The sequence below is a fragment of the Lagenorhynchus albirostris genome, chromosome 14 (genome assembly GCF_949774975.1).
Source record: "Lagenorhynchus albirostris chromosome 14, mLagAlb1.1, whole genome shotgun sequence".
NCBI lineage: Eukaryota > Metazoa > Chordata > Mammalia > Artiodactyla > Delphinidae > Lagenorhynchus > Lagenorhynchus albirostris.
In genome coordinates this window covers 53,093,391-53,165,479 of record NC_083108.1, presented here as the reverse complement: position 1 = coordinate 53,165,479, position 72,089 = coordinate 53,093,391, and the positions used below count along the sequence as shown (strand labels likewise).

At 38.6% G+C, this 72,089-nt stretch overlaps 1 pseudogene; it reads right to left on the bottom strand.

Annotated features, from left to right (window-relative positions):
• Positions 1-60,467: 60,467 nt before the first annotated feature.
• Positions 60,468-61,685, bottom strand: LOC132532203 (heterogeneous nuclear ribonucleoprotein A1-like; annotated as a pseudogene).
• Positions 61,686-72,089: the final 10,404 nt, after the last annotated feature.

Below are 72,089 nucleotides of genomic sequence, written 5' to 3'. Positions count from 1 at the left end.
ATGGGTTGTTTGTTTGTTTTTAATTGTTGAATTTTAAGAGTTCTCTGTTTATTTTGGATAAGAGTTCTTTATCAGATATTTCTTTTGCAAATATTTTCTCTCAGTTTGTGACTTGTCTTCTCATTCTCTCTTTTTTTTGCTCTCCCCTCTTTCTCTTGATATTATCTTTCACAGAACAGAAGTTTTTAATTTTAATGTAGTCCAGTTTATCCATTATTTCTTTAAGTATCATGCCTTGAGTGTTGTACCTAAAAAGTTGTCACCATGCACAAGGTCAACTAGGTTTTCTCCTATGTTCTAGAAATTTTATAATTTTGCCTTTTACAGTTATGTCTGTAATCTACTTTGAGTTAATTTTTGTGAAGGGTTTCAGGTCTGTATGTAGATTCCTTTTTTTTTTCTTGACATGTGGATGTCCAGTTGTTCCGAGTACCATTTATTGAAAAGACTATTTTTGCTTCATTGTAGTGCCTTTGCTCCTTTGTCAAAAATCAGTTGACTATATTTCTTTGGGTCTAATTTTGGGCCATCTAGTCTGTTCCATTGATCTATTTGCCTATTCTTTCACCAGTATCACTCTGCTTTGATTATTTAGTTTTGTAGTAAGTCTTGAATTTAGGTGGTGTTGATCAACTGACTTCATTCTTCTCCTTCAATATTGAATTGGCTATTCTGGATTGTTTGCTTCTCCATACAGATGGAGAATTGTTTGTCAATATCCACAAAATGCTAGGATTTTGATTTGGGTTGCATTGAATCTATAGATTAAGTTGGGAAGAACTAACATCTGGACAATATTGAGTATTCTTATCCATGGACATGGAACATCTCTCCATATATTTAGTTGTTTTGATTTGCATGGATATTTTTATTCCTCTTGATTTATTTTATCAAATGACTTTACTAAAGGAAGTGCTATAGCATCATCATGGTTAAAAGTACATTAGTTACGTTAATTTACCTCACCTCAGTTTCCTCATCTGTATGATTTTGTAGATTTGTGAGGATGAAGTGTGTTAGTATATGAAAAGCGCTTAGAAAAATTTTTATCCTGGCACCAGTAATGTATGAAGATACGAATTTCATTGAATTTTTACCCAACTGGGTTTTATTTGAAAAACCCATTTTTAAGGTTTATGAAAAATTATACCTTTTTGATTTATATTAAAACTTTTTTTCTATTAAAATTTTCCCCAAACATCACTTTGGAGAAAATGAAAATGGTTAGGTCCTTGACACTTGTTTCATTTAAATAAAGGAAGATCTTTCGTTTTCACAGTGAAGCCCTTTGCCAGCTGTTGAAGGTCAGTTTCTCAATAGGGAGTATGGAGTGCAAAGGAATTCTTGAAATCTTATTTACAAGTAAATGGGAAGCAAACCATGTCTTTCTAATCAATCTTTGTGGATTAACATCCATGGGAACATTTGGAAGATTGGACTTTAAATAAGTCTTTTAGATAGAAGGAAAAAGTTTCAGGGTTTGGAAGAAAAGACTTGGAAACTTTGTGACAAAATAAACAAAGTTGTTTTATTTTGATTTTTATATCCACCCTTAACTTCTTCCATGAATTTGTGCTTCTAGTGCATTATCATGTTTTGTGTGCTTTTTTCCAGTAGGAGAATTTAAAATCAAAGATTCCATGGGGAGTAGAAAAACCACAGTATTTCGTAGTGGAATTTGATAGTTTAGGAATAATATGGGCTACCACATGACCTAGACAAGATAGAGGAAAGAATGTAGAATATTTTTTGCTAAAAATCTTATTGGGTATTGGTAAATAGAGAAAAGATATGCTACCATTTTCAAGTGAGTATTTGGAAGGTGAAAGCAGTCTATAGGGTAGTTGTCATGGAAACTGAACCAAAAACCAAAAAAAAAAATTGTCAACAGTTGTTTCATAGTGTGCATTCCAGATAAAGGTGAGAAAGAATAAATAGAAAGTTTCACAGATTTGTAGAATGGTGGTGTCAAATTGCTGTCCTAAATCTTGCGGAAATTTTGTCCGAAATGTTCTGGTCTGTACCTTGAGGAATATATTATCAATCTGGGAAGAAACTCTTCCTGAGACTGTTTACAAAAGTTTTATATTGCTGAGTATTCATTAAGGCAATTTTGCTGAACTTCTGTAGGTGAACTTGTTTGTTATTCGATGGCAATAAATATCAACTTTAGGTATCGAAGGAGGGATGTTTCAGGTTTCCTGAGAGCCAAAGGGAAAATTAACTCTGTTTAAATGGGGGAAAAGCCTGAAGGAAACTCAGCTTCCCAGGCCAAGATATCTGCAGTCTTGGTTCTTTTTGCTCTTCTGTTACACAGAAGAAAGAGCAGGAGTTGCTAGGAGCCAGGTGCCAGCATCTCTGCAGCCCTGGTAGAGATGCTGAGACAGAGAGAATGAGGAGTTAACGTTGGGGCTTAAAGTTGAGGAGCAAGTTAGGAAACAGAGCAGGAAATGCACATATTTAGGAGAAAGCCTATCTTAAGGGACACAGGAGACAGCAGGGCAGCCATGAAAGAGATGACAAGTATCATCCACCAGAACAGATAGTAGATCACAAATTTAGGACAGGCAAGAGAGTAGCAGTCAGCAATGATGGTTCAGTTGTTCCAGGACACCCTGATCTTGAGTCAGGTTTCTGATCAGCCAGAGGACTCTGCACATATTGTCCTGATTCAAGGGAGAGCTCAGGTTCTCCAGAATGTAATTTGAGCATTATGAGGTGGCCATTGTAAACAGAGGAGCTAGTTCCTGAACTCTGTGCTGCTGTAGATAGTCTAGCAGGGGCACTTGGAAAAGGAAGCATGGTGGGAAGTCGGGAAGCCTGGGTCTGCTCCTGTACCTGCTGCACACTAGCTGCGTGACTTGGAGAAGATGAACTGTAAGTCTCAGTTGTCCAGTTTACAGAACAGGGATACTAATATGTTATACCCACATAACATATTGGAAAGTAGTATAGGTTGAAACGTTTTATACTAATGTGCTGTTAATGGCAGTGTGCAGTGCCTGCACTCTGAATTTTAGTGAACAGAGGCTTAATTTATTTGACATACATTTTTATTCAAGCTATACCCAATTGCCTAATTAGGTTTAAATGAAGGAAAAGTGTACAGTGTTGGGGAGGTTGCCACTGTAAGGACAAGGTCCAAAGGTTTGGGGTCAAAGATCAGGGTTCAAGTTCTAATTCTGTCACTTACTAGATTAAGGGGCATGGCCTTCAGCAAGTTCCTTAACCTCTGAGATTCAATTTTCTTCATCTGATAATAGGATAATTACAAATGCTTTATATACTTTGAAGGATTGGTGATGGGCTTTTCCAAGAATGCTTTACAAAGGAGTTATTATAATGAATACTATTTACCCATCCCCAGCAGAATGATGTTCTATCCACATTTCCCCAAACATAGGTGAGTGATCAGTTGCCAGAAGGCATAGGGCTTCAGCAGCAGAAAGTATAATAAAAATTTCTGTACAAATAGCAGGTGATCGACTTCACTCTTTCTTGGTGGAGATCATACTCCATTCTGCTCTGACCTCTAGGATATCATTCTGCTGTAGGAAAACTCAAGTGTGCTTTTGGATAAACTCTTAATTTTTACTTTATTAAAATCTAACCTCTATGTACTGAGTCATGTGTCTTAACGTCTCATAGAGTGGAATTTCTGAAGACCATATATTTTTGAGCGTCAGCCCAGGATACAGACTGCCCTTGATTTCAATAAATAAGAAATAGAGTGAAAGTCAGAACAGATAGGAGGAGGGCTTTGCTTCTGTAGGGTTTAGAGTATCCAATTCCAGTCTATTTGTTCATTCATTATTAACTTCCCTTGCTTATTATTTGGTTTCCTGCTGAGATTCATAGGGTTGTCCTAGCTCATTCTCTGAAGGTTTACATTCTCTCTTTTAGTTGAGTGCACTTTTATTTCTTTAGTAACATCTCTTTTGTTTTATATAGCCTCAGATGATATTTCCAACTCTCTTCTGACCTGTTGCAGTTTTAAAGGAAAGAAATATTATGCCAAAGCTAAAGAGACTTTGAAGGAGCAGAGCATATATAATTTATGTCAAGGAGGGGTTGGTGAAACTGCCTCTGGGACCAGTTGATTTTAATGTGTTTGAAAGCTCAGATTTTTAGAATGCAACTGCATAAGTGTTCTTTAGATTTGTAAGCTTGATCAATTTGCTTAGATGTTTTTAGATTGGAGAACTTTGCAAATGACTTCCATTTCAACAACACCAAAACAGAATCACAAGTGGGAGCATGTTGCTTTGAATTTTTCCTCTTTTAGTGGAGATTAGAGAGGCAGCTGCAGTGTAGACAGGCCTGACTGCATCTCCTGGCAGGGTCTGTGCCTGACCCCGCATGCACACTTCCTGCATTGGGACTCTCCACAGAGAAAGGTGATTCAGAAACAGCCAAGGTGCTTTTCACATTCCTGCACCTGTGGTTCCGGTAGAAATGACTGCGAGCAGCACTGGGGGGATTATTTAGAGACTCTTGGATAGAAACTGAGCTGGGGGTGAGTGTGTGTGGGGGTGGGGGGGTGGGGTGTGTGTGTGGGGGGGATGGGGAGCTAAACATTTGCTCTCAGAGGTCATTTGCACTGAAGATGGAAGAGGTAAGATGAGGAAAGAACAATTATTGAGCACCTACTAAGAGAAAGGGCACTGTGTTTACATGCACATTCTCATTTAATCCTCAGTATAACCCGGGAGGTGATATCTTGCTGTTTAAGAAGCTGAAGCCAGAGGGACTGAGTAGCTTGCTAATGGTCACACAACTAGTAAATGGCAACACTAGATTCTGACCTGTAAGTCCTGGTCTTTCTGGGACAGTATACCCCAGAGAGCTTTAGAGCTGCCCTTCTCTAATCCTGTGATACTTTCCAGGTACAAAGTCAGGAACTGGGTCTCCTCTAACGCAGAGGAATGGGTCTTCCACCTCCAGGTATTGTCACCAAGCACACAGTCTCCCTTATGATGGGTAAGGCACCAGTGGTGTGATACATGAGGATCTGAATTGCGATAATTGCTACAAGCAAACTTGCCATGCCACCTTCTTGCTCTTCCTCCTGGCTTTGTCCCTTCAAACCCGGAATATCATTTTTTATTTCCCCCTCTCTGGCAGACTAACCCTTCCTTCTTCAGATCTCGGTTTAGATAGAAGTTCCTTGATCACTCCCATCCCCTACCCCAGGCTGGTTTAGGTACCTCTTCTATTGGTCTACCATTGTCACATTCTCTCCTCACATTCTATTATAATTACTTGCTAATTTTCCCACATCTCCTGTTAACTCATTGGAAGAGTAATAATGTCCTTGTTCACTGTTGTCATCCCAGAAACTAGGATGGATAGTGCATGATGTGTGGCAGACTTGTAGGGTATCTGAATGCAGGCAGAGCAGTGTCAGGGCTCGCTGGGAGAGGGGCATTAAAACCCACTATGATCCCATCCATCCCAGTGATCATAAGACCTAAGGAGAAACAGTGTGTTTACACTGTAAGCACAGCTTCAAGACAATTCCCCTACTCCTCCTTCCCACCAGATGGCTGCCCTAAACTCAGGAAATGTTGACTGACACAGTGGTGTCACTGAGATGGACAGAGAGACAAAAGTATGGACTTTATCAATGAAAATACCTGAATTACTTCACTTCGTTCCCTTTCTTTCTCGTCTCTTCTCTTTTCTTCACTCCTTCTCCCCTTTCTCACTTTTTTTTTAACAGAACATACCAAAAAGACACAGGAAAGAATTATTGCCCCGGCTTGTGATTTATGAAATTTAACCTAGATATTATTTAAAAACATTTGAAGACAATGGTAAGAACCAATATGGATTCCAATATCCTAAAATGGATACAAATACTTTTTTTTTTTCCTTGCGGCACACGGGCCTCTCACCGCTTTGGCCTCTCCCACTGCGGAGCACAGGCTCCGGATGTGCAGGCCCAGCGGCCATGGCTCACGGGCCCAGCCGCTCCGCGGCATGTGGGATCTTCCCGGACCAGGGCACGAACCCGTGTCCCCCGCATCGGCAGGCGGACTCCCAACCACTGTGCCACCAGGGAAGCCCACAAATACATTTTTATTTGATGCAAATGAAAGTTTCACTTGAACAGGGGTGATGATTATTATTAACAAACTTACCCTCCTGCTGAATATTGATCACCACTAATGCTAACAAAATAACTATTAAGAACTTAATTATTTGTGTATTAGAGCGCTTATCTTTTTTTTTTTTTTTTTTTTGCGATACGCGGGCCTCTCACTGTTGTGGCCCCTCCCGTCGTTGAGCACAGGCTCTGGACGCGCAGGCTCAGCGGCCATGGCTCATGGGCCCAGCCACTCCGCAGAATGTGGGATCTTCCCAGACCGGGGCACGAACCCGTGTCCCCTGCATCGGCAGGCGGACTCTCAACCACTGTGTCACCAGGGAAGCCCAGAGCAATATCTTGGCTCTGGTTCTAAGTGGTTCCAGTCATATGGCTCAGATTCTGGGCACAAGTGGGATTCTTGGTCTTGTTAGAGGTAATGGTCTTGTCTCCTGTGTACAAATAATAGTTTACATTAAAAATTTATTCATTGATGAAATTGATAAACACAGTGTCTGTGTAACCCAATTACACTCATTACCTTATGTTAATTGGTTTTCCCTCCATGTGTCTGGGATGTTATCTTTCTGCTTTCAACATTAAACTTGTGAGAAGATCCTTGTTATTTCCCGGCTTGGAGAGGTAGTTTACCTTCTGACAGTAACAGAAATGCAGGAGTTAGTGCAGGGAAGGAATAGAAAGAATAGGAGAATCTAGAAACACACAATCTTTAGGTATTAAGATGCTACCATTTTTGAATGACAATTGAATTTTTGGAAAAAAAAGCCTTTGGAGTATGAGGGACTGGATTTTATTACATCGCTAATACTGCCAATCACAGTTTTATAACACAACTTTAGGGTCCTGTTTAAAATTGTTATTCTCTTAATCTATAAAAGTATACCTATACTGGTGGGAAGCAGCACAGCATAGCAAAGCATAGCACAGGGAGGTCAGCTCAGTGCTTTGGGTCCACCTAGAGGGTTGGGATAGGGAGGGTGGGAGGGAGACGCAAGAGGGAGGGGATATGGGGATATATGTATATGTATAGCTGACTCACTTTGTTATACAGCAGAAACTAACACAACATTGTAAAGCAATTATACTCCAATAAAGATGTTAAAAAAAGTATACCTATAATATACATATAAATAACGTACATATCTATCTTGTATATAATATATATTGTATACATACAATTTATATACATATATATGAAATTAATGTAACATAACATAATACACAGTATTATATACTTATAAAAATAAATTTTGCCTTAAAGAAAATCCCATGAATTGAGCAACCACAAACACTCTCTTGCACTGTATACTTGCCCTGAGGAAAGAATGCAGGCAGGGTACCCATATCCCAAGGATTCCTAGAGGGTCTGGAGAGTCACTGAGCCACATTGTTCACTTGGCCAGGTTTTCTTTCCCTCCCACACCAGTGTTCCTTTCAGAGATGTCTGCAGTTACACTGATACTCACAGGGTTAATACTCAGCAGGATATGGTAACTGGTGCATCTGTGGGTCTGGGTATTGAAATCTTGGACAACTGTTAATTGTTGATTAGGAAACCAACACAGGCCTCGTTTCCAGAGATGTGGGGAAATGACGTGAAGTTTTGCATGCCATCCAGAAATCCTCAGATTAAGGTTTCCCAAGACTTCCCTTTGGTCCACCACCAATCTTTCAGAACATGGTTTTCCTTCACTGATTTTGCCAACATATTGGCTTGAGTTTTATCTGGTACAGATTTGGAACTGCAAAACAGGTGTGTTTTTTTTTGTTTTGTTTTGTTTTTTTTACAATATGTTGACTTGCATTTTTTCTCAGTAATAACCTCATCCCCAATGGCATGCTTTAAGATTCATTCTGAATGACACAGCTGATGAATGGCATTCTCCTAGTCTGCCCTGGCATGACACAGCAGGGCACCCTATAAAATCCTAGAGGTCAGTGCTTTCCTAATTCTCCACTCAACATGGGGCTGTCAGTTGAGGAACCTGGCCACTACTTCACAGGCTGTGTGGTTTGGGGGTCAGCAACTGGTGCTTCGTGTTGTTGTATGTACATGGGTGTGATATTCCTGCTCTGTGAGTCTCCTTCCATCTGCCAGGGTGGGCTATGCACTGGGCTCTGGGACCAATCAGCTTAGGCTGTCCCCATGGTGGTAAATTTCTGTGGCTTACAACATCCATGGTTTATTTCCCACTCTCATTTCATGTTCATTTATGACCGGCTGCAGCTTTGCTTTTGAAGTCATCATTCCAAGACCCCAGCTGACAGACAACTACTATCTGGGATGTGGCAGGATCTTGGCAGAGGGGGAGAGGCTGGGGTAAAGCCATGTTGGCTTTCAGAAGTGGTTCTGAAGTGGTTCGTGTTACTTTCCCTCACTTCAGAGGCCAAACTTGACTTGGTCAATGTGGGAAGAATTATGATCCTTCTGTACAGAAAGGCTGATAGGGCAGCAAATATTTGCACCATGAAACCAAGTACCACAGGCTTTCTCTAGCCTTACCTGCCACCTTACTCTCATGTGCTAGGGATTCCAGTCCCACATAGCTACTTGCATTTTGTGAGCGCACTGCGTTCTCACGATGCTCCATCTGTTTCTTCACTGCCCAGAATCTCGCTTCCCTCATTCATCTGGTGACTTTCTTCTCCTTTAAGTATCATCCCTCCTGGAAGTTCTCTCCTAATCCTCATAAGGAGTGGGAAGTACTCCTTCCGCTCTCTGCCATGGCTCCTGGTACACAATTCTGTCCTACTGCTTTGTAACCATAATGGATTTGTTTCCCTCAAGAGACTCTGAGACTCTTAAGAACTGGGTGTATGTCTTCGTCTCTGATCTCCAGCACTAGCTGAGGGCCTGCCGTACATTCGGCACTCAACATTTTATTGGATATTAAATAAATGCAATAATGCGAAAACAGATGGAGAAAGCTGCTTTCTACCCTAGTCCTTGTTTAGACTAGCATTCTCAAACGATCTGTGATGAAGGACGATGTTTAAAATTTCTCATTTGATACAAATCAATAGTTTTGTAAAAGAGAATAAAGATAAAGTACTGGAAAAAGGATGAAGCACGTGTTAGATTTCTATCAAAGTTTCTAAACGCTTACTTTCTCAATTTCTGTATTTTTTCATTGCAGACCAGTAACAAACACTTTGTGGTTGGTTGTCTACACTTTGGATAGCACTGTTTTAGATTTGTTTAATTCATTCAAAGATATTTGCTAGGTTCCCTTGTATGCCAGGCAATGTTTGAGGTGCAGGAGACTCAGCAATGAACAAGAGAGACAAATGTCCTGCTGTCAAAAAGCCTACCTGCTCGTGGGAGAAATGGGGAATAAATGAGCAGACAACTTGATAAATGATGTGATTTTGAATAATGGTTAGTTATTAGCTTTGAGGGAAGTGAAAGAAGGAAATGAGAGAGAGAGTGATTGGGTGGGAGTGGTATTTTTATGAGGGTGCTCAGAGATGCTTTGTCCAAGAAGGTGACATTTGAGCAAAGACCTGAGCATTCTAGGTACAGAGAGCAGGAAATGTTAGGATCCTGAAGGAGGAGCAAGGTTGGAGCAGCCAAGGAACTGAGAGAAGGCTGGTGTGACTGATGGTTAGTAAACATGGAGGATCGTGTCAGAGAGGCAGCCTGAGAGTCAGGCCAAGGGCAGATCCTACAGGACCTTGTAGGCAATAGTCAGATGTTCTGCTTTTATTAAACGTCATAAGGAAGCCATTGAAAGATTTTGAGCAGAGATACTTCATGGTCTGATTTACATCTCAAGCAAATTACTCTGCTCAACATCTCTAGTCATTAGGCAAATGCAAATCAAAACCACAACGAGCTATCACCTCACACCTGTTAGGATGGCTGTCATCAAGTGGGATAGGGAGGGTGGGAGGGAGGGACATGCAAGAGGGAGGAGGTATGGGGACATATGTGTATGTATAACTAACTCACTTTGTTATAAAGCAGAAACTGACACACCATTGTAAAGCAATTATACTCTAATAAAGATGTTTAAAAAAAAAGACAAGAGAAAGCAAATGTTGTCAAGGGTGTGGAGAAAAGGGAATCTTTGTGACTGTTGGTGGAATGGAAATTGGTGCAGCCACTGTGGAGAACAGTATGGAGGCTCCTCAAAAAACTAAAAATACAGCTATCATACGATCTAGCAATCTCACTTCTGGTATATATCCAAAGGAAATGAAAACAGGATTTTGAAAAGATATCTGTACCCCCATGTTCATTGTAGCATTATTCACCATAGCCAAGATATGGAAACAACCTAAGTGTCCATCAATGGATGAATCCAATAAAGATGTGAGACACACACTCACACACACAAACAGGAATATATCAGCCACATCTCAAGCAAATTTCTCTGCTCAACATCAGCCACAAGAAAGAATAAAATCCTGCCATTCGTGACAACATGAAAGAACATTGAGGGCATTAGGCTAAGTGAAATAAGCCAGATATATACTGCATGGTATCACTTACATGTGGAATCTAAAATAGTCTAACTCATAGAAAGAGAGAGTAGAAAAGTGGTTGCCAGGGGTTGGCGGGGGTAGGGGAAATAGAGAGATGTTGGTAAAAAGGTAGAAACTTTCAGCAATAAGATGAATAAGGTCTGAGGATCTAATATATAATAGGATGACTATAGTTGATAACACTGTATTTTATAATTGAAATTTGCTCTAAGAGAGTAGAACTTAAATATTCTCACACACATAAAATAAGTATGTGAAGTGATGGGTGTGTTAATTAACTAGGTGGGAGAAATCCTTTCACAATGTGTATATCAAGACATCATGATGTACACTTTAAATATCTTCCAATTTTATTTGTCAGTAATACCTCTACAAGGCTGAAAAAAATAAAGCAAATTATTCTTGATCTACATGAAAAGTGAATTTCATGAAGAAAAACAGACCGGTTATGAGGTTATTCCAGAAGTTTATATGAGAGATGGAGAAGGCTTATCTTGGGCAGTAGGTGTGGAGGTAAATAGAAGTAAACAGATTCAGGATGTGTTTTGGAAAAATACAGTTAAGATGATAGCAGACATTCTGCCTAAAAATAAAAGAAATTCATGTAATGTTTCTTCATTAAATATGTATGCAGTAGGTTTTTATAACATGACCTTTATCAAATTACAGAACTTTCATTTTATTTTTCTGAGTGATATTTTATGAACCATAAGTAGATGCTGAAGTTTTTTAAGTGTTTCTTATGAACTTCCTAAACAAATTATTTTTATTTCTTTTCTTTAGACAAATTTTGGAGTACCTTGAACAATTTTCTCATGTTAAACCAACACTGTATTCCATGATAAACCCTCTTGGTCATGATATATTATAGCATTCTGTGCAAATAATTGGTGGATACACATTTAAACATATATAGAACTCATTTATGAAATTGACCTTGTTTTAGATAATAATTTTAAAGAATTACTATTATACATTTTATGATGACAGTGCAATTGAATTTGAAATAAATAGTAAAATGATAATAAGAAACTTACGTTCACTTATGTTTGAAAATTAAGAAATACTTACACACAATTTAAACAGAAATTAGGAAATAGTACAGAACAGAAATGAAAGTGCTACATATCAACATTTGTATGATGTTGTTAAATTGACACTTTTGGGAAAATGTATAGCCTTAAATGCTTTTATTACACTTATTAGCTTGTGGATTTTAGATTAAGTAGATATCAAAGATTTAGGCCTAAAAAATTTGTAACTGGTCTTACCATTTGCTATGGAGTCTAGGGGAAACCTTTAGTCTATTTATTTATGTGTTTGTTTATTTAAGCCTCCGTGGACAGTTCGGCCTACACACGTGAACTTACCTTGCTGTCTTCCTCTGGACTCTATTTTATCTTATTAATTTTCCATCTTACCTTTTCTCTGGGAGAATATTCCATCCAAATATCAGTTTTACCTGATATGGTCTCTAACCAGGTAGTAGGCCTTTATATACTTGAGGATCATACATATGTATGTGTGTATGTGTGTGTGCACGTGTGTGTGTGTGTGTATATATATATATATATATATATATATATATACTCTTTTTTTAAAAATTTATTTATTTTACACTTTATTTATTTTTGGCTGCGTTGGGTCTTTGTTGCTGTGCGTGAGCTTTCTCTAGTTGCGGCGAGCGGGGGCTACTCTTCGTTGCGGTGCGCAGGCTTCTCATTGCGGTGGCTTCTCTTTTGCGGAGCACGAGCTCTAGGTGCACGAGCTTCAGTAGTTGCAGCACACAGACTTAGTAGTTGTGGCACGCAGGCCCTAGAGCACATGGGCTTCAGTAGTTGTGGCACATGGGCTCAGTAGTTGTGGTACACAGGCTTAGTTGCTCCGCGGCATGTGGGATCTTCCTGGACCAGAGATTGAACCCTTGTCCCCAGCATTGGCAGGCAGATTCTTAACCACTGTGCTAACAGGGAAGTCAAAGATTTGGGGGTTTTATATTTCACAACACAGCCCTAACCTCAGGCCACCAGTGCCATCTGTGTTAATGCAGTCCCAGCCATCTGCCCAGCACTGGACAAGAGCTACCTGGGCTCCGCTTACAGACAGTGTGTTCCTTCCTGAAGGGTATTCTGGGGGGTGATTTGACTGTAGCTGATAGCTTGAACTTTTTTTGTTTCCCCTTCCTTAATTTATTTATTATTTTTTTAACATGTTTATTGCAGTATAATTGCTTTACAATGGTGTGTTAGTTTCTGCTTTATAACAAAGTGAATCAGCTATACATATATATATGTCCCCATATCTCTTCCCTCTTGCATCTCCCTCCCTCCACCCTCCCTATCCCACCCCTCCAGGCGGTCACAAAGCACCGAGCTGATCTCCCTGTGCTATGCGGCTGCTTCCCACTAGCTATCTACCTTACGTTTGGTAGTGTATATATGTCCATGCCTCTCTCTCGCTTTGTCACAGCTCACCCTTCCCCCTCCCCATATCCTCAAGTCCGTTCTCTAGTAGGTCTGTGGCTTTATTCTTGTCTTACCCCTAGGTTCTTCATGACATTTTTTTCCTTAAATTCCATATATATGTTTTAGCATACAATATTTGTCTTTTTCTTTCTGACTTACTTCACTCTGTATGACAGACTCTAGGTCTATCCACCTCATTACAAATAGCTCAATTTCATTTCTTTTTATGGCTGAGTAATATTCCGTTGTATATATGTGCCACATCTTTATCCATTCATCCGATGATGGGCACTTAGGTTGTTTCCATCTCCGGGCTATTGTAAATAGAGCTGCAATGAACATTTTGGTACATGACTCTTTTTGAATTATGGTTTTCTCAGGGTATATGCCCAGTAGTGGGATTGCTGGGTCATATGGTAGTTCTATTTGTAGTTTTTTAAGGAACCTCCATACTGTTCTCCATAGTGACTGTATCAATTCACATTCCCACCAACAGTGCAAGAGGGTTCCCTTTTGTCCACACCCTCTCCAGCATTTATTGTTTCTAGATTTTTTGATGATGGCCATTCTGACCAGTGTGAGATGATATCTCATTGTAGCTTTGATTTGCATTTCTCTAATGATTAATGATGTTGAGCATTCTTTCATGTGTTTGTTGGCAGTCTATATATCTTCTTTGGAGAAATGTCTATTTAGGTCTTCTGCCCATTTTTGGATTGGGTTGTTTGTTTTTTTTTGATATTGAGCTGCATGAGCTGCTTGTAAATTTTGGAGATTAGTCCTTTGTCAGTTTCTTCATTTGCAAATATTTTCTCCCATTCTGAGGGTTGTCTTTTGGTCTTGTTTATGGTTTCCTTTGCTGTGCAAAAAGCTTTGAAATTTCATTAGGTCCCATTTGTTTATTTTTGTTTTTATTTCCATTTCTCTAGGAGGTGGGTCAAAAAGGATCTTGCTGTGATTTATGTCATAGAGTGTTCTGCCTATGTTTTCCTCTAAGGGTTTTATAGGTTCTGGCATTACATTTAGGTCTTTAATCCATTTTGAGTTTATTTTTGTGTATGGTGTTACGGAGTGATCTAATCTCATACTTTTACACTGTACCTGTCCAGTTTTTCCAGCACCACTTATTAAAGAGGCTGTCCTTTCTCCACTGTACATTCCTGCCTCCTTTATCAAAGATAAGGTGACCATATGTGCGTGGGTTTATCTCTGGGCTTTCTATCCTGTTTCATTGATCTATGTTTCTGTTTTCGTGCCAGTACCATACTGCCTTGATGACTGTAGCTTTGTAGTATAGTCTGAAGTCAGGGAGCCTGATTCCTCCAGCTCCGTTTTTCGTTCTCAAGATTGCTTTGGCTATACGGGGTTTTTTGTGTTTCCATACAAATTGTGAAATTTTTTGTTCTAGTTCTGTGAAAAATGCCAATGGAAGTTTGTTAGGAATTGCATTGAATCTGTAGATTGCTTTGGGTACTAGAGTCATTTTCACAATGTTGATTCTTCCAATCCAAGAACATGGTAAATCTCTCCATCTATTTGTATCATCTTTAATTTCTTTCATCAGTGTCTTATAATTTTCTGCATACAGGTCTTTTGTCTCCTTAGGTAGGTTTATTCCTAGATATTTTATTCTTTTTGTTGCAATGGTACATGGGAGTGTTTCCTTGATTTCACTTTCAGATTTTTCCTCCTTAATGTATAGGAATGCCAGAGATTTCTGTGCATTAATTTTGTATCCTGCCACTTTACCAAATTCATTGATTAGCTCTAGTAGTTTTCTGGTAGCATCTTTAGGATTCTCTATGTATAGTGTCACGTCATCTGCAGACAGTGACAGCTTTACTTTTTCCTTTCCGATTTGGATTCCTTTTAGTTCCTTTTCTTCTCTGATTGCTGTGGCTAAAACTTCCAAAACTATGTTGAATAAGAGCGGTGAGAGTGGGCAACCTTGTCTTGTTCCTGATCTTAGTGGAAATGCTTTCAGTTTTTCACCAATGAGGATGATGTTGGCTGTGGGTTTGTCATATATGGCCTTTATTATGTTGAGGAAAGTTCCCTCTATGCCTACTTTCTTTAGGGTTTTTATCATAAATGGGTGTGGAATTTTGTCACAAGCTTTCTCTGCATCTATTGAGATGATCATATGGTTTTTCTCCTTCAACTTGTTAATATGGTTTATCACACTGATTGATTTGCGTATATTGAAGAATCCTTACATTCCTGGAATAAACCCCACTTGATCATGGTGTATGATCCTTTTAATGTGCTGTTCTATTCTGTTGGCTATCATTTTGTTGAGGATTTTTTGCATCTATGTTCATCAGTGATATTGGCCTGTAGTTTTCTTTCTTTGTGACATCCTTGTCTGGTTTTGGTATCAAGGTGATGGTGGCCTTGTAGAAGGAATTTGGGAGTGTTCCTCCCTCTGCTATAGTTTGGAAGAGTTTGAGAAGGATAGGTGTTAGCTCTTCTCTAAATGTTTGATAGAATTCGCCTGTGAAGCCATCTGGTCCTGGGCTTTTGTTTGTTGGAAGATTTTAAATCACAGTTTCAATTTCAGTGCTTGTGATTGGTCTGTTCATATTTTCTATTTCTTCCTGATTCAGTCTTGGCAGGTTGTGCATTTCTAAGAATTTGTCCATTTCTTCCAGGTTGTCCATTTTATTGGCATAGAGTTGCTTGTAGTAATCTCTCATGATCTTTTGTATTTCTGCAGTGTCAGTTGTTACTTCTTTTTCATTTCTAATTCTATTGATTTGAGTCTTCTCCCTTGTTTTAAAAAATAAATTTATTTATTTATTTTTGGCTGCGTTGGGTCTTCGTTGCTGCACACGGGCCTTCCCTAGTTGCGGTGAGCCGGGTCTGCTCTTCGTTGTGGTGCGCAGGCTTCTCATTGTGGTGGCTTCTCCTGTTGAGGAGCACGGGGTCTAGGCACACGGGCTTCAGTAGTTGTGGCTCGCGGGCCCTAGAGTGCAGGCTCAGTAGTTGTGGTGCACGGGCTTAGTTGCTCCGTGGCATGTGGGATCTTACTGGACCAGGGCTCGAACCCATGTCCCCTGCATTGGCAGATGGATTCTTAACCACTACACCACCAGGGAAGTCCCCCCCTTTTTTTTTTTTTTGATGAGTCTGGCTAATGGTTTATCTATTTTGTTTATCGTCTCAAAGAACCAGCTTTTAGTTTTATTGATCTTTGCTATTGTTTCCTTCATTTCTTTTTCATTTATTTCTGATCTGATTTTTATGATTTCTTTCCTTCTGCTAACTTTGGGGTTTTTTTGTTCTTCTTTCTCTAATTGCTTGAGGTGCAAGGTTAGGTTGTTTATTCCAGATGTTTCCTGCTTCTTAAGATGGGCTTGTATTGTTATAAACTTCCCTCTTAGAACTGCTTTTGCTGCTTCCCATAGGTTTTGGGTCATCGTGTCTCCATTGTCATTTGTTTCTATGTATTTTTTTATTTCCTCTTTGATTTCTTAAGTGATCACTTCGTTATTAAGTAATGTATTGTTTAGCCTCCATGTGTTTGTATTTTTTACAGATCGTTTCCTGTAATTGATATCTAGTCTGATGGCATTGTGGTCGGAAAAGTTACTTGATACAAGTTCAATTTTCTTAAATTTACCAAGGCTTGATTTGTGACCCAAGATATGATCTATCCTGGAGAATGTTCCATGAGCACTTGAGAAGAATGTGTATTCTGTTGTTTTTTGATGGAGTGTCCTATAAATATCAATTAAGTCCATCTTGTTTAATGTATCATTTAAAGCTTGTGTTTCCTTATTTATTTTCATTTTGGATGATCTGTCCATTGGTGAAAGTGGGGTGTTAAAGTCCCCTACTATGAATGTGTTACTGTCTATTTCCCCTTTTATGGCTGTTAGTATTTGCCTTATGTATTGAGGTGCTCCTATGTGGGGTGCACAAATATTTACAATTGTTATATTTTCTTCTTGGATTGATCCCTTGATCATTGTGTAGTGTCCTTCTTTATGTCTTGTAATGGTCTTTATTTTAAAGTCTATTTTGTCTGATATGAGAATTGCTACTCCAGCTTTCTTTTGATTTCCATTTGCATAGAATATGTTTTTCAATCCCCTTACTTTCAGTCTGTATGTGTGTCTATGTCTGAAGTGGGTCTCTTGTAGACAGAATATATATGGGTCTTGTTTTTGTATCCATTCTGCGAATTTGTGTCTTTTGGTGGGAGCATTTAGTCCATTTACATTTAAGGTAATTATCGATATGTATGTTCCTATTCCCATTTTCTTAATTGTTTTGGGTTCGTTATTATAGGTCTTTTCCTTCTTTTATGTTTCTTGCCTAGAGAAGTTCCTTTAGCATTTGTTGTAAAGCTGGTTTGGTGGTGCTGAACTCTCTCAGCTTTTGCTTGTCTGTAAAGGTTTTAATTTCTCCGTCAAATCTGAATGAGATCCTTGTTGAGTAGAGTAATCTTGGCTGCAGGTTTCTCTCCTTCATCACTTTAAATATGTCCTGCCACTCCCTTCTGGCTTGCAGAGTTTCTGCTGAGAGATCAGCTGTTAACCTTATGGGGATTCCCTTGTGTGTTATTTGTTGTTTTTCCCTTGCTGCTTTTAATATGCTTTCTTTGTATTTAATTTTTGACAGTTTGATTAATATGTGTCTTGGCGTATTTCTCCTTGGAGTTATCCTGTATGGGACTCTCTGTGCTTCCTGGACTTGATTAACTATTTCCTTTCCCATATTAGGGAAGCTTTCAACTATAATCTCTACAAATATTTTCTCAGTCCCTTTCTTTTTCTCTTCTTCTTCTGGAACCCCTATAATTCGAATGTTGGTGTGTTTAATGTTGTCCCAGAGGTCTCTGAGACTGTCCTCAGTTCTTTTCATCCTTTTTTGTTTATTCTGCTCTGCAGTAGTTATTTCCACTACTTTATCTTCCAGGTCACGTATCCATTCTTCTGCCTCAGTTATTCTGCTATTGATCCCATCTAGAGTATTTTTCATTTCATTTATTGTGTTGTTCATCGCTGCTTGTTTCATCTTTATTTCTTCTAGGTCCTTGTTAAACGTTTCTTGCATTTTGTCCATTCTATTACCAAGATTTTGGATCATATTTACTATCATTATTCTGAATTCTTTTTCAGGTAGACTGCCTATTTCCTCTTCATTTGTTAGGTCTGGTGCATTTTTATCTTGCTCCTTCATCTGCTGTGTGTTTTTCTGTCTTCTCATTTTGCTTATCTTACTGTGTTTGGGGTCTCCTTTTTGCAGGCTGCAGGTTTGTAGTTCCCGTTGTTTTTGATGTCTGTCTCCAGTGACTAAGGTTGGTTTAGTGGGTTGTGTAGGCTTCCTGGTGGAGGGGACTAGTGCCTGTGTTGTGGTGGATGAGGCTGGATCTTGTCTCTCTAGTGGGTAGGTCCACGTCTGGTGGTGTGTTTTGGGGTGTCTGTGGACTTATTATGATTTTAGGCAGCCTCTCTGCTAATGTGTGGGGTTGTGTTCCTGTTTTGCTAGTTGTTTTGCATAGGTTGTCCAGCACTGTAGCTTGCTGGTCGTTGAGTGAAGCTGGGTGCTGGTGTTAAGATGGAGGTCTCTGGGAGATTTTCGCCATTTGATATTATGTGGAGCTGGGAGGTCTCTTTTTGACCAGTGTCCTGAAGTTGTCTCTTCCACCTCAGAGGCAGAGCACTGACTCCTGGCTGGAGCACCAGGAACCTTTCATCCGCATGGCTCAAAATAAAAGGGAGAAAAAGAGAGAATTAGCAGAAGTAGGAAGAAAGAAAGAAAGGGAGGGAAGGAAGGAAGGAAGGAAGGAAGAAAGAAAGAAGAAAAGAAGGCAAGAAGGAAAGAAAGGAGGGAGGGAGGAAGGAAGGAAGGAGGGAAGGAAGGAAAAAAGAAAGAAGATACAGTAAAATAAAATAAAGTATAATAAAGTTATTGAATTAAAAAATGATTATTAGAAAAAAAAAGGACGGATAGAACCTTAGGACAAATGGTGGAAGCAAAGCTATACAGACAAAATCTTACACAGAAGCCTACACATACATCCTCACAAAAAGAGGTAAAGGGGAAAAAATCATAAATCTTGCTCTCAAAGTCCACCTCCTCAATTTGGGATGATTTGTTGTCTAAAGGAGGGAAGGAAGGAAGGAAGGAAGGAAGGAAGGAAAGAAAGAAAGAAGGTAAAGTATAATAAAGTTATTAAAATTAAAATTAATTATTAAGAAAATTTAAAAAAAAACAATGGACGGATAGAGCCCTAGGACAAATGGTGGAAGCAAAGCTATACAGACAAAATCTCACACAGAAGCATACACGTACACACTCACAAAAAGAGGAAAAGGGGAAAAAATCATAAATCTTGCTCTCGAAGTCCACCTCCTCAATTTGGGATGATTCGTTGTCTCTTCAGGTATTCCACAGATGCAGGGTACATCAAGTTGATTGTGGAGCTTTAATCCGCTGCTTCTGAGGCTGCTGGGAGAGATTTCCCTTTCTCTTCTTTGTTCTCACAGCTCCCAGGGGCTCAGCTTTGGATTTGGCCCTGCCTCTGCGTGTAGGTCGCTGGAGGGCGTCTGTTTTTTGCTCAGACAGTAGGGGGTTAAAGGAGCCGCTGCTTCCGGGGCTCTGTCTCACTCAGGCCGGGGTGGGGGGGGGAGGGAGGGGCACGTAGTGCTGGGCGGGCCTGCGGCGGCAGAGGACGGCATGACGTGCGGCAGAGGACGGCGTGACGTTGCGGCAGAGGACGGCGTGACGTTGCAACAGCCTGAGGCGCTGTGCGTTCTCTCGAGGAAGCTGTCCCTGGATCCCGGGAACCCGGCAGTGGAGGGCTTCCCAGGCTCCCCGGAAGGAGGGTGTGGAGAGTGACCTGTGCTTGCAAACAGGTTTCTTGGCGGCGGCAGCAGCAGGCCTAGCGTCTCCTGCCCGTCTCTGGGGTGCGCGCTTTTAGCCGCGGCTCGCGCCCGCCTCTGGAGCTCCTTTAAGCAGCGCTCTTAATCCCCTCTCCTCGTGCACCAGGAAACAAAGAGGGAAGAAGAAGTCTCTTGCCTCTTCGGCAGCTCCAGACCTTTTCCCCGGACTCCCTCCCGGCTAGCCGTGGTGCACTAGCCCCTTCAGGCTGTGTTTAGGCCGCCAACCCCAGTCCTCTCCCTGAGCTCCGACCAAAGCCCGAGCCTCAGCTCGCAGCCCCGCCCGCCCCAGCGGGTGAGCAGACAAGCCTCTCGGGCTGCTGAGTGCCGGTCGGCACCGATCCTCTGTGCGGGAATCTCCCCGCTTTGCCCTCCGCACCCTTGTTGCTGCGCTCTCCTCCGCAGCTCCGAAGCGCCCTCCGCACCGCCACCCACAGTCTCTGCCCGGGAAGGGGCTTCCTAGTGTGTGGAAACCGTTTCTCCTTCACGGCTCCCTCCCACTGGTGCAGGTACAGTCCCTATTCTTTTGTCTCTGTTTATTCTTTTTTCTTTTGCCCTACTCAGGTACATGGGGGAATTTCTTGCCTTTTGGGAGGTCTGAGGTATTCTGCCAGCGTTCAGTAGGTGTTCTGTAGGAGTTGTTCCACGTGTAGATGTATTTCTGGTGTATCTGTGGGGAGGAAGGTGATCTCCGCGTCTTACTCTTCCGCCATCTTTTCCTCGTCCCTATATATATTCTCTTAAGATAGTGATGATTTCTATATTTATTTACTTCCCTGGACTGATGTTCTGCTTTTGTACTTGGCCTCATATTTTTTTTCATTTTTTGCAATCTCAAGCTTTTATTTAAAATGTTATTTTATTTTCAATATTTTCTTCCAAACATGTAAAAGTGTTTTGTAGTAGTAGGTATCAATAATTCTCATCTGTCTCACTACCAGAAACTTGTCTATCCTACTATTCTTAATACATACTATCTTCCACTTCTAAATATTTTACTATTTCCATTATGATTTCTCCTTTAGTGTAGTTCATAGTGTGATGGCATTTTCAGCATGTGAGGATCTTCCCCTGCCTTTTAAAAATTGCATTTCATTTTTATTGCATGGTGACAACATAATTTGGTTCATGTCAAATAGTCCCTTAAGTATTCATGGAAATGGTTTAAGCTAGTATGCTGTCAATTCTTATTAAAAAATTAATTACTCACTTAAAAACGTATTTTCGAATTGTTAGGTATGGAATTATGTATGCGCAAAGCTTGTTAATCATGTGCTCAAGTTTTTATATCTGTACTAATTTTTGTTGGCTTGATCTATGAGCGACATAGAGAGATGCATTAATATTTCCCTATATGATTGTGGATGTGTTGATATCTTTCATTAATCTGCCATGTTTTCATTTGTATATTTGAGGCTTTCTTTTTAGGTCTCCTGCTGGGTTTTTGATACTTTTACTTGAAGGCAACTGCTGTTGCATTTTCTTTTCATTTCTGGCGTTATCTCTTAGAACCTCAGTTCATATATTTAAAGTGAATTTTTTACATTCTATCCAGTATTTCTGGAGGTTTGAAGTGGGAGGGTTTTCAGATTATATCTTGCCAGGGCCTGAAGTTGACAGATTTCATTTAACCTACAGAACTGGATGAGATCACCTGGGGAGAGAGTGTAAAATGAAAAGAAGTGAGTGGAGGGCTGATCCACAGGGAACTCCAATATTTAGAGGATGAATGAAAATGAGGAAAACCTGAGTATGGCTTCCTTCTATTATAGAATCTCTGCAAACTCTTCCCCTTAGAGGGTTCATGAATTTCCAAATACACCAAAAAACAAATTAAACATAGGTAATAAAACAGATATCAGTCTTCCACACATACTCATTCATATCTTAACCAAATATATAATGTGATAGTAGGATCATTGGAAGATATTGTGTATTTTGTGCTCTAAGACAGTTTGTTTTTTCTTGTGTATAGAGATGTACCAAAATCATTCTCCTTTTATTGAGTGTTAAATATAAGGAAAGCTTTTATTGCTAGCATTTTATAAAAGTAATGTGATGTCTACTTTTATTTGTTTTATATTGAGCCCTCTGGCAAAAGACAGCCTAGTCATTGTTTCCTGTCAGTCTTCAGATAGAGAGGGGAAAAAACAGAAGGATTTCGAGCTGGTGTACTCTGAAAGAAAAGGCGTTAGAGAAAATGGCAAAGACAGATAAAAGAAGAGGAGATTTACAATGTCAGCTAAACTTTAGGGATGAGGAAACATGAAAAGACCCATAGTAGAGCAAGATTAGGGTAGATCCATAAAGTTCTGACAGATTTGAGAGACCTACCAAACTTCCTGTGCCAAAACAAATTGACTAGAAATGTTAAGATATTTTCTCTTACAATATCTCAAATGCTTCTGAAGTTTCCAAGCTATAAAACCACATTGTGCAGAGATAAAAAATGATCTAAGGATACAGAGCCAGAGAACAATGATAAGTATTTGAACTTTGGGAAGGGGTGAGGAGCTGTAATGCTGTCATTGATCCTTTTTCTAAATGGGAAAATACCTACACGCTGCTTCAGAAAAAATGAAGGGAACTTTTTTACAATGGCTGAGATTTCAGATGAACAAATCACTTCTTCAACATTCTTAAATATATTAGACCAAATTTCATATGATTAGTGTCAAATCAAATTATTGAATGATACTTAAAATGTTTAATTTGGAATGTGTGAAAAAAGCAAAGTTAGAAAGCAAATAAAAACTAAAAATATGTGCATTTCTACCCACTTATTATGCTGTACTGCAGTCTCTGCTGAAAAGCAGTATTCTAAACTGTTTTTCTTAGCTTGACCTCTGAGTTGACAGTATTTTACTATTAAAATATTTGCAGAAAATGTGTAGAATTCTGCACTTAGAATTATCACCTGGTTAGAATGACGATTTTCCTGACTCATAACTCTTTGATAGCTTAGTGGACTGAAATGAGATTACTAAACCATCAATGATGGAGGCCAGTTAACAGTCAGGTTTTTAGATGCAAAGCCTTTGTACATCCTGATCCCTCTACTCGGTTGCTTTTCCAGCCACCTCTCCCACTGACACCAACTCTTCCTTCGCTTCTAAGCTCAAATTTCTCTTCCCTAGATACCCTCTTACCCAGACAATGCTTAGTTCTCTTTTTCTTTTTAAAAAAAATTTTATTGAAGTAGAGTTGATTTACAATGTTATGTTAATTTCTGCTGTACAACAAAGTGATTCAGTTATACAGATATATTCTTATTCTTTTCCATTATGGTTTTCCACAGGATATTCTTTTCCATTATGGTTTATCACAGGATATTGAATATAGTTCCTTGTGCTATACAGTAGAACCTTGTTGGCTATCCATCCTATGTATAATAGTTTGGGATTAGCAGATGCGAACTATTAGTTCTCTTTCTTATGCTATCACAGAAGCCTGTACTTTTCCTTCATAGATCTTATTCCCATTTATGGTGTACATTCCTTCAATTATTTGATGTATGCCTCTCTCCATCAGTAGACTGTGAGCTCTATAAAGCCAGTGATGAATGCGATCATATCCCCAATCGCTAGCACCAAGGCTGGCACATAGTAAGTAGGTAAAAACATTAATTGAATGAAATGAATGAAATATGGCCATTTGCATTGGGTCATATAGGCTTGTACCTCTAATCTCCTGTTTCTTCTCTGTGACCCCTAACTCATCTTCATCCCTTTTTCATTATCTACTGCCCCATTTTTGGATGTCTCTGTAGGTCAGCTACTACACTACATCCTGAGTTAAATATTTCAAAAATTTGTGCTCAAAAGGTGATCCATAATTTTCTCTTGCAAGCTTCCACTTAGTCTGTTACATTCATTTAGTCTCTGGAGTATTTTTTCCTTATAGAGCAGATTCATCAAATTTTATTAGATTTGATTTTACAGGGGAAAACAGTTCTGTTTGGTTTGCAAGGAAGCCAGTAGACTCAGGTTGATTAAAAACCTCTTTTACAAAGTGCAGTAGCAAGAATGGAAAATGTAATAAAGCTGAAATCAGAGACATAACTTTATCCTTACTTTTTAGTATCACTGTAATTTCCCTCCTGGAGATTGCTTCATTGAAGTATAGTTTAATCTATTTTCTATAACGACTGATTCAGGCCAAGATGGCTGACATGTTATTGCAACGATTTAGCAGAGTAGGAGCATGTTACTGACAGAAGCAAAAATCACTCAGCCTCACTGGGTGGCAAAGGTAGTACCGGGACCCACAAGGCTGAGCACCAGATTGACACTGAAGGCTGTAGGCACTGCTCAGGTGATTAGCTTCTTGGCTGACCACAAACCTCTGAAAAAGCTTTTGTTTTTTCTATTTGCATGTGGAAAAGAACCTTAGTTATATAAGCCATCCTGAGCTGCTGGGAGTTGTGTCTACAGTAGGAAGAATAATGGTCCTCAAAAGATGCTAATCACTGTGCTGAATGTTTGTGTCCCCTCTAAACTCATATGTTGAAATCCTAACTTCCAATATGATGGTATTAGGAGGTGGGGCTTTTGGGAAGTGATTAGGTCATGAGGGTGGAGCCCTCATGAATGGGGTTACTGCCCTTACAAAAGAGACCTCAGAGAGCTCCCTCACCCTTCTGCCATATGAGGACACAGTGAGAAGGTGGCCATCTATGAACCAGAAAGCAGGCTCTCACCAGACAACAAATCTGCTGGCACTTCGATCTTGGCCTTCCCAGCCTAAAAAACCATGAGAAGTAAATATTTTTAAGTTTAAGCTGCCAAGTCTATGATTTTTTTTTATAACAGCCTGAATGGAATAAGATACCCTGCGAATGTTACTTTATATGGCAAACAGATTTTACAGATGTGATTAAATTAAGGACTTTAAGATGCTGAGTTTATCCTGGATTGACCAAGTGTAATCTCAAGAGTCATTAAATAAGGAACAGGGAGGCAGAAGGAGCATCACAATGATATGATGTGAGAAGGACTCAACTGGAAATTTCTTGTTTTGAAGATGGAGGAAGGGGGCCACAAACCAAGGAATGTGAGCTGCTTCTAGAAGCAGGAAAAGGTGAGAAAACAGATTCTCCCCAGATCCTCCAGAAAGGAGCATAACCATGCCAGGACCTTGATTTTAGCCTCATAAGATCCATTTTGGACTTCTGACGTCCTAAACTGTAAACATAATGCATTCGTGTTGTTTTAAGTCCCTAAACTTGTGATTTGCAGCAGCAGCAATAGGAAACAAATATTGTGGCCAATCATCATAATTAAAAACAATCTGCTGAAGGTCTTCATGATTGTGCCTCTCCTTCTTAGAGGCTCCATCTAAGACTTCCTGGACAGCTCAACCTTCACTTCCCAAATCTGAAGCTATAAATGTATTTATTAAAGGCATTTGAAGAGCAAGCTAACTAATATCTTTTGAGCTCCTCAAGGTCATTTCTGCAGTGACTTATTGTTCTAGACAAGGTTGTTAATTAAGGCTTAACTGAGCGACAGAGACAGTCTAGGCCCCTGACATTACATTATGTTGAAGGTGGAAAAAATCCTTGTAATCTTTGTTTCTTTCACTGGTTTGTTATAAGGTGAAATGTAGTCTATTATAAACCATTTTAAAGGCAGAGATTTATTCATACCTTTCTGTTTTAGATGAGGATAAGAAGGTAAGAATTTCTGGACTTATACATGCAACATGTGTGTAGTGGCAATTTAGAAATCAAATCCTGGTGGCCTGAAATCTTATACCATTGTTTACAAAGCAATAATTTATTAAATGGTGACAGCTTAAGAAAGTTAATGCAAGTTCATATGTAGCTTAACTAGCTACTAGGCAGCTTCTGGGGTAATCTGAATTCAGTACTGAATCCAGCCTGGTATAATAGCATGCACAATGTTAGCTTAATTTATAAGCCAATTGAAAAACACCAAAAATAACCATAATGGGATTAGTACTAAAGAAGTTCCAATCCTAACCCATCAATTCTAAGGGATAATTAAATACTAATATAATAGCCCATTTTAAACATCTCCTTGTGCAATAAATCTTCTACATCTTATTCATTATTTGGTTCTCTCCCTCTGGGCTCACAGGAAGATGACAATTGCTCACCATCTCTTGCAGTTAGGCAGAGTCATATGACTGATTAAGGCTAATGGGTTGTGAGAAGAGTTGACATGGGTCCTTTCTGGGGAAAAGCACTTAATTGCCAGGGCATGACTGTTAATGGTTTCTTCCCCTGCTGTGGTCATCATGGAGACATGTGTTGATGTGGAGGTGCCAAAAGACTGAGGTAGCCTGGATTTCTAAGCCTGCATGTGGAGGACAGCTGCAGTTAGCTGTTGCTGAATAAAAAATGCCCGAAAATTTAGTGGCTTATAATAGAAATTATTTATTACTTTTCATGAATATGGCTGGCTGGGTGGTTCTACTGGTCCAGGCCAGCTCAGCTGGGACTGGACCATCTAGTATGGCCTTACTCCTTATTGGGGGCTTCATCTAGAACAGCTGTGGGTCCTGAACCTCTCTTTCCATGTCATGTCTCCTCCAGGAGGCTAATCTGAGCTTGTTCACATGGTGGCAGCATTCCAAGAGAGCAAGAACAGAAGCCCTGTGGCTTCTAGAGGCTTAGCTCAGAACTCATACACGTTTACTTCCACAGCCTGGTCAAAGCAAATGATGAGAACATCCTAGATTCAAGATTCAAGGGATGGGAAAGTAGATTCTGCTTCTTGATGGGAGGACCTATGAAAATTTTGTGGCCATTTTTAATCTGTCACACTTGTTCATTTGTTCAGCCTTGCCACAGACTTTGAATATGTGAAAAGTAATAAACCTTTATTAGGTTAAGCTGTTGAGATTTGGGAGCATTTGTTACCATAGCCTAACCTAGGTTATCCTAATACAGCTGGTAATCAGTTTGGTTAAATAGGGAGGTAATAGTTCTTGCTCTACCTACTTATATAAAAAAGTTATTTTGAGGATTATTTGGTCAGAAGATGCCTTGAAAATTGCTTTACATACAACATACTGTATTTTAGAAAAAGGCATTGTATTTAGTTATTGTCTAAAACCACAGTCTGAGCCATAAAAGAAAAGACCCTGATTATAAATGTTTTTGCTGTGCTGCCTATAAACTCATAGCTTGTGAATCTATGGAGCTTCCTAGTATGCTTGAACTGCTTTCAGAAAGTATCTGGAATAATCTGATTTAGTACTGAATTTGTCTTGGATTTTACAGTATGTGCAATAATGAGCAATAATTCAGCTGAATGTAAAAGGTGTACAATAATGAAGCAGGTAAGTTTTGTTTCTGGAGACTCCAGCCACGCATTTTTTGCATTTTCTCCAGTCCTTGGATTCCTTTTCTCTCCTACTTTAAGTTTCCAATGTCTTCCTATGACTTTCAGTTTTCAGATAAGAACTTGTTCAAACTAATATGTAACCTTTCACAAATGAGTAGATTTTAAGCCTTATTTCCAAGGATAGAGTACAAACATTTTTTATCATATCTACCATGCTCAATATATAAAATTAACAAAAAAGGAAAATATCATACCTGAAACTAATATAATGTTGTATGTCAATTATACCTCAATAAAAAAAGAAAAATATCATAATACCAGTGTAACTGGATGCTATGACTACCTAAAAACAAGACTTTTGAGACCTTGAGTAATCTTAAAACCATTTTTCTAAATTATCTAAATGCCTTCCTAGTATTTTATAATTAAGAAAAGATGAATGCTTAAAATCATTTTTATCACAATCATTGATTTTAAATGTTATTTTTGTCATAAGCTTTATTTCATTGTGACACTAAACTGTGTTTTCAGTCCTCACTATTTTGTGTGTAGCATGGTTATCTGCTCATAGTTAAAAAACATCACAGTTACTAGTTAATTTGATAGGTTAATATTTATTTGCTTTGGACGTAGTGCAGGAGGTTGGCTACTGACATCAGTCTCACTTGACCTGAGCATGATTGTGATTTATGGAGGGCACCTCCTGAAGAAGGAGGGGCATTTCATATTAAGGGGTCAGACTCTGGAATTGCATGGACCTAGGGTTAAATCCTATATTGCCATTTATATATGCTATGTGACCTTGGGAAACTTGATTCACTTTCTTAAGCCTATTTTTTAAAAATTTGTCAAATGGGATTAAAAATTGTACCAGCTTTATGGTTTTGATGGGAGGATTAAATAAAACAATGTGTTTGAAGTACTTAGCACAGAGAAAAAAATACATGCTGTCTATGATGTTGTGTGAAGACTGCATAGATAATGCTCATACAAAATATTGAGAGAAGCATGTGGCAGGAAGTGCTACATGCTTTCCAATATCCATTCCTCCCTTTAGACTAACAAGCCCTGGTTTTTAGCAGGCACATTGGAATTAAAAATTTCCCAACTTCCTTTGCACATAAGATAGATTTTTTAAGTAGAGGGAAGTAGAAGAGTATCCTTTATTCTCTTCTTTGTGCTGATTTGAAACACGTGTGTGATGGCTGGAACCACCCCCCCCCACCCCCACCCCCACACCTTCCGTATTGGGCTGTTAGGGCAAGGGCCACGCTTGGAGATAATGGCATGGGGATTTAGAAGCAACATGGACCTGGACCGCCTCAATCAGCTGCCACAGCAACCCAAACTCAGAGAAGGAAATAAACTTCTAGATTATTTAAGCCGCTATTAATTTGTCCCCCCCCCCCCGCCACCCTTTTTCTTATGTGCAGCTGAATGGAATCATAGAATATTATTACTCTTTAAACCAAAAGGCAGATTTTATTTCTTAAAGATTTTTTTCAAAGCTCCAGAAACATCTTTGTTTTAGAAACAGAAACCAACTATAGGAGGGCTAAAATCAGGTGTAGATGATTTTGAATGAGCTGGAAAGAATGAGTTCTCTAGGCAGGTGAATTCAATTCTAATGATGTGCTGGTGGAGTCCCTTTGCAGGTAACACTGGGGAGAGGAGGAAGGAGAGGGGAAAACGCACGCAGGAAGCCTAGAGAGTGAAGAGGTAGCTACATGTCGGGTGAGTCTTGGCAGAACCCTGTAGAGTGTATGTCTGGTTAAAGGCACAGGTATTACTGTGTGCATTTCTTTCCTTCTTGCCATGGTGGGTTTGCCTTTATTTCTGGGGCTTAAGCGAAAGGCCTGGTGCCTATGTATTATTAGGCTCTAATAAAATAGGATGGCTCCTGTTTATTTTTCTTGCTGTTTATAGACTTATTGCAGCAACAGCTTATGGTATTGACAAAGGGCATATTTCCATTTTTTCAAGTATCTTTAAGGGATCAGGGTGGATGAGCTGTAGGCAGTATATTGCAGGCAGTGCCACTAAGCATGAACTGGCTGTCAACTGGAGTCTGGTTATTTCGGAAATCAATTGCATAGAAAGATCAGAAAAGCTTTAAAATTGAGAGACAATTGGAGGATTACTGTTATAAAATACTGGGTTTTATTTGGTTGGATATGGGGTGTAGGGACTGAGGGATGTGGAAAGTAGACCAGCTCTCTTGTTTCTATTTGTTTTTGGTTTGTTTATTTTATTTTATTTTTTAAAATAATTAAGCTCAGCACTTAAAGCAAAAGGAAAAATTAGCTGCAGTACTGGGTTTCTCTGTCCTTTATTGACCGTATGCAGATCTGCTGACCTCAGTTGCACTGGCTGAGTCATAGTTTGGGCTTGTTTTTGAGCTATTTTGTAGACAAATAGAGTTATTTCCAGCTTCTAGGAAACAATATATACAGTAAAAACAGGCCAATGCGTTTTCTCTCTTCAACATTCCCTTCTTCCTACCCGTTAAAACCCTGTACATATAAAAATGATGTCACTTCCTGTTATAATAGCATGGACTCTAGGTCAGTCTATCTGTGCTTTCTTTCAGAAGTGACTCTCCAGGAAGCTAAAATCCAAATTTTTGCACACACACTTGAACAATATTGATGGAGAAATCTAAGCAAGAAAACAAGGGTATGTGGTCTTACAAGCTCTCAATGATAGTGTATCTCATTCAGATTTTTTAAAACCCAAGGGCTAGTTCCTTAGTTCCTTTTTCTTTTAAATGTCCTTATGTTTCAGCTTTCCCCAAGGTAATGTTTATGGCTCCAGTTTCTCATTTTCAGTTTTCTCTATTGTTTTATATAGTGAGTGTCAAAGTCCAGGCTGCTCTGTCAGCATGAACACATCTCAGAATCTCTGATGGTTTCTCCTTTTTTAAAAAATAGAACTTTTATTTGAGGACTAAAAGAAATCTTTTCATGTAGATATTGCACATATGGTTCTTTTGGTGCTTTGAAAAGCTGTACTTTGGGAAGTGGATTCAGGATGCGTTATTTCTTTTGGAGAGTTCTGTTTGGAACCAAGAGTTAATGAACAAGAGGGATGACCAGCTTTGAGGAAAGTAGTCCCAGTTGTTATTTCATGTGAGGATTATTGCAGTGATTTTATCATCTGTGCCTTTCAAGGTTTAGAACAATACATATTTTAAAGCATCTTTACAGAAAATGAAACTATGGAACTTCCCATACTGCCTCTGAGAGCTGATATGGCACGTTATTAATAGGCATGTGATATCTAAATTACTTGTAATATAAACTGAAAACATCCTCGGCTTTTATGCTGGTTGTATATAATCCAGAATTACAATTATGAATAATGCATTGAGTATTGCTGTTCTCTGTGATTGCCTACTTTGTTATGCAGGGAGGGCTTTCCACTCTAGTGTCCCAGATTTGAATTGTATAGTTCCTTTTTGTAGCAGCTGCCCCAGAATTATATGAGCTCACTGAGAATATCCATAGAAAATAGAAATCCTCACTCTCTATGCTTCACAGAGATACAATCTCAGAACTTTCGCCAAGGATTGGCTCAACAAGTGTAATTTAACATGTATTATGAACTGGATCTCCTGTTTTAGAACTTGTCAAACCACAAATCCTTGTATCCTTGAGACATTTGAAAAAAGAATAAAACATTTTACTCATGATCTGGATATGAACAATGGTTGAATTTTCATAAAGATAGATAAAGCATGCAAAAGGGCTAGGCCAACTATTTGTATAACTCAAATATAAATTGTACAATGTTTTAGCTTTCAGGGTTCTACAAGAAAGCTGTGTTGTCTTCAGTCTTAGCTAGGTTCAGAGCAAAGGTTTTTTTCAAGAACTGTATAAAAATTCTTCAGACTTCGGAACCATAATTCTAGGTCAGGTGGTAGACTACATTAAGGATGGCTAATGGCATAATGCTTTATATTTTCCTTTCCTTGTGGTTGAATATGCTGCAGAATCTGGGCCAGTGCTAGGCTATAGGTAGAATTAAGTAGCTCTTGCCATGGAGATTGCAGAAACACAGGGCAGGAAAGTAGGCTGGTGGTGAAACTTGTTAGGATTTGGTATGGTTGTGGTGGTGGTGAATAAATAAATGGCTTCTTTGGTCCCCCACCCTGCTCCCACCCCAAGTTGGGACCAAGTTGCAGGAATCAGTTACAAGTAAATCAAAGCATCAGGTTTGTCAGTAACACTAAAAAGTACTTATATCAGGACCTACATACCAAACAACCCAGGTCATAATCTTAGCAACACTGGCTGAACTCAATGAGGCCTGCACCAATCTGAATCCAGGTTAAATGAACTATGTGCCTTCCAAGAATCTTTGCAAGTTCTGAAATTCAGTTATTCTCTGAACCTTGTGAATTCCCTCAACGACAGAGAACTAGCACAGGTTGCCAGAACAAAGATTGCTTTACATTTCCACAGAGATCTCATGGGCATCTCAAAATTAACATAACCAAAACAGAGTTCTTGATTTTTCCCATGCTCTCCAAAGCTTACTCCTTTCCCATGTTAATACACCACCAGCATCTATCCAATTTCTCAAGCCATTTCAGTCACTATTGAAAATAAGACTATATGACATTTATCTTATTTGTTAACTGTACATTTGTAGTCGTCATGAAGTGGGTCTGCCCTATGAAACCTGTATTATTTGAGCCATTCCTCTCTATATAAATAATTAGCCAAATGTTTAATTGCTACTTACTGTTTGCAAGATATTAGACTAAACGTACTGCTCTTAAGAGCATTCAGACTTAGATGCCTAAATAAGGTTTGAGGACTGAGAGATAAAGATTATGAATCAACTATGAATGAAGTATTGCTGTTAAACCTGCTGGGAAGATGCTTGCCCCCAGAGGGCCCAGGTGCTCCCCATCTTGTGCTGTCTATTTTATAGGGAAAACAGGACAAGCTAGTTGAAGAGCAAAAAGGAGAGAACTTTTTTTTTTCAATAAAGAGAAAATTCTGAGACATTTTAGTGTCAGAATGATGGCTGAATTAGAGAGAGATGAGCAATTCAAATGCTCTCCCTCATAAATCTCATTCAGAAGGGAAATATAAGACAGATAGTTTCACTTAGACTACACCAATCCTAAGAGACAGGACACATTGATACCAAAGTGACAGATGCAATTTTAGCTATAAGAAAGCTCTGTCATCTGCCAGCTGAGCCAATGACTTGGCTAAAATGTAGGAAAGAGTAAAGAATTGAAATGAAAGCTCTAGCAGAAAAAAAGAGGTTTGCATAACAAAATCTGAAGTTAGTTCAAGCAATAAAGTCTTGGACTAGCAGTTTCTCCCTTAATTGTTTCTAACTTTGGTATAGCATATAATAGCATCTTGCCTTTTATACTGACTTATTGTCAAATAGCTATTTTCAGGTTAAAATAAGAAATTTTTAAAAAAGGATGAAAAATATACAAAAGTGTTGTAAAGTTGTTTGCTTCTGAACAGGATTAATACATGACATTTAATCTCTATACTAGCTCAGTGTCACTGTAGGTCATTTATATCTGTCTTTATCAATAATACCTGTCTTAGGTTGAAAATTATATGTCAGAGATTTTGAGTCCTGGCAAATTGTGAAGCAGACAGTTTTTGTTGTTGTTGCCACCATTTCTTCCTCACCCTCTTTTGGGTGCCAGGTGCCTCATTCATTCACTTATTTATTCAGTCATAAAAATTTATTGATTATGACTATGTGAAAGGTACTGTGTTGATTGTAAAGGGAGATGCAAATTGAGTGAAGTAAATAGTATGATAGATGTTATACAGCAAGTGCAGGAAAGCATGAAGGAGGAAGAAACTAACTTGCCTATAGTTCTCACAAAGTTGGTTTTCATTTGCACTTTGGTGTAATTCCATTCACTTCTGACAATTGACATAAAAATAGTCTAACAAAATGAGACAAAATGCAAATTGTCGGGGTTGCTGCTAATTGCCTTTCTCGTTGTACTTTGTGTGAGAATCCCCAGAAGATATTCCCATCTGCTCTTAATACCAAGAACAGTTGTACTTCTCCTGAATAATTGGTAAAATTTTATCTTATGGATGATAAAAGTATGGTAACTGACAGTGCTACCTTTTCTATTTAGCAAAAGCTGAGCACAGTGTATAGGTAATTTGTATATCTGTCCCGTCTATCAGCTATCATCTATCTATATCTATGTTGTTCTTGGTTCACTGAATACATTCACATTTGTTTGTCTTTTACTTTCACCTAAAGAGAGAGAGAGAGAGAGAGAGGGAGAGAGAGAGAGACAATTAGAGGATTACTGTTATAAAATACTGGGTGGGAAGGTTTTAATTACAAATATAGTTTCTTTATTGGGTATGAAATTATTCAAATTTTCTTTTTCTTGTATCCATTATGTTGTGTTTTTCTAGGAATTTGTCCAGTATATCTACAATTTTATATATTGTCTTAGACTTTTCAGGCTGCTATGATAAAATACCAAAGACTGGGTAACTTATAAACAACAAGAATTTATTTCTTGTGATTTTGGAGGCTGGAAGTCTGAGATCAGGGTGCCAACATGTTGGTGATGGAGGGAGGGTTGGCTCTGTTCCAGCCTGGATCTTTATATCCTCACACAGCAGAAGGGGAGAGGGATCTCTTTTATAAGGCACTAATCCCATTCATTAGGGCTCTACCCTCATGACTTAAGCACCTCCCAAAGGCCCCACTTCCTAATACCATCATATTTGGGGGTTAGGATTTCAGCATATAGGTTTTTGGGGTACACAGATATTCAGACCATAATTCATATATTGCATAATCCTTTTCTTATCTTTTCAATATATTTAGGTTTCCTTTCTCTTATTGGTTATTTATGTTTTTTCTAATCTTTACTTTTAACTAATATTAGGACCTTATAAATTGTTTTATTCTTTTCAAAGAATCAAGTTTTTAGTTTGTTAATGTTCTCTGCTACAGAAAACCTCAAATATTTTCTGTAACAAAGTTAGATTATGTAAATGCAAAAGATCAAATCTAAAGTAAATAAGAGTATAATATTGGCAGAAGGTTAGGCAGATAATACAATGGAACAAAATAGGGTATAGAAACAGATTCATACACAAAAATAGTTTGAGTTCTGGCAAAGGTGTCATGGAAGTACATTTGGGAAAGGATGATTTCTTCCATAAAAGATGCTGTGTTAATTGGATGAAATGAAAAAAAAGTTGATCATTACTTCTCACCGCACAAAAAATTCAATATGAGATAGAATGTAAACATAACTTTTATAGCTATAACTATAAAAATTCTTGAATAAAATGTGTAAAAATTTCTTCCATCACCCTGGAGTAGGCAGTGATTTTTAAAGCAAAGCATCAAAAGCATTAATGATAAAGGGAAAACATGATAAAATAAATTACATTAAAATAAGGAACCTCTTATATTAAAATAAGGAACCTTAAAATACACCAAAAAGGAGATGGTGTTTGTCATGAATACATATGGATATTTGTAATCACAAAACTTCTTTCTTGAGTATAAAGAAATCTTACAACTCAATAAGAAAAAGAAAAAAATCAATGAATAAATTGACTTGAATGGGCACTTGACAAAAGAGAATATCCAGTGGCAGATACACATATGAAAAGTGCTTTGCCTCACTAGTCAACCTTAAAAATCTAAATTAAAATTATGATGATATATCACTGTGTACCCAAGAATAAAAGAAAAAGATGGCAAACAGGTAAAATCATTTGGGAAAACTGGTAGTATCTCCTAAAGCTGGCTTCTATTTAAATAAAATTCAAAAATGGGCAAAGCTAACTATTGTGTTAGAAGTCTGTGATCTTTGGGCTGGTAGTGATTTGGAGGGGGTATAAGGAAGCCTTTGAGCTATTGATAATTTTCTAAGTCTTGATCTGGGTGCTGGCTATGAGTATCTTCACTTTGTGAAAAATCACTGGGTGGTTCAATTTAAAATTAGGTACTTTTGTTATGCATGTTGTACTTCAAGAAAAATATACTTTAAAATAGGTTATAAATAAGTGCCATTTTAACAGAGAGAAATGGTTTCAATAAAGATTTGACAGTTGTTACAATTTGAAGAATCGTCTTGAGTTCTCCAGGCAGATTCTTCCAGGCAAAACTCAACATCGTTTTGCTGCTGCCACAGCATATCGCTCCTCTTTCTCTGCCCCATTTCTGCACTCCTTCCTCCCATTAAAACTTACCTGCCTTGCATATGTTTTCTTCAGAGACTGTCTACCACTAGATAGTTTAGTAAGTTTAATATGTTATCATTCACAGTTAGATTGAGTTATAGACTTAATACCTTATTCTAAAAAGTAATTGATATGGAAATTTCAGATATCTAGGCAGGCAGGTGGGGAATTTTTTTTTTTTTTTTCTGACAAGAATCTCTTTAAAATCACACCATATGGGGTATGGCCAGTTTAGTTTACAACACGGATGAATTCCTATAGTGCCAGGTATTTTTCCACACATAAACAGGCATTTCCAAATATTAAAATAGCATTTACCATCATTAGCTTTTTCTCCAGAAGGATTCCAACATATCCCTAATGAATAAATTTTACCATCAGCATCATCAAATGTTTACTTCACTTGCAATGACTCATTAATAAAATCCAGATTTCCCAAGACAATTTAAAAAAGAAGTAAAGTAATAAAGCATATAGCTTTTGTTTAAAAATTGCAGAGGAGGATTAACATCATGTAATAGGATAGAGCCTATTATGGAACCTATTTATGGTTCTGAATTAACTTGATTTTATTAAGAGTTAAAGAATTGTTTCTGAGGAATGGAGAGAGAACAAATAGGATAGTTTTTTCCTCAGGTTGCTTTCTTTGGTTGGAAGTGAGGGTATAAGACAACTAGGTTCATGGTGTTAGAATTAAAGAATCAATGCTGACAAGTGAATATTTAAATAAGGATCTATTTAAAGAGTGATTCATTTAAAATAATCTTCTTTAGAGGCAGGTTTGATTCAATGGAAATAACCTTAAGTGGGATACAGGGGTTTGCAATATGTCTGCTTTTCTGTGCATACCTGCTACACTCAGTTTATTATTTTTCTTCCAAAGAATCCAGTTTTTCAGGGTGATTTGACCTGATGAGGGCAGTGTGTACCTTTCTGTCTCAGAAGAAGTCTCAGTGTTTAAAACGGGAGAAAAGTAAGTTGGAGTGAGAAACGCGGTACAGTGCTTAGGAAAGGCTGCCAAAGGCTGCCGGTGACTTTACTGGCTCTGAAATGGCAGCTTGCTTATGAACAAAACAGAGAAGGGATCAAAATGAAAAATCAGATTTTGTCAGGGTTTCCACAGTCCAGTACAAGAGCTGCTTATCAAAAGATTATTTTGTAAAGCTCTCTAATAGGCTTTCCCAAGCTCTTTCTTAATGCAGTCAAAACAGAGATAATGAAGTCTCCCCAAAGATCCGCCTTAAGAACAGCTAATGGATTTTTAGGCATTCGCCATCGTCATGATTTGCTTATTAGAAGTATACAGTTCTCTGCACATGTGCTTGTCTTTATCTCACTCCTTTGATTGGAATATAAGCAGAAAACTCTCTGTTGCATTAACTGGGAAACTTTTGCTTTTCTGAGGAATATCACTGTCCAGCCAGGGCTATTCTGAGTATGTGTGGGAAGCTCTAATGATCAGTCTGGAAAGCTTGTTTTTTGGCCTTTGTCTGAGACAAATATATTTTCTCTTTCAGCCTGTTTGGCATGAGGCAGAAAGAAAAATGGACTTTGTATAGGCAGCCCCTCCAGATGCCTCTGTCCTTATATTCCCTTCTCACAATGCCTTATTATGATGGCTCACATTGGCCGGAACTGCCCATTTAGAGTCCACTAATTCTATACTCTGTAGCAGAAAGGAGAAGCCATTTACTGAAATGGAATGCTGTCTCCTACTTCGATTTCTGTGTACTTTCTGAAGTGCTTCGAACTTCAAATGATTAACACTATCAGGGCTCATTTGTTTATACTTCAGCAGTATTTTTTCAAAAACTTTTTTGGTGTGAAATATAACAAATGTGCAAACAAACACACAGTAAAAAGATATAAAGCATAATGGTTTATCACAAAGCAAACAACTAGGTTAAAAAAAAAGAGCATTATCCGTATCCTGTAAGTGTTCCTCGAGACTGCATCTTCCAAACCACTGACCCCTCCTCCTCCGCCAAATGTAACAAATACCTGTAACCAATATCCTAGCAACCACTGCCTTGCTCTTCTTCCTAGCTGTCCTTCCTAAGCATGCCCTTCCAGGGATCCTTGCCCTGTAATTCTTCCCAATCTTGCTGCTGTCCAATGCCTTTAGCAGGTATCTTTAAAAAGTGGCAAGTTTTCTTTAGTAGAAGGATCAGTTTGTATTACCCAGCCCAACATTCCTGGAAATGGAGCCTCCTTTATTTTTCAATTCAACAAATATTTATGGAGTGCCTACCAGCCAGGTACTACGCTAAGAGCTTGGGACGCAATGGGAATAAGATAGATGCCCTTCCTGTTCTAGGAGAGGGTTGTGGTCCAGTTGGAGGGTTCAGACAAACATTACAACAGTCATCTTTGAAGCTCCTGCACAGTTACAAAGTGACATTAAATAAATCATATCATGAAAACAAGTAGTAGACAGTAGGTTAAAACATGTAATAAACATTGATTGTACAATAACACTTTCCTTTACAATAAGGTTCATAACAGAATTTCTTTACAAGCAAAGTATTTAAAAATTTTAAAAAGATATACTACACTACACTAGACATGCAGACACATGCACCCCTCAGGACTATTCAGAAATACCATTTGTAGTAATTCTATTATTTCTTCAGATAAGTTTTCTGCCCCTTTCTCTCTCACTTTTCCTTCTGAGGCCCCTATAATATGAATGTTACTGTGCTTCATTTTGTCCCAGAAGTCTCTTAAACTATCCTCATTAAAAAAATTTTTTTTTCTTTTTTGTGTTCAGCTTGGGTGATTTCCACTACTGTCTTCCCATTCACTGATTCATTCTTCTTTATAATCTAATTTAGTGTTGATTCTGTTTAGTATATTTAAGAATTTCGGTTTTTCTTCAGCTCTGTCTGGTGCTTTCTTGTATTTTCTAACTCTTTATTAAACTTCTCACTGTGTTCATCCATTCTTCTGAGTTCATTGAGCATCTTTATGATCAATTACCTTGAAGTCTTTATTGGGTAGATTGCTTATCTCTGCTTAGTTCTTCTTCTAGGGTTTTTTCTTGTTCTTTCGTTTGGGACATATTCCTCTCTCTCCTCATTTTGCCTGATTCTCTGTGTTTATTTCTATTTATTAGGTAGATTGGTTATGTTTCCTGATCTTGGAGAAGTGGCCTTATGTAGGAGACATGCTATGGGGCCCAGCAGCATGCTGCCCTTGTGTTACCAAAGCTCTAGGCACACCCCATATGTGGGGTGCATGGGCCCTTATGTTGTGGTGGGACTGACTACTGTGGACCTACTGGTAGGTGGGGCTGACCCCGGCCCGGTTGGCTGCCAGGCCCTGCCACGTGTAATAGCTGTCAGCCTGCTGGTGGGCAGGCCCAGGTCGTGGCATGGCTGTCTACAGGGTCCGGGGGTCCCAGGGCTGGTGCCGACATGCTGCTGGGTGTGGCTGGGTCCTGGTGTGGCTGACTGCTTGGCCCTAGGGGTCCCAGGACAGGTGGTAGCTCTCTGGTGGGCAGGTAAGCACCCCACCCCGGCCCCCGCTAATAGGCTGTAGGGAGGATTCCAAAATGGAACTTTGTACCAGTGTCCCCCTTGTAGAACAAGCCACCAGCATCTGTGTCCCCAGGGGTGTCTCAGTTGTCTCCTGCCTCTGTGGAGGCTCTCCAAGATCAGCAAGTAGGTCTGACCCAGGCTCTTTTCAAATTACTGCCTCTGTACTGGGACTCGGACCATGTGATTTTGCATGTGCCCTTTAACAGTGAAGTCTCTGTTTCCTACAGGCCTTGGCTTTCCCTTACACAAGCCCTTGATGGGGCTGGGGGCTAGTCTTCTGGTGGGTGTTGAACCTGTGGGCTGGGGAGCCAATGAGGGGTTTGTATCCTTTACTCCTTGGGGAGAACCTCTGCAATTATGATTATCTTCTTGTTTGTGGGTTGCCTATGCTGGGGTGTGGGTCTTAACTATACCACATCTCTACCCCTCCCCACCATCTATTTTTGGTTCCTTCATTATATCTTCAATTGTGGAAAGCTTTTTTTTTGCTCGTCTTCAGACCATTCTTATAGATGGTTTCTCTGTAAATAGTTGTAACTTTGTTGTGCCTGGGGGAGGAGGTGAGCTCAGGGACTTCCTACTCTGCCATCCTGGCCACACCTCCTCTTTCTTTTAATGATCAAGTAAAAGTATTGTTTATTTTTGTGGAAAATAAATAAAAAAATTTCATAAGCATATCTGAAATATAGCTAGAATACTGAAACCAGAAACTGTGCTTTAAGTTCTAAAGTTGTTGGTATCAAGGTAATACTGGCCTTGTAAGATGAGTTTGGAAGTATTCTCTCTTCTTCATTTTTTGGGGAAGAATTTGAGAAAGTTGGTATTAATTCTTTGAATGTTTGGTAGGATTAACCAGTGAAGCTGTCTGGTCCTGGACTTTTGTCTGTTGGAGGGCTGGGTTTTTTTAATTACTGATTCAATCTTCTTACTAGTAATTGATGTGTTCAGATTTTCTATTTCTGTGATTCGGTCTTGATAGGTTGTATGTTTCTAAGAATTTATCTTTTTCTTTTAGGTAATCCAATTTGTTGATATATAATTTCTCATAGTAGTCTCTTCTGATCCTTTTAATTTATGTGGTATTAGTTGAAATGTCTCCTCTTTCATTTCTAATTTTATTTATTTGAGTCCTCTCACTTTTTTTCTTGGTAAGTTTAGCTAAGAGTTTGTCTATTTTGTTTTCTTTTCAAAAAGGCAGTTTTTAGTTTCATTGATCTTTTCTATTGTCTTTTTAATCTCTATTTCATTTATTTCAATTTTGATATTTATTTCTTCTACTAACTTTAGGGTTAGTTTGTTCTTTCTCTAATTCATTGAGGTGTAAAGTTATGTTGTTTATTTGAGATCTTCCTTATTAGGTTATTTATTTGAGTTCTTCCTTGTTCTTTCTTTCTTTTTTTCTCCCTTTTCTTCTGAGTGGTGTGGCTGGCAGGGTCTTGGTCCTCCGGCCGGGTGTCAGGCCTGTGCCTCTGAGGTGGGAGAGACAATTCAGGACATTGGTCCAGCAGAGACCTCCCAGCTCCATGTAATATCAAACGGTGAAAGCTCTCCCAGAGATCTCCATCTCAATGCTAAGACCCAGCTCCACTCAGCGACCAGCAAGCTACAGTGCTGGACGCTCTATGCCAAACAACTAGCAAGACAGGAACACAACCACACCCATTAGCAGAGAGGCTGCCTAAAATCATAATAAGGTCACAGACACCCCAAAACACACAACCGGATGCAGTCCTGCCTCCAGAAAGACAAGATCTAGCCTCATCCACACAGGCACTAGTCCCCTCCACCAGGAAGCCTACACAACCCACTGAACAAACCTTAGCCACTGGGGGCAGACACCAAAAACAATGGGAACTACGAACCTGCAGCCTGCAAAAAGGAGACCTCAAACACAGTAAGTTAAGCACAATAAGAAGACAGAGAAACACACAGCAGATGAAGGAGCAAGGTAAAAACCCACCAGACCAAACAAATGAAGGGGAAATAGGCAGTCTATCTGAAAAAGAATTCAGAGTAATGATAGTAAAGATGATCCAAACTCTTGGAAATAGAATGGAGAAAATACAAGAAACGTTTAACAAGGATCTAGAAGAACTAAAGAGCAAACAAACAATGATGAACAACAAAATAAATGAAATTTTAAATTCTCTAGAAGGAATCAAAGCAGAATAACTGAGGCAGAAGAATTTATAAGTGACCTGGAAGATAAAATAGTGGATGCAAGAGGGAAGCGATATGGGGATATATGTATGCGTATAGCTGATTCACTTTGCTATACAGCAGAAACTAATACAACATTGTAAAGCAATTATACTCCAATAAAGATGTTAAAAAAAAATGGAGAGTTTTGCCTTCTTTCTGCATCTGTTAACATTTTGCCATCTGCCCCAAGCACTGGTTCAATTCCTTCCTTGTTTTTCTTCAGTTTTGAACTTACTGCAAATGCATTCCCCCCCCCCCATTTGTACCAGGTTTTTCAAGTCTTTGCTTATTCTACAGTTCTTCCTTCTTGAGTCATTTCAGAGATTTGTATTTTCCTTGGCTATGCAGACATCTTTCCATTAATTAGACAGCTTCCTTACAGACAAATTAATTTCACTTGTTGCTTTTGCCCTTTTCTTCTTCTCCAGGATGATTTGTAATTGTTAGATTTATAGTTATCAGATCTTCTTAATTCATTTACACCTTCCTTTCTTTTTTAGTCTGTGTACATGGGCTTATATTAATCTTTCCTGTTTTTTTGTTGTTGCTTTGTTGTTGATAACTGCATAGATAGTGCATAGAGAGTCCTTCCCATTATTGCCTCCTTGGTTTTTATGAATTTGAAGAGAACATGGCCACTTTTCTTAAAGATTCCTGTTGCTTCTGGTGTTAGGGTTATGTAATGGTTCTTTCTTGTTGTCAGAATTCAATTCAGACTTTATATTTGATATTCACCACTTTTGTAATTAAATTTTGCTTTTGTTCCATTTTCATGATCATTTTCTCCATTGCCAGAATAGATCTACAGGTATTTCTGAAGGATTTATTACAACATTAATAAAATGTCTCTGAACACAATTTCAACCTGTGCGTGGGTTTTTTCCCACACCACGAACAAACACTGATCAGATACCAGCAGTGTGTCTGAAAATTCAATTCAGTTCTGACACTATCTATGTGGAGATGGTATTAGATTCCCCAGGTTAAGGGCTCAGTCCTACAAGATGTTAATCACAAGCCCAGGTTGTTACCTGTACTTCTGACTGGCAATTCCCTCCTTGTTAGAGTGACTCACAAAACTCAAGGAACATTTTACTTACTAGGTTAGCAGTTTGTTTTAAGAGAATATAACTCAGGAACAGCCAGATGGAAGAGATGCATAAAACACAAGGTGTGGGAAAGGATGAGGAGTTTCCATGCCCTCTCCAGGTGCACCACTCTCCCCAAATTTCCATGTGTTCACCAGTCCAGAAGTTCTCCAAACACCATCCTTTTGGGTTTTTATGGAGGCTTCATTACATAGGCATGATTGAGTAAATCATTGGCCATTGGGGATTGAACTCAATCTCCAGCTCCTTTCTCCTCCCCAGGGTTCAGGGGTTGGAACTGGATGTTCCAACTAACCCTCTAATCACAAGGTTAGTTGTTCTGGCAACGAGCCCCCATCCTTAGGTGTTTCCAAAAGTCTCTTCATTAGCATAAAAAATGAAAGCTTTATTGCTCTCATCAGTTAAATTCTGAGGGTTTTAGTAGCCCTGTGCCAGAAATGGGGATGAAGTCCAAATATATATTTATTATTATAAATCATAATATCATGAGATACAAAAATAGAATCCAAGATAATTTATATCAGTCATGTAGATTGTTCATAAACTTCAAATCATAAATGAGGCCAGTTGATTGTGCTTTTTCTACATGGCAGTGTTCAGCATAGACCCATTAGCAAAATAAACTAGTCAAGTTGTAAAGCAGGTTTAGTTGTCCCTAATGTACCTCCAGCTCCTGTTCTGATGGCTTTATTGTCTTTAAATTTTATATTGGGAAACCTCATGCTCATGTTCGATTCTTAGGGCATCCCATCATGGTATTGCCTGACTTAAAATGATCTTTTCTGTGTCCTATTTACTCAGAGTTCTCTTCTTTCTTTGCTTATCTGAAAAAGAGATGGTATTACATGAATTCCTGGGTAACATACTTGCATTTTAATAGGATAATTATGGACAAAATGTTTTAAATCGTATAAATTCTACCAGTGTTTTTTGATAAATTATGGTAAGTCAATGGGATGAGAGGTATTATAGAGAAAGAAAAATCTTTGAGAATCTTTTAAATTATCCTGTAACTTTCTCCATGTCTTTGTAAAGGTCTGAAATAGCCAAAGTGAGTTGTTCCAGTTGAATAGGTGAACTTTGGTTAATGCTTGGTTTAAGTTTTCTGTCAAAATCCAGGGAAAAGTTTCTAACATGAAAAATTATTGACACAGGTAAATTCCATTCAATACCCATAACCATATACCATGGAAACCAATCTTTCTAACATTTGCATCCTTGCCCTTTTCCTTGGAAGGCACATTGGTCCATGAAAAGACTAAAAATTAGTCTGATGTTCATTCAACAAATGGAACAGGAAATTACATTTCTGTGTGTAGTAATCATATTTCTTTCATTTTCATTTCCTTTATGATATTGGCAAATCCTGTTCTCTCTGTTTTTACTTTGATTCTTGCTAGAGGTTCATCAATCTTATTGACTGTTGCAAAGAACCAGCCTTTGGCCTCATTAATTTTCTCTATTGCTTTCCTCTAATCAATTTCATTGATTTTTTGCTCTTATCTTTATTATATCCTTCAACTTAATTTGCTTTTATTTTGTTTTCTTTTTCTTATTTCTTAAGGTAGAATCTTATGCTGATTTGAGACATTTCTTCTTTTCTCTTATAAAGATATAATACTTTGTTCTAAAAGATATTTGCAGCATCTCACAAATTTTATTATGCTGTTTTTCCATTTTCATTCAGTAAAAAGTATTTTAAAATTTCCCTTGAGAATTCTTTTTTGACCCATGGATTATTTAGAAGTGCTGTTTAATTTCCATGTGTTAGTAGCTTTTTCTGTTATCTCTCTGGTTTTGATTTTAAGTATAATTCTGTTATGGTCTGAGAATATATTTTCCATAATTTCAATTCTTTTAAATATCCTAAGGTTTGTTTTATGATCCAGGACATACCTTAGTGAAAGTTCTATGTACACTGGAAAAGACTGTGTTGTTGGGTGGAATGTTCTATTAATGTCTATTACATCCAATTGGTCAGTGGCATTGTTCAGTTCTTATTTATCCTTACTGAGTTCCTGTCTACTAGTTCTATTGTTACTGAGAGAGGAATGTCAAATTCTCTAAACATAATCGTAGGTTTGCATGTATCTTTTTTCAGTTCTTTCAATTTTTGTTTCATGTAATCTGAAACTCCAGTAATATGGATAAACACTTTGGATTGTTATGCCTTATTGTGAATTGATCCTTTTATCAAGAGGTGATATCCTTCTTTATCCCTGGGAACTTTCTTTGCTCTGAAGTTTACTTTGTTTGACATTAATGTGGCCACTACAACTTACTGTTGATTAGTGTTTGTAACCTACATATATCATTACTACTACTATTATTATTTTTGGCCGTGCTGCGTGGCATGTGGGATCTTTATTCCATGACCAGGTATCAAACCCATGTCCCCTTCATTGGAAGCACAGAGTCTTAACCAGTGGACCACCAGGGAAGTCCCAGTATATCATTCTATTTGAAGTGAGTTTAGCATGGACAACCTAGAGTTGATTCATTATTTTTTGACCATGGTGACAGTGTATCTTTTAGCTAGTGTGCTTAGACCATTTACATTTAATGCATTTATTGATATGTTTGGATTTAAGTTTACCGTTTTGTTGTTCATTTTATGCTTGTTCCCTTTGTTTTTGTTTGTTTGTTTGTTGGCTTGTTTCCTTCTTTGCCCCTTTCTGGACTTCTTTGGGTTATTTCAGTATTTTTTAGTGTTTTGTGTTAATTTATCTGTTGTGACTTTTTAGTATATCATTTTGTATAATTTTTTTTGGTGGTAGGTCTAGGGCTTCCAAAATGCATAATTCACTTTTTCTTTTATTTTCATAATTCACTTTTAACAGTATAATTCAGTTGATATTTTGCCACTTCAGTTGGAATGTAAAAATCTCACCACCTTTTAGGTCCCTTTGCCCTCACCCTTCATGCTATAGTTGTCATATATATTATATCTACACTGTAAATCCCATCAATTTCAAATTAAAATTTTTGTTTTCAATTGTCAAATGTAAAGAATTCAAGAAGAGAATGGTCTATTAAGTTTATCAAGGTATTTATCCTTTTTATCTAGTTATTCTTTTTTTCTTGCTCCAAGTTTCCTTCTAGTGTCACTTTCCTTCTGTATGAGAGCTTCCTTTAGCATTTTTTTAAGCATGATTTTATTTTATTTTATTTACTTATTTTTTTAACATCTTTATTAAGTTTCATTAGGTCCAATTTGTTTATTTTTGCTTTTATTTCCATTTCTCTAGGAGGTGAGTCAAAAAGGATCTTGCTGTGATTTGTGTCCTAGTGTGTTCTGCCTATGTTTTCCTCTAAGAGTTTTATAGTGTCTGGCCTTACATTTAGGCCTTTAATCCATTTTGAGTTTATTTTCGTGTATGGTGTTAGGGAGTGTTCTAATTTCATTCTTTTACATGGAGCTGTCCAGTTTTCCCAGCACCACTTATTGAAGAGGCTGTCTTTTCTCCACTGTATATTCTTTTTTTTTTTTTGCGGTACGCGGGCCTCTCACTGTTGTGGCCTCTCCCGTTGCGGAGCACAGGCTCCAGACGCGCAGGCCCAGCGGCCATGGCTCACGGGCCCAGCCGCTCCGCTGCATGTGGGATCTTCCCGGACCGGGGCACGAAGCCGTGTTCCCTGCATCGGCAGGTGGACTCTCAACCACTGCGCCACCAGGGAAGCCCTCCACTGTATATTCTTGCCTCCTTTATCAAAACTAAGGTGACCATATGTGCATGGGTTTACCTCTGGGCTTTCTATCCTGTTCCATTGATCAATATTTCTGTTTTTGTGCCAGTACCATACTGTCTTGATTACTGTAGCTTTGTAGTATAGTGTAAAGTCAGGGAGCCTGATTCCTCCAGCTCTGTTTTTCTTTCTCAAGGTTGCTTTGGCTATTCGGGGTCTTTTGTGTTTCCCTACAAATTGTGAAATTTTTTGTTCTAGTTCTGTGAAAAATGCCAATGGAAGTTTGTTAGGAATTGCATTGAATCTGTAGATTGCTTTGGGTAGTATTGTCATTTTCACAATGTTGATTCTTCTAATCCAAGAACATGGTATATGTCACCATCTGTTTGTAACATCTTTAATATCTTTCATCAGTGTCTTATAGCTTGCTGCATACAGGTCTTTTGTCTCCTTAGGTAGGTTTATTCCTAGGTATTTTATTCTGTTTATTGCAATGGTAAATGGGAGTGTGTCCTTGATTTCTCTTTAAGATTTTTCATCATCACTGTATAGAAATGCAAGAGATTTCTGTGCATTAATATCGTATCCTTTACCAAATTCATTGATTAGCTCTAGTAGTTTTTTCGTAGCGTCTTTTAGGATTCTCTATATATAGTATCATGTCATCTGTAAACAGTGACAGTTTTACTTCTTTTCCTGTTTGGATTCCTTTTATTTCTTTTTCATCTCTGATTGCTGTGGCGAAAACTTTCAAAACTGTGTTGAATAACAGGGGTGAGAGGGGGCAACGTCATCTTGTTAGTGATCTTAGGTGAAATGGTTTGTTTTTCAGCATTGATAAAGATGTTGGCTGTGGGTTTGTCATATATAGTTTTTATTTTGTTGAGGTACGTTCCCTCTATGCCTGTTTTCTGGAGGGTTTTTTATCATAAATCGGTGTTGAATTTTGTCCAAACCTTTTTTTGCATCTATTGAGATGATCATACAGTCTTTTTTTTTTTAAGTCTTTTTTTTTAAATGAGGTTTTTTATACTGCTGCCCAGAGGATCATACAGTCTTTATCCTTCAGTTTGTTAATATGGTGTATCACATTGCTTGATTTGCATATACTGAAGAATCCTTGCATTCCTGGGATAAACCCCACTTGATCATGGTGTATGATCCTTTTAATGTGCTGTTGGATTCTGTTTGCTAGTACTTTGTTGGGAATTTTGCATCAATGTTCATCATTGATATTGACATGTAGTTTTCTTTCTTTGTGAGGTCTTTGTCTGGTTTTGGTATCAGGGTGATGGTGGCCTCGTAGAATGAGTTTGGGAGTGTTCCTCCCTCTGCTATTTTTTGGAAGAGTTTGAGAAGGATAAGTGTTAGATCTTCTCTAAATGATTGTTAGAATTTGCCTGTGAAGCCATCTGGTCCTGGGCTTTTGTTTGTTGGAAGATTTTAATCACAGTCTTAATTTCAGTGCTTGTGAATCGTCTTTTAAATTTTCTTTCTTCCTGGTTCAGTCTCGGGAGGTTGTGCTTTTCTAAGAATTTGTCGATTTCTTCCAGGTTGTCCATTTTATTGGCATAGAGTTGCTTGTAGTAATCTCTCATGATCCTTTGTATTTCTACAGTGTTAGTTGTTACTCCTCCTTTTCCATTTCTAATTCTGTTGATTTGAGTCTTCTTCCTTTTTATCTTGATGAGTCTGGCTAATGGTTTATCAGTTTTGTTTATCTTCTCAAAGGACCAGCTTTTAGTTTTATTGATCTTTGCTATTCATTTCTTTTTCATTTATTTCTGATCTGATCTTTATGATTCCTTTCCTTCTGCTAAATTTAAGGGGATTTTTGTTCTTCTTTCTCTAATTGCTTTAGGCATTGTTTATTTGAGATGTTTTTTTGTTTCTTCAAGTAGGATTTTATTGCTGTAAACTTCCCTTTTGGAACTGCTTTTGCTGCATCCCTTAGGTTTTGTGTCATTGTGTTTTCATTGTCATTTGTTTCTAGGTATTTTTTGATTTCCTCTTTGATTTCTTCAGTGATCTCTTGGTTATTAAGTAGTGTATTGTTTAACCGCCATGTGTTTGTATTTTTTACATTTTTTCCCCTGTAATTGATACCTAGTCTCATAGCGTTGTGATCGGAAAAGATACTTGATACGATTTCAATTTTCTGGAATTTACCAAGATTCGATTTGTGACCCAAGATATGATCTATCCTGGAGAATGTTCCATGAGCACTTGAGAAGTAAGTGTATTCTGTTGTTTTTGGATGGAATGTTGTATAAATATCAGTCAAGTCCATCTTGTTTAATATATCATTTAAAGCTTGTGTTTCCTTATTTATTTTCACTTTGGTTGATCCTTCCATTGGTGAAAGTGGGGTGTTAAAGTCCCCTACTATGATTGTGTTACTGTTGATTTCCCCTTTCATGGCTGTTAGCATTTGCCTCATGTACTGAGCTGCTCCTATATTGGGTGCATAAATATTTACAATTGTTATATCTTCTTCTTGGATCGATCCCTTGATGATTATGTAGTGTCCTTCTTTGTCTCTTGTAATAGTTTTTATTTTAAAGTCTATTCTGTCTGATATGAGAATTGCTTCTCCAGCTTTCTTTTGATTTCCATTTGCATGGAATATCTTTTTCCATCCCCTCACTTTTAGTCTGTATGTGTCCCTAGGTCTGAAGTGGGTTGCTTGTAGACAGCATATATACGGGTCTTGTTTTTGTATCCATTCACCCAGTCTGTGTCTTTTATTTGGAGCATTTAATCCATTTACATTTAAGGTACTTATCGATATGTATGTTCCTATTACCATTTTCTTAATTGTTTTGGGTTTGGTATGTAGGTCTTTTCCTTCTCCTCTGTTTTTTGCGTAGAGAAGTTGCTTTAGCATTTATTGTATAGCTTGTTTGGTGGTGCTGAATTCTCTTAGGTTTTGCTTATGTGTAAAGGTTTTAATTTCTCTGTCAAATGTGAATGAGATCCTTGCTGCGTAGGGTAATCTTGGTTGTAGGTTTTTTCCTTTCGTCACTTTAAATATGTCCTGCCACTCCCTTCTGGCTTGCAGAGTTTCTGCTGAAAGATCAGCTGTTAACCTTATGGGGATTCCCTTGTATGTTATTTGTTCCTTTTCCCTTGCTGCTTTTTCTATTTTTTCTTTGTATTTAATTTTTGATAGTTTGATTTCTATGTGTCTTGGCGTGTTTCTCCTTGGATTTATCCTGTGTGGGACCCTCTGCGCTTCCTGCAGTTGATTAACTATTTCCTTTCCCATATTAGGGAAGTTTTCAACTATAATCTCTTCAAATATTTTCTCCGTCCCTTTCTTTTTCTCTTTTTCTTCTGGGACCCCTATAATTCGAATGTTGGTGCGTTTAATGTTGTCCCAGAGGTCTCTGAGACTGTCCTCAGTGCTTTTCATTGTTTTTTGTTTATTCTGCTCTGTGGTAGTTATTTCCACTACTTTATCTTCCAGGTCACTTTTCCGTTCTTCTGCCTCAGTTATTCTGCTATTGATTCCTTCTAGGGAATTTAAAATTTCATTTATTGTGTTGTTCATCATTGGTTCTTTGCTCTCTTTAGTTCTTCTAGGTCCTTGTTAAACGTTTCTTGTATTTTCTCCATTCTATTTCCAAGAGTTTGGATCATCTTTACTATCATTACTCTGAATTCTTCAGGTAGACTGCCTATTTCCTCTTCATTTGTTTGGTCTGGTGGGTTTTTACCTTGCTCCTTCATCTGCTGTGTTTCTCTGTCTTCTTATTTTGCTTAACTTACTGTGGTTGCAGTCGCCTTTTCACAGGCTGCAGGTTCGTAGTTCCCATTGTGTTTGGTGTCTGCCCCCAGTGGCTAAGGTTTGTTCAGTGGGTTGTGTAGGCTTCCTGGTAGAGGGGACTAGTGTTTGTTTTCTGGTGGATTAAGCTGGATCTTGTCTTTCTGGTGGGCAGGACGTTGTCCAGTGGTGTGTTTTTGGTTGTCTGTGACCGTATTATGATTTTAGGCAGCCTCTCTGCTAACGGGTGTGGTTGTGTTCCTGTCTTGCTAGTTTTTTGGCATAGAGTGTCCAGCACTGTAGCTTGCTGGTCGGTGCTTGAAGCTGGTTCTTAGCATGGAGATGCAGATGTCTGGGAGAGCTTTTTCCGTTTGATATTATGTGGAGCTGGGAGGTCTCTGATGGGTCAGTGTCCTGAAGTCGGCTCTCCCACCTCAGAGGCAGAGGTCTGACACCCGGCTCTAGCACCAAAACCCTGTGAGCCACATGGTGAGAAGAAAAGGGAGAAAGAAAGAAAGAAAGAGAGAGAGAGAGGGAGGGGGAGGGGGAGGGGGAGAGGGAGAGGGAGAGGGAGGGAAAAGAGAGAGAGAGGGAGGGAGGGAGGGAGGAAAAGAAAAGGAAGGAAGGAAGGAAGGAATGGACATTTTGAATAGTACATTATGAGAGTCTGAGTCTTATTTAAATTCTATAGAGGATGTAACTATTTTTATTTTAGCAGGCAATTAATCCAGGCAGTCCACAAGTTCCTACCTACCTTCTATGGGTTATAATTTCAATATCTGTTCAGTTTTCAAAGCCTTTGTAATGCTCTTTGGATATATCCTGGGTGAGTACCACTCAGTGGTCAGTTTGAGGCCTAGGCAGTGGTTTCTAGTTAGTTCAGTTCGCAAAGTCTTTGGTATACTAATTTGGATCAGAGTCACACAGTTGCAGGTCCAGAGTGAGCCCAGGAGTTCATAAACAAGTTTATGGAGTTGCTTTCCCAAGCCCTTCCATCTCAGTCATTTCCTAGGTAAGAAACTCTTTGGTCCTCTGTCCAGACACTTGGGGCTTTAGTGATCCCTCTCTTGCACTGCTGTGTTTGGGCTTACATTCTAGAGAGAAAAAAAGCAATACGGTTTTGTTCTACCTTCTTTCAGCTGTAGCTTTGAGGATCAGGGAAGAGGGTTCCTTTCCCTAGGAATTTTGGCTGTTGCAGGGTCTCATAACTATTACTATCAATTCTGCCATGGGATTGCCTGGGGGCTGGGCCATGGCAGAAAAGAGAAAATAACCTTTTCCCCTTCCTGAACACTGAGTGTCCTTCCCTAGTTCTGAGCCAGGTCTAGAGTGCTCCTCCTGGAGTCTGTCTGAGCCACAGTGCTTACTTCCGGGTTTTGGGCTGCGTTGGATTCAAGTCAGAGGCTACTGGCGATGAAGAATGGTAACTTCACTACTGATGCTGTGGTAATTCAAATTCTGGTGACCTTCCTGATGTGCCTGCTGCTATTTAATTTTCAGAGATTTCAAATAGTTGCACCATGCATTCTTTCTGGGCTCTATAGTTGTGTTCAGTGTGAAAGAAAGGGTGAAGCATGCTTACTCCCTTTCACCTGGAGTGACAGCCATGAGCTGAAGTTATAATTTTATTTATTTTTAATTAATTTAGATTTAAATAGTCACTATGGCTAATGGCTATCATATTGGGTGGCACAGTTTTAGAATGAATGATATAAAAGCAACTGCGTTTCTCAAAGTCATTAGACCTTACAATTTGAATTCTCTGGAAGTGTAGAAAATGCTTATTGGTTAAATTATTAATCAAATTCTACCAGGAGACGATGGAAATTCTTTATAAAACAGATATAGAAGATCTAGAAGCATAAAACAAACTCCATGATTTTCGTAATATCATATTTACAAATAGAGACACTAAAATCTCTGTTATTTTTAACTTTTAAGAGTATATAAACCATAGGAAAAAAGCAGGAAAGTTTGAACTATTCATTTGCATTACCAGAGAATAATGTTCATTTGGAAATTTGCTAATAAGGCACCCATCTATATGACTAGATTTTGATGTAACTTGGAGCAGAAGAAACCATTCAGTATTTTAATGGATAAGATTTCAGTAGTTTCCTGGTTGTTTCATCTGTTGCACAAATCTGTAAGTAAAAAGTAAAATAGGCAATGAGTTTTTATGTGCCCTAATTTTGAGCTTCAGCTTTGTTTCACGTAGAAACTTTACTTACAAAGGGAATTGGTGATCAAATGCAGATGCTGTCACAATCCTGGCTCCTAAACCCATATTTCTTATAAAATCATTATTTTCCTTAGCCAACTGTAAGATGACCAGAAAACATGATGGATGATGGAAATCATCTTTATTTTTAGGATATCACTAAAATGCTTTTTCCAATATCATGTGTTAGAACCTTTCTACCATGTTATGTTGAAGATTAAGACTGAAGGATAAGTCTTTTATAATGACTGTGGTATATTCTCAGTAGTTAACCTCTTTGGGAATTGATGGTAAACCCAATTAAGCTGAATTTCAGGTTATAATTCCAGGCATGCTGGGAGAGCTTTAGTATTATATTTATGGCTATATGTATGTTCTTTAACTCTAGACATGTCTTATTGTCATATTTATTTTTCTGTTATCCAAATGGGATCAAATATGTATTTAAAGTTGGTGATTTTCTTGCACTGTTGGTGGGAAAGTAAACTGATACAGCCACTATGGAGAACAGTATGGAGGTTCCTCAAAAAACTAAAAATAGAACTACCATATGACCCAGCAATCCCACTACTGGGCATAAACCCTGAGAAAACCATAATTCAGAAAGCGTCATGTACCAAAATGTTCATTGCAGCTCTATTTACAATAGCCACGACATGGAATCAACATAAGTGTTTGTCAGCAGAGGAATGGATAAAGACGATGTGGCACATATATACAGTGGAATATTACTCAGCCATAAAAAATGAAATTAAGTTATTTGTAGCAAGGTGGATGGACCTAGAGACTGTCATATAGAGTGAAGTAAGTCAGAAAGAGAAAAACAAATACCATATGCTAACACATATATATGGAATCTAAAAAAAAAAAAAGGTTCTGAAGAACCTAGGGGCAGGATAGGAATAAAGATGCAGACATAGAGAATGGACTTGAGGACACGGGGAGGGGGAAGGGTAAGCTGGGACGAAGTGAGAGAGTGACATGGACATATGTACACTACCAAACGTAAAATAGATAGCTAGTGGGAAGCAGCCACATAGCACAGGGAGATCAGCTCGGTGCTTTGTGTCCACCTAGAGGAGTGGGATAGGGAGGAGATACGGGGATATATGTATATGTATAGCTGATTCACTTTGTTATACAGCAGAAACTAACACACCATTGTAAAGCAATTATACTCCAATAAAGACGTACTGGGCAAGAAAAGGAGACATAGACCTAGCACAGAATAACAAGATAATAACTTCTAGTAATCCAGCTACTAGAATAAAGGCATGATATTCCAAAAACATATTTTTAAGTGTGTATCCAGCTTTAGTTACTGAATAAGATAGGCAAAAAGATTGCCCACCTTGGAGCTGACCTTCAGGTGAAGAGAGTCAGAAATTAAACAAGATGAATTTGTTTGGAGTGTCATGGCAGAGATATATGTGCAACTTTCAATATTGTGGTTAGGGATGTCCTCACTGAGAAGTTGATGTTTGAGAAGGGTACAGTGTTAGAGAGTGACCAGCCTTTAGGCAATCAGGCTGAGTTTCTTTTGGGGTTCTAGCTTTGAAGATTAGGAACTCTGGTTCATGAAGTTGAGAAGTCCTATTTATATCTAGGCAATAACCATGAAGAAGTCAAAGGACTTAGGAGTTCATTCGAGGCTCTGCACCTGGCCAGGTTGGGAGCTGACATCCCTCGGAACAGAAGGACTTGGAAAAAGGCTACACTAGGCAGATCGGTAAGGTTAAATCAGCTACTGGGATGAGGGGATGGCTAAATCAGGACGCCAGAAGCAAAATGGGTAATAGGGCGTCTGCAGGGATAGCTTCCTGTGCTGAACTTCTGAAGTACTATCCAGGCTGATCTGTTGGCTCTACTCACTAGGTAGGACTTCCTGGATGGTAAAATACTCACATATTTAAGGTAAATTTTGACATTCATGGGTTATATAATCTCCTCTCGTGGCAGATCCACATGCTTGAGTCTGACCTGACTAGGGTTGCCAGTTAAGGAACAGGGTGTCCTGATAAATTTGAATTTCAGATAAACAATGAAAAGCCTTTTAGTGTAAGTATATCCCAAATATTATTTGGGGTATACTATAATAAGTATACTTATACTAAATATATTCATTATTTTCTGAAATTCAAATTTAACTGAGCATTCTATGTTTTTATTTGCTAAAGCTGGTAACCCTAGATTTGAAGCTCATCTGGAGGTCCAAATCCTTGATAGGCCAGGCTTTGGGGTGTGTGATAGAAGCTGAGACCTCCTTCCTCTTTAGCAGCATTTGTTGTTTAAAGATATTAGCATCCTCTATATCTGGGGTCCTAACATGGATATTATGTACTTTTTAGAAAACTCTACTATTCATAGCAGTGGTGTGAATAACTAGCTAGTGAAGAATTGTATGGCCCTAAAGCAGCATTTAACTTTTCACACAACATCAATGTAGAAAGTATAAAATCAGAGCAGTGCTAGGAGTCTTGAACCACACCTACTGGGTCTCTCTATCTTCTGTGGTGGGTTCTAAAGCATGTCTGTGGAAACCTGGGACTCCTTGCTACCCATTTGGAAAACTACTGCTTTAGTATCAAGAATTAGCTGAAAAGATCAGATGAGTCATTAAAAAAAAATCCCTCCCCACTGTGTTTGGGATCAAGCATTCTAAGTACTCGGTGGGTATGAGAGAATTTAAAGGTATGAGACAATTTTTTCTAAAGAAATGAATATTAATGGGATATATTTCTAGCAGTGAGTGTCTGGGAAAAGTATATTAACTTGGCAAGGAGGGAGTCCTACATACCCCCCCCACTTTTATTTTGCTGTAACTCTCTCTATAATGCCCAAGTTATTTTTTTTCCATAGGGAATTAGACCCTATTTTATTCCCAGCACAAAAGATGTAGCATGCCTTTTTATTTGCTATTTGATTAAATTCTCACCAGTTTTGAAGATCTGCAAATAATTACTCAGTCATAGGTCAGTTAAGAATACTGAAGTACAACCAGACGATACATATGGTATTTCAATTAATTTTCATGTGAATTTCTATCATTTCTTTTCTTTGCATTATTGTCATTGTTGGATAATTTAACATCTGTATGAGCATACTTAATTATAGCTGGCTTCAGAGTGGGCAAGGTCACATGGAAAATGCCATCACGAGAGGCCAGATTTGTACTGTGATTCTCAGAATTCACTCTGAGAATCATCTGTTAAAATCAATTGTGCTCCCAAATGAGGGATACCATTTTTATTTCTGACTTATTTTCAAGTTAAGATGCTATGTAGATTTGATGTGTAATATGTTATCACAGAGTACGTCTTGACAGTCCTGATTCAGGCAAAACTTGATGCTGGAGTCTCAAAGCTTTGTCCTAGGTTCCCCCCACCATCATCCCTTCCCCCATGTCTTTCCTTCCTGTCCTGTCCCTTTCTTTTCCTTTCCGTCTTCCCCTTTCTCACTTGCTCCCTAAATGATCTTATCCATTTCTATAGACTGTCCTCTTTCCCTCCACCCAAGATAAATATCCCTGGTACTTGACTTTATTCTCTTTATTGGCAATTGGAGTGGCAATTGTAGTGGGCAGGTGGGCTTGGCAAATAAGATGCTGGTGCCTGGGTTTGAACTGAAGGTTGGTGACCCAAAGAATCAGGGACAGTAGAGAGTTCATCTGGGTGGGAACAAGCAGCATCCAAGTCCATATCCTGGGGGCAGCCTGAACCGTGGTACCAGTGGCCACGTTCAGTGTCTAGGACCAGCCATGGTGGCTGCCATGGCCTCAGCAGAGGAACAATGGCATAATTTTCACTGTGTTCTTTGCTGACCAGTGTTCTGTGGTTTCTGCTTATTTTCTGAGTGTGTTTCTCCAAACTTCTTGGAAATTCTATGAGCTATCCAACATCTTTCCAATACATTTCTGTTATACTTAAACTAGCAAGAGTTATTTCTATTATTTGTTGATTGCCATGATGATGGGGTTCATAAAATTAGTCCAGACTTCTTTTCTGAGCTTTAAAATCAAATGCTAACTTAAACTTTCAACTTGGATGTCTCGCATTAGAGTCATCTCAAAATAATGTGTCAAAACTGAACTTGTGTTCTTCTCCCAGGCCTGATAATTCCCCCGTCTTCCCTGCTCCATAACCTTGACTCAGTCCAGTCATCTGGCATCATGTTGGATGATGGATTGTTGACCTGGTCTGGCTGCACCAGGCTGGAGACCAGCAAATAGCCAGAACAATTGAGTAGGAGAGAATAAAGACCCTCTGAGAAGGCCTCAAGGTTACCTTCTCAAAGGAGGTGCTTCACTTGGGTCTGATGTTGTGTCTGCGTCCGTCATTGTTACCTTGAGACGCCCATGCACACCCTTCCAGTCTGGCCTCATGCCACTCCTGTTCTTGATGACTGTGGTCCAGACTCACTGGTCATCTTTCAAGTCCTTGAACATGCCAGGCTCTTTCCATTCTCAGGCCCTTTGCTCAGGCTGTTCACAGTGTTTGGAAAGCTCTTTCCTTCTCTTTACCTTACTAATTCCTTCCTGTGCTTTAGCTTAAATAAAATTTCTTTGCCTTTTCTAACCCCCCAAGCTAAATTATATCTTCCTGTTTGTTTTTGCATTTTCCCCTATAGGTAGTAACTAGAACATTTGAAAGTCTATATTCCATTTGAAAATCTATATTTATTTGCTTAACGTCTGCTAGGCTATATGCTTCCTCAAGGTACGGGCATTGTCTCCTCAGTGGTTGCACAGTGTGAGGCATATGGTAGATGTTCAACAGATATTTGTTGTAAAAATGAGTAAATGAAAGAAAATCATAAATTTAGGGGAATGGAAGTGAGGAGGAGAGGATAAAAAGGAAGTACCATTGCTCCTGCCCTTTAGTTAATTTATCAACTTACATCCTTACCTCATGAAAAGAGTTCTTTTTAAGTGGCTAGCATTGCCAGCTCAAGGCAAATATGATCTGGTAGGTCTTTATGTAGAATATTCTAGGCCTCTTGCTCCTTTGGCCTTAGCCCTGCACATATGAGTACAACCAAGGAGCCTCCTCTTTAGGACCTGGGCAGCGTTCATGATCTTCATTACTTACTCAAAGTGGTACCGAGTTACCCATCTTTTTCACCATCTCTGCTGCTCTTCCTGGGTGCTTATCTCTCTAACGTTGCTGAAGGCAGGGCCTTGGTTAGATCAGCTGTGGGTTCCCCCTGCAGCATCACCTGTACACCACTTGGTCTACTGCCGTTCATAGATGCCTTCCTTTCCAGGTTGCACTGGGGTTCATTTTCCACCATAATAAATGCTCCTCCTGATGTGGATCTTTCTAGAGATGCTGAGGACTCTTCTTATTTATTAGAAAAGAAAAAAAATTCTGTTCATGATATATAGGCACCTGGGTTCTGCCAGCTGTCTCCCTTTCTCAGGTTTATACTGGACTTAGAAGACAACCCATGAGTGTCATGGTCTTCCTGTTTCCCACACTGGGTTATTCCCTTTGTCCACCTACTCTGGCAGGTGACAGCTAAGAGGAGCCACCTACCTGTCTAAAAGACGTGCAGAAGACAGTGTCCCCTCAATTCCCTGGCTCCCAAGCCTTCTCCGTGGGGAAAGACATCAGCCAAATTTTCTTTGAGCAACTGCTCTCCAGAAAGCCACAGTGTATACCCATTTTCCCTGTCATCTTAACAGCCTCGCCATTAGAAATAGGGAAATCCTCGTTTCTCCTATGTTTAGCCCTGTCTTATGCTCTCAGGCTCCCAGGCATGGGTCACCAGAGGCCATTTGTAACACAGCCCCCTCAATCACTGAACAGTGAGTTACAGGTATGGGATAGAGAGTTTAACTCATCAACTTCTCGGTAGCATTAATCCTTTTACAACATAACTCAATAACTCTTCTGATTTTTTTAATATGAAGAAATGAATTTTCTAATAAAGAACTTGTTAGGAATGGTCTGAAACCTTAGGAGAAGGTAAGGCTGAAGAGATAGGTTCTTCTGAATTTGTAAGTTTGCAAATTGCTGGGCCAGAGTTCTCCCCTGAGGATGACGCAACTCTTGGAGTCTTGATCATGTCTGGCTCTTAAAAATTGTAGTGATATACCTTTTAATACTCAGAGTGATGATTTAAATAATTGTCTTGAACAGAAAGCACTTCTGAGGCATGACTGATTATGAATTCTAAGTCTTGAAGCTCTTAGAATTCAAAAAATATAATCATAACACATTTTATTTTAACTAATATTAATATTTTTATGGATTGTATTATCCTTTACTCACTTGGAAGTGGGTTTAAGTCTATAATACCAACACTGGGGAGGATAAATAGTAATATGGACAACCCCAAATATGAATTATTTTAAATCAGTGAGATGCTTTCTATCTTGTAATGTAGCAGACCTAACCTATTTATTTATGTTTTGGTTGGGCTGACATTAAGAGCAATTTATAATCCTTGAACATATATTTATGAGTGCTAAGGTACATGATGTGCAGGTGTTTTATATTCCTAATCCATGAGGGCCTCCTGCTTTTCCCCAAGTCTAGCCCCTTACCGTTTCTTCACCCTTCCCATAAGACCTTGACCATCAACCATTTTCTCATTGCTCTTGCATCTTCTTTGTCTACTTTCCATTGATTCTTTCTTCTAAGCCTATATTTTGGGGATATTGGGGGATATGTACACACACACACAAATTCTTTTGAAACTGTTTTCTCTTCAGGTTCTCTCAACACTCATTTGTTTAACTGACAACCTTTTTGAGATCATGATATATACTGTCTACCTTCACTTTATGTTTTACTCACTTTTCATGCATTTAAAAATTGTTTTTACCCTCACTTCTATATTAGTTTCTTATGGCTGCTATAACAAATAACCACAAACTTGGTGATTTAAAACAACGTAAATTTATTCTCTTATAATTCTTGAGGCTGGCATTCAAATTAGGTTAACTGGGCTAAAACCAAGGGGTTGGTAGGACCGCACTCCCTCTGAGAATCCAGGGAAGAATCCATTTCCTTGCCTTTTTCAGCTCCTAGTGGCCATCTGGCTCCTTCTTGCATCTTCAAAGCCCACATCGTAGCATCTTCTGCTGAGGTTATTGTGTCACTTTCTGTGCCACTCTCCTTCCACCTCCCTTCTATAGAGATACTTGTGATTGCATTTAGGGCCCACCCAGATGATCCAGGAGAATCTTCTCACCTCCAGATCCTTAACATAATCACACCTAGACTCTCTGGGAGTCATTAATCAGCCTGCATCACATTTCTGATCACAAACCTGAAGTCATGACTCATCCCTTTCTCTGCCTTTGTGCAGCATTTAGAGACTGGCTTCTTGAAACACCCCTCTGTCTAACTTCTGTGTCAATTACTCCTGTTTCTCTCACAAGCATGTTATGTCCTTCTCTTCCTCCTCTCACTTCTAAATATAGGTTTTCTTCAGTATACTCTCCTAAGTTTTATTTTTCTTGCTTTCTGGACTACCTTCCTTGACCGTCTCCTCCATATCTACACCTTCTCAATCTTCATCTCCTGGGCAAACCCCCTTCAGGACTCCAGCTGTGGTTTCCAGCTGCTTGCTAGACATCTTTCACACGGACAACCCTGAGTAATGAGACTGAACTCATTACCCACTCTCTAGACCTCTTCTGTCTCCTTAATCAGCATCACAGTTAATGACCTACCATTCAGAAGAATAATATAAGCTCTTTCTCTTTCTTTGTCGTGGCCACTACCTTATTTCAAACCCTAGATGACTCCGATATAAACTATATCAGTAATTTCCTAACAGATTTTCCTCTCTGTGATTCTTAGCAATTCCCTACTTTGTTTTGAGAATCAGCTTTCTAAAACCTAGCTGTAACTGGTATAAATTTTGCATTCATAATCCTCAGCGCCACTACCCCCCCCAACCTTGCCTTGCCCCAGCATGTTCTGATTAAAATCAGATTTGTGGCCTTCAAGGCTCTCTCCAACTTGATTTCAGGTGTAACTTATAGATTTATCCCCCACCGCTATACTCACCATAGACTCCTTCCACAACCTGCCAAATGTGAAGAGTTCATGTCTCTGTGCCACTGTGTATTCTATTACACCTATTTCCTCCTTTTTCATTATGAAAATCTCACAATGCAGACCTCCAGGCAGAACATAATATGCAAAGACATGACAGTGAAATGTATTTTAAATTTAAACAATTATTCAATCTTCTCCTTGCTTTGCCATTGAAAGTGCTAGTACTCTCTGCTGGGCCTTGTTAAGGAATGCCTTCATCAGACTTGGAGGTCCTGTCTGAATTTTCTGTTAGTGAAGGGAAGGCTCTACTTAGTCAAAGGCCTAGTTTTTTTGTTTGTTTGTTTTGTTTTGTTTAAAAAAAGACACATTTATTCAGTGTCATGATCAGACTATTACATTTAGCAATCAACAGCATGGGTGCAAAAAAAAGAGAAAAAATCTACATTAAAACCCTTTGTTGGAATGTTTTATACTTTCCACAGAACAGAGACTAAAATAACCTGTTATACAATTAGTCACAAATACAGTCCTCGAGGCTTTTTGCCCATACACGTGAGTATTGTCTAAAACATGTCTTCTTTGTAGCAGCTGGGCCCTGCCACCACTGTGCTCGGCTGAGTTCACAAATCTGTTGTAACCTGCAGCTTCCCTGTCACTTCCCTGGCTTCCTCTCCTGCTAAGCATTGTTTCCTGGCAGTAATCAAACCTCCTGCCACTGCCACAGCTCCTGCTGCTGCTGGAACCACCACAGCCACCTCGGTTTCGGGGTTTGGCAAAGTATTGGCCTCCACCACCACAGGGGCCAGAACTTCTGCCTCCAAAGTTTCCTCCTTTCATGGGTCCAAAATTTGAAGATTGATTGTTGTAACTGTCAGAATCATTGTAGCTTCCACCACCTCCAAAACTGCTTCTGTCATTATCAAATCCATTATAGCCATCCCCACTGCCACCATATCCACCACCACCGCGGCTGCCACCAAAGCCACCTCGACCACTAAAGTTTTCTCCATGACCAAAGCTGCCATTCCCACTAAAACCACCTCCACGACCACCACCAAAGTTTCCAGAACCACTTTGACCTCTTTGGCTGGATGAGGCACTAGCCATCTCTTGCTTAGATAGGGCTTTCCTTACTTCACAGTTGTGGCCATTCACAGTGTGGTATTTCTAAATGACAATCTTGTCTACAGAGTTATGGTCATCAGAGGTTACGAAAGCAAAGCCTCTCTTTTTGCCACTGCCTCGATCAGTCATGATTTCAATCACTTCAATTTTCCCATACTGTTCAAAATAATCTCTTAGATGATGTTCTTCAGTGTCTTCTTTAATGCCACCAACAAAAATCTTTTTCACAGTTAAGTGGGCACCGGGTCTTTGAGAATCTTCTCTTGAGACGGCCCTCTTTGGTTCCACAACTCTGCCATCCACCTCGTGTGGCCTTGCCTTCATGGCTGCATCCACCTCCTCCACAGTGGCATACATGACAACCCCGAAGCCTCTGGAGCGCCTGGTGTTTGGATCCCTCATCACCACACAATCTGTGAGCGCTCCCCGCTGCTCACAATGGCTCCTCAGGCTCTCATCGGTTGTTTCAAAGCTCAAACCTCTGATGAAGAGCTTCTGCAGCTCTTCGGGCTCTTTGAGTGACTCTGACTTAGACATGACGGCAGTGGAGCGAGGGCAGACATCAACGATGCTCACTCGGCGGTGTCCACGGGCAGAAAGAAGTAATCTACCGAACGTATCTCCAAAGGCCTAGTTTTAATGTTAATTTCTTTTATCCTTCTTTATTTTATACATTAATTCTACAACTCTTTAATGAATACCTACTGTGTGCTAGATACTATTCTAGGCCCTGAAAGATAAAATAACAAGCAAAACTAACATGATCCCTGCCTTTTGGAGGTTATGGATTAGCGGGAAAACAGTATTAATCAAATACAATAAGATAGAAGTCAATGACATCTATGTCAAGTGCTAAGAAGAGGTGCCCAGTTTTATCAGAGTGTATCATTGGGGTGCTGACCTAGTTGGGGGGTTCAAAACAGGCTTCCCTGAGGAAAAAATGAATGAATAGCAAAGGGGAGGGAGGCATTCTGAAAAGACCTTATCCACGTATTACACAGAGACTAATTTGGGGAAGAAAAAAAACCCACCTAAAATATACATTTAGCTACTAATTGGGAATGTGCATATAGTTAAATGTAGAAATTATATCCTCTAAATATACCTCTGAAGATATAAAGCTATGTTAGGGCCAAAATTGGCACCAAGAGCTAGCTCAGCACTTTTAATGGATGTGCTGGGGTATAAATATCTTTACAGTGTTATCTGGGATCCTGTAAATAGCTTTGAGAGAAAGGTCAATACGTTTTGCCTTTCCAAAGTGTTTCAGAAATGTTCCATAGGAATAATTCTTACTTCCTTAGGAGCACCTGTCTTGCTCATTGTTTGCTCAACAGCTGCAAAACAACTTGCTCTCTTATTGCAGTTTTTCTTTCCCCTTTAATGCGAGAAATCAGAGAGTTAAGTGTTAATCATGCTCCACGTTTATCAGCATTGTCATCATCAGCGCACAAAATGTCTCTTGTTTCATGTTTATATTTCCCCCCATCTTCCTTTGTTCTTCCTATTCCACTGCCCACACCACATATCTCTTTAAATATACATGTATTAGATTCAGTGCATCCAAAATGAACTTGTTCTCCACCCCAAACTGCTGTTCTTCACTTCTAGTCTCACAGGTCAGAACTCTGCTAATGGGTGTCAATGACCCCACCTCCCAGATGTCTCTGGACTCCACCCTTCCATCCATCCATGCTGCCACTCCTAGATTCAGGTCCTTGCTATTTATTTCCTGCACTACTGAAACTGATCTCCCTGATTGTCTTCCTAACTCTAGTCTTATTTGCTAAATGCAGCCAAAATGTCTTTTCTAAAACACATATCTGATCATACCACTCCTCTGCTTAAAAACCTTCCATGGCTCACAGTTTTCTGATGGAAGTCCTTAGAATGGTGTCAAGGCTCCTCACCTCTGACCCCTGTCTGCAGTTCTGGCATCACTGTACCCTCTTCGTAAGCATCCACTTTGCCTGCATCTTGAGCTACTTGGCAGCCCCCTACATGTACCTCTTGTTTCTTGCCTCTGTGCCTTAGCACATGGTGTTCAAAAGTCAGAGATGATTAGAAAAAGGTATTCCAAATAGAGAATCCAGCAAAAGAGCAAAGGCACTTGGACAGTCAGGGTAAACAATGTTTAGGAAAGCATTTATACAGAGTAAAAGAAATAAAGAATCAAGGAATTGTGCACTTAAAACTACTGTAAGAAACAGCCAGTAGACCAGTTAGGGTAGGACATAGTTTCTACGTGACAGGATTAGAAGAATAAGGGAACTGGGGAGGATAAAGGAAAATTATTGAAGGTTTTTGGAAAAGAGAGTGATATGAGCAGAGTTGTTGGCTGGTTGTGTCATATAGATTGAGCTGCACAGAGAAAGGATTGGAAACAAGTTAATAGGTTAGGAGCCAGTTGGGATAGTTTAGGGCCACTGATTAGAGGATAGACAGGGGCTCATCCTTAAAGATGGTAATGAAGTGTGTTTTCATATTCCACTGAATAAACTAATTATTTGAATTTTTCCCTTTTAAAGTGCATCAGTTTGAAAGCCTCCTCCGGTTTATCCAGTATACACGTGTGGAAGTTATAAGTTGGATGGGAATTTATCACCTAATTTAAAATTGGTACATATTTAATCATATATTGTTTTATCTGTACACATAATGTGCCCATTGTTTACAGTCATGAAGCATTAGGAATGTTGACATTGACATTTAAGAATCTAATGAAGAGGGTGAAATTCTAATAAATCTCCAATTTAGTTTAAAACAATTTGTGACAAATCTGTAATTTGGCAACCATCTAATGAAAATTCTTATATAGCAAAGCAAGATCTTGTAAAAAAAAAAAAGATAGCAATGATCATATTCCTCTTATGATTTCCTTGGTTGGGAATGGAGCCTGTTTCCAGCCAAAGTGTGTTACTTGCCCATTGCATACTGAGAATTTATCTTTCATCTTGTTATTTACAATCAAAACTCAAAAGTATAAAAGTAATCCAGCTGAATTTTATAAAGGCAAGGACTTCAAATAGTGAAAGCATTTTAGAATCCATTGTTAATATTGAAACACATAGTCAAATTTCAATGCAATTTTAATATATGCTCCCAACCGAAATGTTAGCAGGACTCCTAGAGATGAATGAGAAACTGACTTTTGATTCAGTTCCCGTGAACTGAGTTCAGAAATGCCCTTGGATCAGCCCCTATTAGACTAGGTTGAGAGTACTTTATGTCCTGTGCTTTGTGGTCTTATGCGGTATGTTGATAAACTTGAGAGAGGTGGGGTCACTGTGGGCCAGGTTCACACTCAGTGAGTCTACCTGTGGTAGACTATGCTGCCAGCCTTGATCTTCCTGGAGGAAATAGTTATCTTCCAGAAGGTGTGATATGACTCTCAGTCAAATATCGGCAAACCTGAGCTCCCAGGTGGGGACCCTACCCTATGCTAGGGGGTGTTGGTGATTACTGTGTATCTTGACTGTCCTGGCTTCCTTCAGTATCCTTTGCTGTAGAAACCTTGTTTGACTTATCCATGTCGTACCTGGGTCAAGCCTTTCTGTCAATCTTAGACTACTTATCAACATAGCCAGTATAGCGGTTGAGCATTATAATGTCATTTAAAAACATTTGGGTTGAATCATGCTGTCTCTTAAAGAATTAGCTTAAAATAAATTTAGTGGTCATTTGTTAAATGGTAAGAAGTAAGGGTTTGTCTTCATATTTTGAAATTTTAAGTGCATTAAAATCAATATATTTATCTAAAATAAAAATATGCAAAGCAAAAGTGGTTATTTAAAGTTCTTATGGGGATAGACAGAAATTATTTAGAATGTAAAGTGTTTATAATTCAAAAAGTTGGGAAATGCTGGCCCAAGAGAAAAGCAATCCTATCCTGAACTAGACTGTTCTTGATGGGAATTGAAAGGAGAACATGAGAGAAAGAGATCTTTCCATCACTTCCAAATGTCACAAGTACCTAATGGAACATCCAAGGGATGATTCCACACAGGTAATTAGTGAGACTCCAAAATTCTTCCATATATTTTTTTGTACAGAAGCAGTGCTAATTGCAAAATTCTCATTGTGTACTCAGCCCAATGCAGACAAAGCAAAATGCTGCTCTTACATATCCGATGTGTCTGCTGTCCTAAATATGATTTCAGTTTCAGGGTTTTGACAGGAGGAACCAGCATTGATATAATATTATCGATGTGCATTATAATAAATTATTTGCACCAAGGCTAAATGTATATCCAACCTTCATGCTTTTATCCACTTTTAATACTTTATAAGAGTTTATGAAAAATTTGAAGCTATCATTTTAAAATAAGAAAAAAGTAAAGATAGCAGTTAACAAAAGAATATCTTGCAAAGTTAAACTTTACATTTTTTAGGGTTGCATAAACTGGCTTTTCAGAGTAGAAAGATCAGAAATTGGTAGCTCCACCTTTGTGAGGACCTGAGAGTCTAATCAATAAATGTAAAAATTTCACACTTTTCCTTCACTTAGAACTAGAGATTCTATTTAAAATGCTCTTAGAAAAATTTTCTTTCTTTCTTTTTTTTTTTCCTGGAAATAAGACCTAGGTTGTAGAAAACACTCCAGCTAATGTTCAGTCCCTGAAAGCAAAAACCTCTCACTAAGGACAGTGATATGAGTATATCATGTCTCCTGATGAACAAAAAGCAGATTTTTACATTTAAGATGGGAGAATGGGCAATGGGTACTCGTAATAGTGGAAAGAGGACAGCAGCTAATGACTAAGTATTTTAATGACAAAATGTACCTATTAGAGCTGGACTGAGAGCTGGACTCAGAAGTGACAAACCCTATAAAAGCCATTAGCCACTCAAAATTAACATCCCTTCTAAATCTTCAGAGGGGACTAGAAGAGTAAAAAGCCTGATTCCATCTTTCTAAATAGGATATTTCCCCTTAGAGGGGACTGCAAAATTCAGAATCAATCTGGGAACCAACCAAGGCTTGTAGTTTCAGGGTGGGGGAGAGTAGAATGTGGAATGTTTGCAGTCCCTCCTGAAATTAAGTGGGATGAAACCCAGCCTTATCCTGTTGTGTCCGCACAAATGCTTCACGAAACTTTGCCACTTTATTTAATGTTCCACCTTGGCTGGAGAAATGCTACATTATCTCAGTCATTCATTCATGTTTCCTATGTCTCTGTTTTCACTTAAAAAGGATGTCTGACCCATTGGTAATTTTCCTATCTGGTTTCACAATCCTTTGCCACTTCAGAGTCATTCAGAAATCTTTATACATCAGATTGCTATAGCACTAATTGGACTTTTGATCAGTATAGCAGATTGATCTTACCTGATTCTGATTGCCCACACTAAAAACAGAAATACTGGGTAAAATATTTTAGAACATGTATTTAAGCCATAAATGACATAGAGAGGTTTAAAAGCAAGATAGGGAGATTTCTAGGCACCAGAAATGAGATAGGACTCTCTAGTTTTGAAAGGAGTTGAATCTGCATGGTCCATGTATCAGGTGCGGGGATAGAATCTTTAAAGGAGACTGGAAGTAACTGCTCACCAGCTTGGCATTATGACTGAAAGTGAACTGTCCACTGTAGGCCAACAGAGTGAAAAAAAGACACTGAAACACCAGGACTTCCATGTGTGGATGTGAGGGCACATCTATGAACGTTTTATCGTGGCCCTTCTCTGGGAAATCCAGAGAGATTTGATCTTACAATCCCAATATCAGCTCCATAACAGCTTCCAGTAAATTTCATTTTCCCTCTATTCCCTGAGATGTGCCATTTCACGTGTACCTTTCTGACTGTCTTCAAACTTTTTTAAAAACCATGCAGCTCTAACCCTATCAAAACCTTTTCTTGGACAATCTGCAACCATTATAACTTCAAATGTTGTTGCTGCCCTGTTTTCTTCCCCTTCTGGGCCTTCAGTTATATATATGACGGATTTTTTTTAGTTAAAAAAGGCTATATATCACTAATACCCTTTCCGGTATTTTTCATTGTCTTTGCTCTTTTTGTTTCTGCTTATGTATTTTCAACTGACCTATTTTCTTTATTTTTTTTTTGAAGAAACTACAATTATTTTTATTGAAAAATGTGAAGGTGAAACATTTATTGTATTATTTTTTAAAACATCTTTATTGGTGTATAATTGCTTTACAATGTTGTGTTAGTTTCTGCTGTGTAACAAAGTGAATCAGCTATATGTATACCTTTATCCCCATATCCCCTCCGTCCTGAGTCTCCCTCCCACCCTCCCTGTCCCACCTCTTTAGGTGGTCACAAAGCACCAAGCTGATCTCCCTGTGCTATGCAGCTGCTTCCCACTAGCTATCTATTTTACATTTGGTAGTGTATATATATGTCAATGCTACTCTCTCACTTTGTCCCAGCTTACCCTTCCCCCTCCCTGTGTCCTCAAGTCCATTCTCTATGTCTGCATCTTTATTCCTGTCCTGCCCCTAGGTTCATCAGAACCATTTTTTTTTTTAGATTCCATATATATGTGTCAGCATATGGTATTTGTTTTTCTCTTTCTGACTTACTTCACTCTGTATGACAGACTCCAGGTCCATCCACCTCACTACAAATAGTTCAGTTTCATTTCTTCTTATGGCTGAGTAATATTCCATTGTATATATGTTCCACATTGTCTTTATCCATTCATCGGTAGATGGACATTTAGGTTGATTCCATGTCGTGGCTATTGTAAATAGAGCTGCAGTGAACATTGTGGTACATGACTCTTTTTGAAATATGGTTTTCTCAGGGTATATGCCCAGTAGAAGGATTGCTGGGTCATATGGTAGTTCTATTTTTAGTTTCTTATGGAACCTCCATACTGTTCTCCAGTATCAATTCCCATCAGCAGTGCAGGAGAGTTCCCTTTTCTCCACACCCTCTCCAGCATTTATTGTTTGTAGATTTTTTGATGGCCATTCTGACCGGTGTGAGGTGATAACTCATTGTAGTTTTGATTTGCATTTCTCTAATGATTAGTGATGTTGAGCATTCTTTCATGTGTTTTTTGGCAATCTGTATATCTTCTTTGGAGAAATGTCTATTTAGGTCTTCTGCCCATTTTTGGATTGGATTGTTTGGGTTTTTTGGATATTGAGCTGCATGAGTTGCTTGTAAATTTCGGAGATTAATCATTTGTCAGTTGCTTCATTTGCAAATAGTTTCTCCATTCTGAGGGTTGTCTTTTGGTCTTGTTTATGGTTTCCTTTGCTCTGCAAAAGCTTTTAAGTTTCATTAGGTCCCATTTGTTTATTTTTGTTTTCATTTCCATTTCTCTAGGAGGTGGATCAAAAAGGATCTTGCTGTGATTTATGTCATAGTGTGTTCTGCCTATGTTTTCCTCTAAGAGTTTGATACTCTCTGGCCTTACATTTAGGTCCTTAATCCATTTTGAGTTTATTTTTGTGTATGGTGTTAGGGAGAATTCTAATTTCATTCTCTGACATCTAGCTGTCCAGTTTTCCCAGCACCACTTATTGAGGAGGCTGTCTTTTCTCCATTGGATATTCTTGCCTCTTTTATCAAAGATAAGGTGACTATATGTGCATGGGTTTATCTCTGGGCTTTCTATCCTGTTGCATTGATCTATATTTCTGTTTTTGTGCCAGTACCATACTGTCTTGATTACTGTAGCTTTGTAGTGTAGTCTGAAGTCAGGGAGCCTGATTCCTCCAGCTCCATTTTTCTTTCTCAAGATTGCTTTGGCTATTCGGTGTTTTGTGTTTCCATACAACTTGTGAAACTTTTTGTTCTTGTTCTGTGAAAAATGCAACTGGTAGTTTGATAGGGATTGCACTGAATCTGTAGATTTCTTTGTCGTCCAAGAACATGGTATATCGCACCATCTGTTTGTAACATCCTTAATGTCTTTCATCAGTGTCTTATAGTTTTCTGCATACAGGTCTTTTGTCTCCTTAGGTAGGTTTACTCCTAGGTATTTTATTCTTTATGTTGCAGTGGTAAATGGGAGTGTTTCCTTAATTTCTCTTTTAGATTTTTCATCATTAGTGTGTAGGAATTCAAGAGATTTCTATGCTTTAATTTTGTATCCTGCCACTTTACCAAATTCATTGATTAGCTCTAGTAGTTTTCTGGTAGCATCATTAGGATTCTCTATGTACATTGTCATGTCATCTGCAAACAGACAGCTTTACTTCTTTTCCAACTTGGATTCCTTTTATTTCTTTTTCTTCTCTGATTGCTGTGGCTAAAACTTCCCAAACTATGTTGAATAATAGTGGTGAGAGTGGGCAACCTTGTCTTGTTCCTGATTTAATGGAAATGCTTTCAGTTTTTCACCATTGAGGATGATGTTGGCTGTGGGTTTGTCATATATGGCCTTTATTATGTTGAGGTAAGTTCCCTCTATGCCTACACTCTGAAGGGTTTTTATCATAAATGGGTGTTGAATTTTGTCCAAAGCTTTTTCTGCATCTATTGAGATGATCATATGGTTTTTATCCTTCAACTTGTTAATATTCTATATCACATTGATTGATTTACATATATTGAAGAATCCTTACATTCCTGGGATAAACCCCACTTGATCATGGTGTATGATACTTTTAATGTGCTGTTCGATTCTGTTTGCTAGTATTTTGTTGAGGATTTTTGCATCTATATTCACCAGTGATATTGGCCTGTAGCTTACTTTTTTTGCGACATCTTTGTCTGGTTTTGGTATCAGGGTGATGATGGTCTCATAGAATGGGCTTGGGAGTGTTCCTCCCTCTGCTATTTTTTGGAAGAGTTTGAGAAGGATAGGTGTTAGCTGTTCTCTAAATGATTGTAAGAATTCGCCTGTGAAGCCGTCTGGTCCTGGGCTTTTGTTTGTTGGAAGATTTTTAATCACAGTCTTAATTTCAGTGCTTGTGAATCATCTGTTTATATTTTCTGTTTCTTCCTGGTTCAGTCTGGGGAGGTTGTGCTCTTCTAAGAATTTGTCCATTTCTTCCAGGTTGTCCATTTTCTTGGCATAGAGTTGCTTGTAGTAATCTCTCATGATCCTTTGTATTTCTACAGTGTTAGTTGTTACTCCTCCTTTTCCATTTCTAATTCTGTTGATTTGAGTCTTCTCCGTTTTTTTCTTGATGAGTCTGGCTAATGGTTTATCAATTTTGTTTATTTTCTCAAAGAACCAGCTTTTAGTTGTATTGATCTTTGCTATTGTTTTTTCATTTCTTTTTCAGTTATTTCTGATGTGATCTTGATGATTTCTTTCCGTCTGCGAAATTTGGGTGTTTTTTTTTGTTCTTCTTTCTCTAATTGCTTTAGGCATAAAGTTAGGTTATTTATTTGAGGTGTTTTTTGTTTCTTCAGGTAGGATTGTATTGCTATAAACTTCCCTCTTAGAACTGCTTTTGCTGCATCCCTTAGGTTTTGGGTCATCGTGTTTTCATTGTCATTTGTTTCTAGGTATTTTTTGATTTCCTATTTGATTTCTTCAGTGATCTCTTGGTTGTTAGGTAGTGTACTGTTTAACCTCCATATGCTTGTATTTTTTTACATTTTTTTTCCTGTAATTGATATCTAGTCTCATAGCGTTGTGGTCGGAAAAGATACTTGATACAATTTCAATTTTCTTAAATTTACCAAGATTTGATTTGTGACCCAAGATATGATCTATCCTGGAGAATGTTCCATGAGCACTTGAGAAGTAAGTGTATTTTGTTGTTTTTGGATGGAATGTTGTATAAATATCAATTAAGTCCATCTTGTTTAATATATCATTTAAAGCTTGTGTTTCCTTATTTATTTTCACTTTGGTTGATCCTTCTATTGGTGAAAGTGGGGTGTTAAAGTCCCCTACTATGATTGTGTTACTGTCGATTTCCCCTTTTTTGGCTGTCAGCATTTGCCTTATGTATTGAGGTGCTCCTATGTTGGGTGCATAAATATTTACAATTGTTATATCTTCTTCTTGGATTGATCCCTTGATCATTATGTAGTGTCCTTCTGGGTCTCTTGTAATAGTCTTTATTTTAAAGTCCAGTTATGAGAATTGCTACTCCAGCTTCCTTTTGATTTCCATTTGCATGGAATATCTTTTTCCATCCCCTCACTTTCAGTCTGTATGTATTCCTAGGTCTGAAGTGGGTCTTTTGTAAACCGCATATATATGGGTCTTGTGTTTTATATCCATTCAGCAGTCTTTGTCTTTTGGTTGGAGCATTTAATCCATTTACATTTAGGGTAATTATTGATATGTATGGTCCTATGACCATTTTCTTAATTGTTTTGGGGTTGTTTTTGTAGGTTTTTTTCCTTCTCTTGTGTTTCCTGCCTAGAGGAGTCCCTTTAGCATTTGTTGTAAAGCTGGTTTGGTGGTGTTGAATTCTCTTAGCTTTTGCTTGTCTGTAAAGTATTAATTTCTCTGTCAAATCTGAATGAGATCCTTGCTGGGTTGAATAATATTGGTTCTAGGTTTTTCCTTTTCATCACTTTAAATATGTCCTGCCACTTCATTGTGGTTTGTGGAGTTTCTGCTGAAAGATCAGCTGTTAACCTTATGGGGATTCCCTTGTATGTTATTTGTTGTTTTCCCTTTCTGCTTTTAATATTTTTTCTTTGTGTTTAATTCTTAATAGTTTTATTAATATGTGTCTTGGCGTGTTTCTCCTTGGATTTATCCTGTATGGGACTCTCTGTGCTTCCTGGACTTGATTAACTATTTCCTTTCCCATATTAGGGAAGTTTTCAAGTATAATCTCTTCAAATGTTTTCTCAGTCCATTTCTTTTTCTCTTCCTCTTCTGGGACCCCTATAATTCTAATGTTGGTGCATTTAATGTTGTCCCAGAGGTTTCTTAGACTTTTCTCAATTCTTTTCATTCTTTTTTCTTTATTCTGCTCTGCAGTAGTTATTTCCACTATTTTATCTTTCAAGTCACTTATCCATTTTTCTGCCTCAGTTATTCTAC